At 49.1% G+C, this 71,436-nt stretch overlaps 1 protein-coding gene and 1 long non-coding RNA gene across 3 annotated transcripts; one reads left to right on the forward strand and one right to left on the reverse strand.

Annotated features, from left to right (window-relative positions):
* The first annotated feature begins 848 nt into the window (after window positions 1-848).
* HS3ST3A1 (heparan sulfate-glucosamine 3-sulfotransferase 3A1) lies at window positions 849-28,203 on the forward strand. The gene is made up of 2 exons (XM_048965169.1): window positions 849-1,695; window positions 23,944-28,203. The coding sequence occupies exons 1-2, from the start codon at window positions 1,118-1,120 to the stop codon at window positions 24,560-24,562; spliced, it is 1,197 nt and encodes a 398-aa protein (XP_048821126.1). The 5' UTR covers window positions 849-1,117; the 3' UTR covers window positions 24,563-28,203.
* Window positions 28,204-38,748: 10,545 nt separating this feature from the next.
* Window positions 38,749-47,793, reverse strand: LOC125702308 (uncharacterized). 2 transcript variants are annotated; one of them, XR_007380521.1, is made up of 4 exons: window positions 47,675-47,793; window positions 44,280-44,383; window positions 39,559-39,844; window positions 38,749-39,098 (listed from the first exon to the last, which is right to left on the reverse strand). It is a non-coding gene; the product is annotated as an uncharacterized LOC125702308 (long non-coding RNA). The 2 variants fall into 2 exon arrangements; XR_007380520.1 differs by having other exon boundaries at window positions 38,749-39,844.
* Between the last annotated feature and the right edge of the window lie 23,643 nt (window positions 47,794-71,436).

A 71,436-nucleotide genomic window follows, 5' to 3' on the forward strand; every position in this document is an offset into this window, starting at 1 on the left:
AGTACCAGGCAGCAAAGGTGAGGAGCTGAGGGCTGCTCCGGCATTTTGGGCTCTCTCGAAGGAGGAGAGCAAATTCAGAGGGCAGCATCGTGTTGTGTTTGTGGGAATGTCAGCATGTGCAGATTTCACAGGCAGCCTGCGGGTCATTTGCAGAAGAAAGTCTGATTTCAGATCTTCCAGCACTGATTTGAGATCTTTCAATGATGATTCCTGGGCTATCAGCACTGATTTCAGGTCTTACAATGCTGAATTCCCAGGTTTCCTAGCTGACTTTGTCTTTCAGCACTGATCTCAGGTTTCCCACACTGATTTCAGGTCTTTCCATGCTGACTTCAGACCTTTCAGAATTGAATTCGGGTCCTTCTGTTCTGCTTTCAGGTCTTTCAGCACCGATTTCAGGTCTTTCCATGCTGATTTCAGGTCCTCCAGCACCGATTTCGGATCTTTCAGTGCTGCATGAATTACAGCTCTCAGTGTAACAACGTCCCCGCAGCCGGACTGATGCTATAAGGAGGATGGTTCCGCGCGAAGAATCTCTCCCAGGTAAGGATACAGCCATAAGGCACACGAGGACTTCGTCCCGGACACCGGGCTGATGATGGACACCGCGGGGGGGAGCCGAGACCCCCCGACAGACGCCCGCCGAGCTCACCGCGAGGGCGCTGGGCCGACCACGGTGCCGGGAGCGACGCAGCTCTCCCGGGACCGCTCTCCACCGCCGCTCCCCGCGGACTCCCCGCAGCCCCCTCCCGCCGGGATGGGCGGTGCAGCCCCCGCCCCTCCATTGGCCGCCGTTCCTCCCCGCCCCGCCCCGCTCCCCGCCGGTGGTTCGGGCGAACTTTGCCGCGGCGGCCGCCGCACGTGGGAGCCCCGCGCCGAACCTCCCCCCAAAAGCGCCGGCGGCTCCCGGCAACGATTCTTCCCACCCGGCCCCGGAGGCGGCGGCTCCGCCGAGGCGATGCCCCCTTGAAGCTCCGCCGCGGCGAGGCCCGTGGGGCGGCGGGGATGCGGCGGAGCGCGGTCCCCTTCCTCCTCCTCTTCCTCCTCCGCCGCCGCTGAGCGCTGCGGGGCGGCGGCGGAGCATGGCCAGGGCGCCCGGCCGCCGCCTCGGGGTAGCATGGCCGTGAGCGCGGCGGCCGCCCCCGCCGCCGAGCCGCTGCCCCGCAGCATCTTCAAGAAGTTCCTGGTGATGCTCTGCTCCCTGCTCATGTCCCTCTACGTCTTCTACTGCCTGGCCGATCGCTGCCAGACCTTACCCGGACCCATCATCGCCGCCGGCGCCGCCTCGGAGGAGGAGGAGGGCGGCGGCGGGGGGTACCTGGGGGGCTCGGCCGAGCTGCCCCCCTGGCAGGCGGCGGCGGCGCGGAGGAAGCGGCTCCTGCAGCGGCTCAAGCAGCGGCGGCGGCGGCAGGAGGCGGCGCCGGGCCCGGAGGTGCCGGCCGGGGACGGAGGGAGCCGGGCCGGAGGTTCGGGAGGAGGCGGCGGCGGGGGCAGCGCGGCGGGCACGGCCGGCACCCTGACGCTGCTGCTGGGAGAGGGCAGCAAGCGGCTGCCGCAGGCCATCATCATCGGCGTGAAGAAGGGCGGCACGCGGGCGCTGCTGGAGTTCCTGCGGGTGCACCCCGACGTGCGCGCCGTCGGCGCCGAGCCCCATTTCTTCGACCGCAACTACGAGCGGGGCCTCGCCTGGTACAGGTACGGGGGGGGGGGGCGGGCGGCGGCACGGCGGGGCCGGGCAGCGCTGTACCCGAGCCGGCAGTGCCCCCCGCTGGCCGCCGAACCTCAGCCCGAGCGCTCCTCTCGCTCCTCTCGCTCCCCGCATCCCCCAGCCCACGGCTCTCCACCGCTTTCCCCGTCCCTGCCGCTCCCGAATCCTCTCCACCTGCCCCCTCCCTGACCCTCAGCTCTCCCCGCTCCCGGCGCATCTCCCGACTCTCGCGGGGCAGAGCTGCCGGACGCTCCGGGGGCTGCTAGCGCGGTGAGCTCCGCGTCCCGGGGCTGTGCGGGGATGCGAGGTGGGACCTTAGCCCCGAAGCCCGCTGCTCCTCTGACTCCCAGCCCTTGAAAGCGGCTTTCCTGCCTCCTGCGCGCAGAAGGCGCACATTTCCCATGCAAATGTTGCAGCAGCCCTGCGATGAGTAAACCCACACTGTCAGTTCCAGGGCAACCCACACGCTCACCTGCCTCAAAAACAAACAGTACGGTGGATGAGGTTCTTATTTCAATGCGTTAGTGTTTCATTCAACCAAAGGGAAGGAGTCCCCTTGAGAAGAAAGAGAACGTTACAGCCAAGGGGCATTGTTGCTGTTCAGATGATTTCCTCATGTGTTTCAAAGTTCGCAGAGGAGCATCTGCCGGAGGTTCCTCTGGAAAAGATTGGTTGGGGTGGGGGAGAAACAGCTCTTCTGCATCGCGTGTTTGTGGCTTTTGTGAATAAGTAAGCAAAAAGGAGAGGATTCGGGGCAGACCCGGAGCTTATTTTGCTTGCAAGTGAAGCACGGCTGTCGATAGAGAAAAAGGGTGATTTGGGCTCAGCTCGTGGTGACAGCCTTGAAATGCCGAGTAGGATAGTACCGGCAGTCCAGTGTTTATGTGAAGTCTTAACACGTGGAAGTGATGAGCTTCCCTGCGTGTCCGATGGTGTCGGGAGCGCGCCGGGCTGCTGCCGGCAGCAGGGTGTGGGTTCTCCAAGCAGAAAGATTTCCTTTCGTGTGGGCTGAAGCTGTCTACAGAATTATATTTTTAGTGCACGCTTATCCAATTTCCACATGCCGACCCCGTATCAGAAAGGAAGCATTAAAAAGGAATCTGCAAACCTCAAGGAGTTTAATCAAGGCTTGACTTTGAAAAATAAACACATGGCTTTGGGATGGCATCTACTGAAATTTATGGGGGATATGCAGGAAAGCTTATTTATCAAAGATGCTCTCGAAGCGCTGGGGAGCAGACAGCAGCGGGTTTGGCCCGCTGGCTTTGAAATGAAGCCTGGGCAAGGAGTGCAGACCCAGACAGAGGAGGAGCCACCGGCAGGGAATGCACAGCACAGCCCTCAGCGCAGGGGGTTTCATTTCCCAGAGGTTTGGTCCTGACCTGGCAGCTCCTGCTCGTTGGAGGTGCTGCCCTGCAGGCTGTTTGTGTAATGGTTGTGTGCGAGCACCGGGTATGCGAGCGCTCCCATTAATTGCTGCAGTTTGTTTGCTCTGGTATTTGATGTACTGAATTTCACCATTTTTTTTTTATTAGCCCTACGGAGGCTGAGGTACAGTGAGTGCTTTGTATGGGATTATTCCTCTGAGACCTAATCTTGCCCGCTTTGCTTGTGTGAGTAATCTCTCCGAACGCACACGGTCCCGCTGTGATGGCAGTGCGGTGTCAGCCCGCCAGTAACCCATTGTCCACCCGTTGTAAATGCTCACTTTACAATGACTCTCTCCGTGGGTTTGCTGTAATCTTTGATGAGGGTTCGGTGCTGGGGAAAAGGCCAGATGTTTGCCAGGGGTCCTCATTTCTTATCTTTGGCATCAGAGTCTTAGGTTTCACGTGCATTTCTGTTTCCCAGCCGTCAGACTAAACAGCATCATTACAAGGCATAAACAGTGGGGTTGGCTTTCAGCGCCCGCAGGAAGTCGGCCCGGCCAGCACCCTGTTGCAGGGAGCACCACGTTCATGGCTGTTTGCATGGACATAGGTTTGTACCAGGGGAGCTACTCCTGGGTCCAGGTGGCACCACAGAGGACACCCTGGGAAGCACAGAAGTGAGATGTCATAGAATCATAGAACGGCCTGGGTTGACCACAATGATCATCTGGTTTCAACCTCACTGCTGTGTGCAGGGTCGCCAACCACCAGACCACATCCAGCCTGGCCTTGAATGCCTCCAGGGATGGGGCATCCACAACGTCTTTGGGCAACCTGCTCCAGATGGGACCTCAGGTGTGAGAGGATTGTGGTTCCTCCTAGGAACAAAAGAGCACCTCCAGTGCCCGCCGCTTGCTGCACATGATGTGGGGTGCACGGATGGCAGTGGGTCAGGATGGCCCTGGGGTGCTGCACAGTGCACGCAAGCGATGGGAAGCGCTGCCTGTTAAATCGAGCAGAATAATGGCTCACCTCACAGCCAGCATTGTGTCTGGGCAGCAAGGCGGTTGTCTTAAAGAGAGGCTGATTTTTAAAAATCAATCTGACTGGTTTAATTTGGGAAGTGTGACACCTCCGATCTCGTGTGTGGGTTGAATATGGAGGGAAGATGTGTGCCAATGGAAGATCTCTCTGTTTTGGGTTTGCGAGTCCCCTGTTTGTATGGGGACAAAGGGAGGGGAGGGGGCAGCCCACAAAGCTCTCATTGACTTCCCAGCACAGAAATCGCTGCTTCAGCCCTGAACAAGGCTATTGAGCTCACAGAGTTCAATAGCAGGTGAGCATGTGTTTTAATAGCGTTCAACTGCAACCCCCACCCGGAGCAGGGCTGCACACAGCCCGGGGACAACTCAGGAACAGGGGCTAATCCAGTCAAGGGAAAAAAAAGAAAAAGAAAAAGAAAAAAGCCTGAATAAAAAAAATATCTGTGTTTGTGGGTGATATTGCAAGTCTGGCTGGTTCCCTCTGATCCTTTGTTAGCCTTGCGCTGATTGAGCTGCCTGTTGGAATGTCATTAGGCTGTCAGTCACCCAGGAACATTTATTTCATATGTTTTAATCTCCCTGCTCTGCAGCACCGATGCCAATTCCACTAGAGCGAAGCCAAGCTAATGTCATTAGATTACACCCGATCCAGGGGAAGATGAAAGATGCTTCAAAGTTACCCCGTCAGGTTGGGAGTGTAAGTATCACTCCTCCCCGCTGCTCCCAGATCTGGGGAGTTCTCTGTCTCATAATTAATGGCCTCTCGAGATTTCTCTACAAGGCTTTCTTTATTTTTCCTTTTTTTTTTTTTTTAAGTCCAGGCAACCAGTGATGTTTGTGAGTGGAAAGGAACAGAGGATGTCTTGGGATGGTTTGGTTTAGGGGGGGAACATGGTCAGAGCTGCTGCTCACAGCTGCATCCCACCTTCCTGTGCAATTTCCCAGCCTCAAATCACAGCAGAAGAGCCCTGGGGATGGAGGTGGTGGCCCTCTCCTGCAGTGGTGGCTGGCCCAGAGGTCTGGGCTTTGTGGTCCCTGTGATTCAGCAGCACCATCTCAGAGTGCTTTGTGACCCCAGCAGTGGGACAAGAGGGCATGGATGGTGGCAGGAGAGGTGTTGGGGAGTGAGTGCAATTAATGAACATTGCAGCAGGCAATCAGGAGGTGCAAACCTCTCTGTAGGAGGGAGATGCTGTAGCAATAGCTGCCTTGGAGCAGCATGATCTTATCACCTGTCCTCGCATCATCTGCAACAACACCAAGGCTGTGCATTCATAACATGCCCTGCCAGAACGTGGCTTGTGCTGTTGGACATCAAGTTCGTGCTAGTTTTGGTTTTCCACTCCCTGCTATGCGTGTGTGAGAAGTTCTGGTTTAGCAACGGCTGCTCCTTGTCCTGAGAACACCACGTCTCCCAAACACATCTGAATTGCAAATAGCATCAAGCGCAGCCCGCAGCATTTTTTTCTGGAGCGTGCAGCCTTGGACAAACCCATGCTGAAGAGGATCAAGGTCCTTGTTTATTTATTAGCTGTGTAATCAGATAACGTTTCATACTGAGTTCATTGTGCCAGGTGCTGTATAAAAAAGGAACAAAGGATGGTCTTGGCCCCAAAGCACAGATAATTCACTGTCAACAGCAGGTGGAGACTGGCTGGGATAGGCTCGAAGACAGTGCTTGTCTCCTGGGCAAGGAGTTGTCACAGGATGGTAACTGACTGGTTCTGGTGCTCAGCACTGCCTTTGCAGGGAATCCTGGCTTGGAAACTCTAGGGCATGTTGGTGAAGGCTTGAAGCAGTTGGAAGCTTGTGCCCTATGGCTTAGGAGGCACAAAAAGTATCTGTTTGCCCATCTGTAAAAGCAGGAGGGCTGTCACTGCTTTGAGTCTGAGACATCTGGATGTGGCACTAAGTTTTAGTGATGGGACTCAACAGGTCAGGTAATGGTTGCACTTTGTGGTCTCAAAAGTTTATTCCAGCAAAACCACTTCTGTGATTCCAAGGCACTGAGAACACCAGGAAGGCAGAACCAGATGGGCCTTTCCCTGTCGCAGATGCCTGGGACAGCCTCGGCTCGCTGTCACCTCGCAGCAAGGCAGAGTGCCATCTAGTGTGCACGCCGGATGGCACCGTCAGATGGTGGCACCGTCTGGGCACAGCACCCCAACGAATCCAAGTGCAAAGAGCTGGGGTTGGGGCCCTCATTCCTCAAATAAACCCCGCAGTGTTATTATTATTGGTGGTGCTTTTAAATGTTTTGCATCCATATGCATCACTTCTCGTTTTGGGCAGCGCAGAAGTACGTATCCAGTGCTGATGGTGGGGTGAGAGCTCCCCTGTTGGCACATAGGGAGAAGTCAACCCATTCTCATCAGAAAGCATCCAAACAAATCATCAGTGTTTTATTGGACTCATTTTCTCAGTTCTGCATGGGGACGTTCAGAGATTCAGAGGTCTGTGAGGCCCATCCTCCCCTTCAGCTCAGCTTCTCGCCCCGGTTGGTGCCTGGGTGCAGGAGCCTGCAGGAGCTCAGTGCCACCTGTGTGCCCCCCATCGCTCTGCCCACGCTCCAGGGGATTGCAGCAGGGTCGTTCCCTGCTGGTGCTGAGCAAGCTTGAAAGTATGGCCCCGGCCATCCAAGATTTTGTCAGTTAAATTCACAGAGCCGCATCTTGTGAAAAGCAGCGCGAGGCTCCAGCTGGCTGGGGCCAGAGCCCATTTATGGCAAAAATTGCGATGCTTCTTTAGGGAAGCAGCAAATTCACCCTGCTTATAAATCCCGAGTCTTCCTCTGGGGTCGGATCTTGCAGATCCCAGCGGCTTTCCCTCCTGCAATTTCTCCACTGCCTGCCGGGGCTCCTTCCAGTAATTCTGCCAGGTCTTTGGGGCTGCCCCATCCCTACCACTGTGCCTGCAGCTGAGCTTGGGTTTCACCCCGACCTTTTGAAGTCTCTAATAAGAGCAGTTGGGTCTGGGGTGGGGGAAGGGAGCTGGGTCCTTTCCAAGAGCTCAGAGCAACGAACAAGTAAGCAGCAAATCGGAGAGTCACCTCCCCCCTGTGTGCCCTCCCTGTCTGCATTAAAACTCCTGAGCCGCTAATTACGCTTTTCCCCTGGAGAGCATCGAGGTAACCCAAACTGCCTCCGCAGTGAAACAGAAGAGGTTGGCAACGGGGAGCAGGGGCTGCTGTTGTGGCCATAAATCTTTGCAAATTCATTACGTGCAGGTATTAGGGAAGGGAAGCGGATTAGGTTGCAGTTAAGGTCATGTTCCTGGGGTGGGATGCTATGGGTATTTCCCCCGGTGCAGAGCCCTTTTGGGGTAGTGGGGCAGTTCAGGCATGGTCTGGAGGGCTGGGGCCGCCCCACTGTCCTGGCTGCTGTCCCTGCACTGCCTGGAACGTGTGGGTTTTCATGGCTTGGGGTTAAACACATTCACCCCCATTAGCAGGACGTGAATCACAAATAATTTTACAGGAAGACATTTCTCAGAAATCCCTGATTCCCTCTGGGGACAGCCAGCCCATCCTCCTTGCTTCCTGCATATGCTGCATAACTTGCTTTTTCAGTTGCAACACCATCAGTTGTGGAGATAGAAAGATCCCCACTTCAAACTCCCACTGAGCCACAGGCTGGGTCTGGAGCAGCATCCCCTGCCCTGGGAGATGAGTGGGAGCTGGGAGCAGCCCATCAGACCTTCAGCTTCCATTGCTGCTGTGCCATCTGAAGCTGCTCAATTTACGTTATAATTTTTTTCCTCTAACAAGACGTTTTTTTCTGCTGAAAATGTTAGAAAGGGTGATTTGTTGTGACGTTTCCAGCTGGAAAAGGGCACCCTCCCAGAGCCCATGCTTGCTGGAGTTGCCTTTTAAGGGAAAATATCAAAACTGTTTCTGATTTCCGTATTTATCTGATGATCAATATGTATGCACTTTCACACGTGCATTTTTGGGCTCTAAAATGTTGCATTTTGTCAGTAACATTCAATTTCACTTTCACGTTCCTTATTGGAACACCGTATACCAGCACCTTTCACTGCTATTGGAACGTGTTTGTGCTGTCAGACCTGAGCAGTCCTGGAAGCCTTTCTGGGGGGAGAAATCGCACATCCCAGCTTCTGGGTTTGCCACCGTGAGGAAGCTGTGTCCTGAGCCCTGTGGTACAGGGTTAGTAAGAGAAGGACCCTGTGTTGTACCTTGACAATACCTTGTACCTGGGAAGCTCCCTCAGCCTGGCTGAGTGATGATGAGCCAAGGCCATGTCCAAGTTGTGCCTCAGTTTCCCCAGCTGTGAAATGGGGCTGCGCTGCTGCATTTAGCCACAAAGGACTTTGTTAGAGCTGCTCTGCCTCCTGTGCTTCCCAGAGCAGTGAATCCACAAGAAGGGGCTCAGAGAGGAAGGATTTAGTGGGATGTGCACACCTGGAAGCCTCCAGAGGGGGCCAGAAGTGGGGGAAGGGCTTCCTGGCCGGACCCAGATGCAGAACATGGCAATTAATTGAGTTTGTCTGCTTCCAGCATCATGGGGTCAGCATGGGGGTGGGACACAGGCAGGAGCCCTGCACAAGCCCCCTGTATACAAAGCATTTGGGTGCAGATATCACAGGATTCATCTGCTCATTGCTTCCTGATTACAAATGGGGTGTCTGGCCGGGTGACAGTGACCTGCCAGCTTGCAGCTGGTGCCTGGATTTGTCCCTGTTTCTGGCTCCCATCTGTGCACCCTGATGATCCCAGGGGCTCTGGCAGAGTCAGTGCCACTGAGCAGCCATCACCCTCCCCTCGGCTGTGCTGACCCTGGCCAGCAGCACTGCAAACTCACAACTGGCCAATACCTTACGATCCTGCAGGCTTTCCTGACCACCACGGGGATGCTCAGGGACAAATTGCACTGAGGAGTCCCATGCATGCCCTGAGGGGTCACAGGACTGTGGACTGCTTGCCTGCTTTGCCCTAAAGCTCACAGCAGTGTGCTTCGGGCCACCATTTCTTACACTACAGAGCAATGCTTTTCCTTCTAGCTTGAGGTGTAATCTAAATTCTGTTAATCCTCTTATAGGAATCTGGCTGGGAGTCTTCCCCATCTGATAGCTTGCTGTAAGGGGTGGAGGTGTGGAAGGGGTGAGGGCCACCCTGTCCTGAAGATCCTGAGCAGTGGGGTCTGCAGAGGGATACCCCATGGCATCACGTTGGAGTTGGGTTTCCTCTGCTTTGAGTATGCCTCCCCCATAGGGTGTTACTGTAAGACCGCAGGGAGAAGTGAGCGATGTCACCTGGTCACACCTCAGCTCAGGTGCCTTTCTCCTCTCCATCCAGATTCACCTTGGTACCCGTGCTTATGATCTGGCACTCCCCGAAGGCACCAATCATCCTGCTGCATGGAGCTGCTGGAGCTCACTGGGAGTTCTGCCATGCATGAAAGCTCTTCCCTCCATCCCTGGGAGTTCCTACTGAATTCCCATGGTCACACCTGCAGAGTGCCCTGGTGGGTCCTGCTCTGCTCCATGTCACCTTCATGGTCACCTTGCCTTGCTGGGAGCCAGCTCAGCCAGGAGCTTTACCTTACTACCCCAGGAATATATATATCTATCAGACCACTGAGTTTTGCAAACTCTCTGGAGTCTGTCTGTGTGTCTCTCTGCATCACACAGTGCAGCTGAACCCATCATCCTCTCGCTGCAGCAGCAGTTCTTCTCCACAAGTGAGTCCTCCCCAGGCAGCTCTGGCCTCCCAGGGCAGGTTTCCAGGAATGCTGTCCTGAGCATCTCCTGCTCAGCAAATCGTGGCCATCATATGTTTAGGGGAAAAATTGGATTTGCCTTGTAATCTAATCGATGTTAAATAACAGTCATTCTAACTCCGGCGGCTCTATGTTTAAAGTGCAGTTGGTCTCTGGGGATCATCGGAGTTATTTAATCTAATGAAATCACCATTACTGTCTAATGAGGGTGCACCACGGGGATGCCTTTCACTGTGCCTTTCTTTCCCTGGAAGAAAGCAATGGTTTAATAACTGGCAGCCAGAGCAGAGCATTCAGCAGGGATAAGCAGGTACGGTGCAGTGGGGTGAAGGTGGGGACCAGAGCTCTTTTGCTACCTCTGGTGTCTTCTTAATGTTAGGTGCTGTTTCTTGAGCCATGTCAGTGCTGAGCACATTTTCCGGCCCAAACAGGAGTCACGGTTTCCAACACTTCTCAGTACTTCGTCCCACCTCACATGCTGACTCCAGCAGGTTGCTCCCTGATTTTGCTTTCCCTGTCACAGTCCAGAGTGTTTTTGCCATTTTTTTTATTTTTAAATGTTGTCCCCTGAACTTGTTGTGCTTTTTTTTGTTCTCATTAAGCGATGTTTCCTTGTTTCCTTATATCCTTCTAGAGGGAGACAGGGCCTGTTCCCATGCAGCTTCTGAGCCTCCCAGTCAGCTCAATCACTGCAGCCCAAGCCAAGCACATGCTGCTCTCCTACGCACGGAGCTCATTGTGTGCAAATAAATGAGAGTTACGGTAGCAGCAGGCAGGGGCTGTGCTGCTGTCAGCTGTCAGCGTGGCTGCATCCTGCCTAGCCAGGGCATTGCTCCTTCCCCATAGCGTGTGCTCTAATTTCCCATTATGATTTCTTTAATAGAACTGATACTTACTGTACGTTGCTCATTTGCTGCTAAAATGGGAACCATTAGAGCAGTAAGCAGCAATTACCATCGGAGCAGCATCGCGGGTGAACTCAGCGCAGTGCTTCCCTGAAGGCTGAGCCCTGCCTCTGTGGATTGGACACCCACAGTCTGTAGTGCTGGGGCTCCAGGGCAGCTTGTTTGGGATGGGGTGGGATGCAATGGGATGGGATGGGATGAGGTGCAATGAGATGGCATGGGATGGGATGGGATGGGATGGGATGGGATGGGATGGGATGGGATGGGATGGGATGGAGTGGAGTGGAGTAGGATGGGATGGGATGGGATGGAGTGGAGTGGAGAGGGATGGGATGGGATGGAGTGGAGTGGGATGGGATGGGATGGGATGGGATGGGATGGGATGGGATGGGATGGGATGGGATGGGATGGGATGGAGTGGAGTGGGATGGGATGGGGTACCTGCTGTAAGGGTGCCCAGCAGCCTGCATGTGCAGAACCACACTTCATGTGTGCCGGGAATGGATGTATCTGGCTTGGCATTGGCAGCTGATGTGGATAAGGATGGGCTGTGGCTCTATGCGTGCTGCTGATCTACTTGGGGATATGTCCTCATCCTTTGAGCAGCCCGTCCTCAGGCTTTTCCCTGAGAAACAGTTTCCATGCTGGAAGAAAAAAAAAAAAAGAAAAAAAAAAAGAGGGACACTTCTACTAATTCAATCAACTCCTAAAAACCCATATCTGTGCTGCACAGTATCAGAGGTCTGTGAAAGATCTGACACCCCAGTGAGGTTGGGTGCAGGTTGGGTCCCCCTGCATGTCAATGAGCACCGGGACGGCTGCATTCAGTGCCTGCAGCCCTCTCACACCTCCTTCATTATTTGTGTGCTATCCGGCGTCATTAAGATATCAAGTTCATTTGGGTACATCCACATTGGCAGTTTAATTATGTCTGGGTACTACTCTGTATTTTATTCATGGACTATCTGGGGGCGGTTGTCAAACACAAGCCCTGGAGATAAAGGTTTGGTGGCTGCAGAATGCTAATGTCCCGCTGGCTCCCTTTTGACAAATACACATGCCAGTTATTACCAAACTGATTATTTCATTCATTAACACCACATACATCAGCTCCCTTCACCCAGTATTATTGTATACATTCATCTTTTCATAAACAATTACCTGACAAGGTTGGGAAAGGCAAGTACTGGGGAATTAATGCTCTGATGGGAATTTCCTGGCGTGGGCTCGTAACAAGGTGCTGGGTGTGTGTGGAATGCCCCGTTAGTGTGATCGCTTCATTAATCAAATTAGGGACAATAGCACGTCACATGAGCCCTTGGCCCTCAATGGGTTGGGAGCCGCTTGCCTTGTGCTGGGCGCAGCCGATGGGCCCCGTGTTGGTAACAGGGGACCTGCAGTGATGCTTACAGAGCATCCCCTGTGACCAGCCCACGGTGTGCAGCTTTTCTTTTTATTAGTGTTATTACTGTCACAAGGAATATTTGCATGAGAACGGGTTCTTTGTTCATTTTTTTGTGCCTATTTTCCGGCTCTCTTGTGCTGCTTTCCCTTCCTGCATTGGTGATGGGAAGGAGTAAGGCACCAGGGAACAAAACACCTGGGGAGCATCTGGGGAACAAAACCCCCGTGTCTTCTTGATACATTTTTTTTTATAGTAAAGGAGGAAAAAGAGAATATGGGGAGACATGAGCAGTGAAGAATAACCAAACCCATGTAGTAACCAGTTCTTGCAGCTTCCTTAGAGATAGTGGAGAACACATCCCACAGAGGCACAGTGTGCTGTTGGTCCCACATGTGTGTTTCCATATATTGGACCCTCTGTGTTTTCCACCCAAAGCTGCCACTCAAGATGAGCAGCTCTAACCCAGCCACAATCAGTTCTGCTTCTTTCTTGGAAAGTGCTTTGGGGTCACACTCCTGCTCTGCTCCAGCGTGGGATTTGCAGACTAAATAAGGGATCTGAGCGAGATTTAAGTGCCTATCTCCCTTAGTCCCCTTTGAAAAAAGCCCCACTGGGATCACTAAGAAGCTTTTGCAAAAGGCATTAATCCTCCTTGCTATCTCTGCCCATCTCTTTGATCACACTTAAGAATCTTCAGTTCCAGGGGTCCCAGCTTTTCAAGTGGCTTCAAAGAGCCAACATCTCACTGGTGGGAGCCCCTGGGTCCTGCTGGGAAGGTGCTCCCCTTCCCTTCCCTTCCCTTCCCTTCCCTTCCCTTCCCTTCCCTTCCCTTCCCTTCCCTTCCCTTCCCTTCCCTTCCCTTCCCTTCCCTTCCCTTCCCTTCCCTTCCCTTCCCTTCCCTTCCCTTCCCTTCCCTTCCCTTCCCTTCCCTTCCCTTCCCTTCCCTTCCCTTCCCTTCCCTTCCCTTCCCTTCCCTTCCCTTCCCTTCCCTTCCCTTCCCTTCCCTTCCCTTCCCTTCCCTTCCCTTCCCTTCCCTTCCCTTCCCTTCCCTTCCCTTCCCTTCCCTTCCCTTCCCTTCCCTTCCCTTCCCTTCCCTTCCCTTCCCTTCCCTTCCCTTCCCTTCCCTTCCCTTCCCTCTGCTGGATCACCTCATATCACACTGATGCCCAAGTGACTGCATCCCCACGCAGGATGTGGAGGGAAGCATGGGGTGAGCATCCAGCCCCACCTCTGCCTCCTCCCCTGCTTACTGCACAATGTACTCATGAAATTTAGATCTGCAATCAAGTGAGAATTCCTGAAATATGTAAGATCACTCTGTTTGATACCGGGTGAGACAGTGATGCATTCCCTGGGATGAGGTGGAATAGCTGAGCATATAAAAGAGCTCTTAATGCACGACCTTTTGAGCTGTGGCTAAAATGCCTCAGTAGCCAGCGGAGCTGGAGGAGGCCGGGTGAGATTGCTCCGCATCTTCAGCTCTGGCCCCCACCTCACCCAGAACTTGCAAATGAGGCTACGAGGAATCTTTTGAAGCTTTCTGTTTTCTGGAGACTTTTGCCCTCTTTGCACTTGACTGCTTTCCTCCAGGAATGAAAGTAGGCAGCCCTTTCCTCACCATTAAAGTTTCATTTAGCAAAAGGACAAAGAATTGGCACGGGAAGGATGAAGAATGACTGTGAGGGTAAACTTGTGTGACTCCATATATTTTAGATCATAGCCTGAGGTCAGTCCCTCTATTTTATAATACAGATAAAGGATTTTCTGGCCTTGCAGCAGGAGGAGATGTGTGGTGATATATAAAGAAGTCACTTCTCAGCGTAATTGAAGAAACAACCTGTTCTCAGGAGTGTGGGTTTGGCTCTCCTAAAACCCTCCACTGCTGTGCACACACACACAGGTGTACTTCTCCAACAGAACGCAGCACACTATGCTCCAAAAATTAAAAATCTCTATCAAATCTAAAGGACTCGAGCACAGCATCTCAGAGGATGTTTTTACCTCCAGGAGAGTGTGGCTCACCACAAGGTGCACTGCTCCTGTTGCCATGAATGCTGCCACTTGGTCCTACAAAGTCTGCAGCAAGGGAAAGCCCTTGTCCTGCTCCCAGGACAGCCAGTGTTCATGCTATGGCCATTTTTTTTTTTCACTTGAAGAATGCATTGCTGTGATCGTGCACGTCTAAAATGTGTTTGCACAGAAGAAGAACGAGCCAGACATGGAAAACAAGCAAATCACATTATGCATTGGAGGCAATAATGCTGCTCCCGAGGGACAGAGATAATAGAGCAAAAGACAAAAGAACAATAGACTTTGCCGGCCTGAGCGCTCGCCTGACTGTGGCTTTGCTGGAATTATCCCCAGTGTCCTCAGTGTCTCTGCTGGAACTGGACAGGGACTGGGCACAGTGTGGGGCTGTGCAGTGTGTGCTTCAGGTGCCAGCATCCCTACAGTGCTCTGAGCATGGCTCTGCACAGCACTCCCATGGCACGGCAGGTGTGGGTTCCTTCCAAGCTGGCTGTCATTTTGGTTTGGAAAAACTCTTTGTCCCCAGTTTTGGAGGTGATGGAATGGGATGCAGAGGACATGGCAGGGCCCATGGGTGGGTGTAATGGGGACGGCTCTCCTTGCCAGCTTGGTGAAGGAGCCTCCAAAGCCAAGGCACCAAGAGCTTTTGGAAGACCCGGGTTGAGCTATACCCCAAAGGGCCCTTTGAACAGACCACTGAAGTTCTGTCCTCTCTTGAAGAAACAACCTCTGTTCCTCTCTTCCCATTCCTTCTTTCTTCCTTCTTTCTCCCTTCCATCTTTCTCATTGTTCGCTTCTTCTGCCCTTCTTTTGTTTTTCATCTTCTTGCTTTTCTTCTCTTTTCCTTTCTCTTTCTCTCCTTTTTCTGTCTGTCTATCTATCCTTCCATCTTTTTTAGATCTCAGCAAATTCCAGGGAGGCATCAGTTGTCTTTAACACCCAAAGGAAAAATTGAAGGGAAGGGTTCAATTACTCGTGTGAAAAATGAGTCTCCTAACCGAGGTCTATCCATTTGCTAGTTGTGCTTGTTTTAAAACTGAATTATAGAGACTGCACATTTTTCTGGAGACAAATGCATTAATTTTTCTCAAAACAGACAAGAGGGAAGCAGAGGGAAAATAAGATAATAAGAGTTTCCACAGTGATTTATATGCCTTTGTGAAAAATAATGGGGGAGGCTGCAGCCGGCGGCCGGGGGGAAGGGGTGGCGATGGCAGGGATGGCTGGGGGAGAACTGCCAGAAGTCCGAGCAAGATGTTGGCTTTGGATGATATAAGATCGCTTTACATCTTCCTCCGGCTTGAAAAATCTCTCCTTCTCTCCCTCTGTATACACACACATGAAATATATGCCATACGATGCTCTTCAAATCAGCGCAGGCCATGCTGTTTATACAGGAAAGGATTGTGTTTCTCGCCAACCTCTCCCCAGCCCTCCCTCTTCTGCCAAAGAATAAACTGGGACCTTCCGAAAACAAAGTGGTGGCTGCAGTTTGTAACAGATTTGCTCTCGTGTGTGTTTACCCAGGGCAGGAGAGCCCTTCCCCGGGGCGGCTGCCTGTGCTCTCAGGCGCAGAGCAGCGGGGTTGAGTTTATTTTCTTGCTATCTGTTCCCTTTGGTTTGATTTACACGCGAAAAGAGATATTTTTATGATAGCAATAGCAAATTGGGTTTCTTTATGGCTCATGAGAGCTGTTTTACAAAATTGGACTATTTATGTAGTGTACTGATTGCGATGTAGTTCCGAATTTAATGTCTAACTGTAGGGGATAAAGAAAAAAAAAGAAAAACAGCACAGCAAATGGCGTTTTTTAAAAGCTACAAGCTGTTTGTGAAGCGAGATGCAATGGGTGACTTTTACTTGAAAAGACGCAGTGGACATCAGCAGCTCTTAATGTTTGGCCAAGTGAAAGTGAATGGAGAACCCCGAGGGCTGGGGGCAGTTTCAGCAGTGGGTGTAATTCATGGAAACCCCCCAGGAGGACAACAGCTGCCCCAGCGGCAGTGCCCGTGCTGGTGGCTCTCTCCAATTACTCACAGGAATGACTCGATGCCTTTATTCCCTGTTGGTTTCTGAGTAGAAAATCCCACGGTGTTCAGAGGGATCTGAGAACAGAGAGGCTGAAAGCGATGCTTGAAAGCAAAACCCGAACGTCTTCCAGGGCAGATGGTTAATGGCGTGGTTCGGTTTATTTGCCCAATGCAAATCACATCCCGTCTGCCCATGGCTGCAGGGAGGCCAGTTCCTGTTTGTTTGGCTAAAGCAAGGCTGAGATTTCTCTGCGGCTCACAGGTGAGGTCCCCAGGGACCATAGAATCATAGAATGGGTTGAAAAGGAGCACAGTGCTCATCCAGTTCCAACCCCCTGCTGTGTGCAGGTTGCCAGCCAGCAGACCAGGCTGCCCAGAGCCACATCCAGCCTGGCCTTGAATGCCTGCAGGGATGGGGCATCCACAGCCTCCTTGGGCAACCTGTGCCAGTGCTTCACCACCCCCTGTGTGGATGGGGATGAGACATGAGGCTGTGGGATCAAACCTCCACCTCCCTGCAGACACAGCTGTCCTCTGGGGGCTTCCATCAGCAGTTTGTCTCCTTCTCCCAGCCCAAAACCTGGCAGCGCTCTGTTGGTGGGTCTGTCCCCCCTCCCTGTGTTCAGATCAGGAGGGCTTTTCAGGGGGTCCTCATCTTCTCCATTGGCCCTAATTGAAGGCTGGAGAGATTCTTCACAGATTCCCAGGTTTTTTAAAAGGAGGCATTTGCATATTAATAAGAAGCTGTTCAGACTGATTGGCTTAATGTGTTTGGGGTAAGTATAATTAAACGTCAAGGGAAATATATCATGGAGTAATGAAGCTGAAGCTAATTTATCAAAAAATGAGGCCTAGAGAGGGAGACATTCCCAATAATAAACAGTTCTTCAACCTTCCTCTTTAGGTGCTGTGCTTGGAGCATATGCTCTTGGCAATCCATATGGGGAGAAGTGACCTGCATATTGCTTTGTCCTGGGGGGTCTTTCTCATTTGTGCCCCACTGCCAGCCCCCTGCCATGGCTGAGCCCATCCGTGAGATCTGTGGGGCAGAGACGGGGTGAGGTCCCTGTGGGACCAGCAGCAGCACTGGGGAGGGTACTGGGGTGGTTTTACATACAGAACACTTCAGGGAAGAAGAGCAGTCATGAGGTTTCGTTGTACCAGACTCAGTTTTGCTACTGGGTCACTTATGCCTTTTTTTTTTTTTTCCTTCTCATCTCTCTGTCTTTTTACTCCAGAAGCTTTTCAGAGCACATGCTGTCTCCTGCTCTGTTTATGTACTAGGCTCCTAAATATCAACTCCTGTAGGCACAGCTTTGCTATGAACAAAAAGTGCAACCCTCATTCAGGACTGCAAGGCTGGTCCAAAAACAGGGTTTGCTAACATCAGGGTGAGGCTCAGGCTGAGGTCCACACTCATCCTTACAGAGACTGTTACCCTTCTGCATCCCAAAGTGTGATGGGAGAAGGCGGTGAGCTCCCTTCCACAGCACACTTTGCAGCAAACATTCCATTCCATTCCATTCCATTCCATTCCATTCCATTCCATTCCATTCCATTCCATTCCATTCCATTCCATTCCATGCCATGGTTGGACTAGATGATCTTAGAGGTCTTTTCCAAAGTTAATGATCCTATGATTCTATGATTCTGTTCTATCCCATCCCATCCCATCCCATCCCATCCCATCCCATCCCATCCCATCCCATCCCATCCCATCCCATCCCATCCCATCCTATCCTATCCTATCCTATCCTATCCTATCCTATCCTATCCTATCCTATCCTATCCTATCCTATCCTATCCTATCCTATCCTATCCTAAATTCTATGAACTTGTGGCTTTAGGGAAGGACCGGATTCATGGAACTCCTTGTCAGCCAGCCATTGCCATTGCACCCTTGGCCTCAGTGGGAAAAATTCCCCTTTGGCAAAATCTGACAGAATCAGTAGGTTGTAGAGTAGTAGAGGCAGCTGTAGAAGGTCAGTGCCAGAGGTGATGGGATGGATCTGGGCATGATGAGGAATGGCAGGGTGTGTGCTGCCTGATGCAGAGCATTCCTCAAAAGTTTGCTCCCTGCCTTCCCTGTGCCCTGCAAAGAGCACTGAGGTTGAGGAGCAGCAGGCTTGTGGCCATGGCCAAGAGGAGACACTGCAGGGCTCCCCTGCTGCAGAGGGGGCTGGGGAAGCCAAGGGAAGATGCACTAAAGCCAAGGGAAGATGTGCTGAAGTCAGCCCCAGCAGATGAAGCTCCTGGTGGCACAGCTTTGATGGCTTTCCCAGCCTCTCAGAAGGGAAAAGGGCTTTTCCTGGGGCTGGGCTTGGAGCTGGGCCATCGTCCATGGAGGCTGTGCCCAGGTCCCTGCTTTGGAGCAGTGAGACACATCCTGGAGTGATTTTCTGAAGCACTGAAGTGGCTGAACCCTTGCAGAGATGCCTGTGGTGCTTGGCACGCAGCAAGGGAAAAGAAATTGCTTTTTATAAAATAAATGAAAATCATATAAATTATGTATACATATATAAATTACATATTTAATATATTAAAAACAAAAAACAAAAAACAAAAAAAAACCCACCACCCCACTGCAGTGCTCTGGGCACAGACAGCAGTGCTGCTATGGCAGTGCTTTTAGGTCAGAGCATCCCTACACATCTCTGGCTGTAAAGAGGCATTCCCCTTACCCAGCCCATCCCAAAGGAACAGGATGAGGGTTGGGACAAACACACAGGGCTCCCTGTATCCCTTCAGGCTGCATTTTAGGGATGCTGTGTCAGGCTGTTGTCGTTCCCCTTAACTTGTGTTTTGCTGCAGTTTCCTATGGCAGGAGCTACAGTTCTCTGTTGGGTAAAGTAAGAAAGCACCTTGCAGCCACTGCCATGTTGCTTCCTTCCTAATCTAGGCTGTTTTTGAGTATTTGGTCCTTCAGGAATTAACGATGAGCAGCACGAGAAGGACTTGGCTGGGTGCCTCTGTGTGCAGAGGTTCTGCTCCCATGCATTGGAGTGAGACATGAGTGAGCAACACTGATTTTAACCAAATTTAACCATCCCTTGGGGATGCTGTGCCCATCCCGCAGCCCAGAGGAGGTCAGATTCCTCCTCTGCAAGGGATGGCAGAGGAAGGAGAGAGGGGTCGGCAGCCACACTGATAAGATGCTGCCTGACAGATGCGGCGTGGAAACAGATGCTCCCAGCTGCAGCTGTAATGAGATCCATAAATACCGAGGGTTGCTCAAATAAACGCCGGCATCCGCCACACGATGAGCTCAGGAGCTGCTGTTGTCAGCAGGCACAGGGTGGGTAGATTTGGGGCAGGAGGAGCACCAGGCAGTGCTGCTGCAGCTCTGTGTGCAGGCTGTGGGGTGAAGGGGCCCATGCTGTGCCTAGCTCCAGATTTCAGGGTTGTTTCCCAAGAGCCTAAAAGGGCAGAGGTTGTGGGTATGTCAGCACGCTGAATGCTTCCTGCCCTTTCAGCTCAGCACAATTGGGCGCTGGTTTCAATATCCTCTCAGGAACACTGGGGAGAACAAAAATCTCTGTGCTCTGGGAGGTGTCATTTTGAGACTGATGTCAGCAGGAGCTGGGTTTTACCCAGCAGTTCTACACCCAGCGTCCTGTTTTCCCCATAGGTGCCTCCAAGCATTTTCCACTCATGAACCTTCCTCGCTCCCATGGGTTTCCCTGGGATTTTTTGGTAGTCCTACCAGATTCCTGAAAGGCATCTCACCATATATTGATCCCATGTGATGTCTGAAGGAATAGGAGGGTCAGGGAGCTCGGCTGTGTCTCTGCTGCTTTCACAGCCCTTTGAGCTGCCAGTCCCCAGCCCAATGTGAGGACACCTCCCTCTCGTTAGGCATTGGTTTTAATTTATTTATCTGTGCACACTCCAGGTTACATTAACACTCTTCCCAGAGCATCTTTCTTTTTAATCTCCTGTACGTGCTGTAATGGGCCTCCTGGGAGCAAGGGCCTAAGAGGAGGGAAAGGGAATTGCATGTGATCGCAGTGCTTGTTTTCTTTTAGCATTTTCTGGTGCAGAAATGCTTGAGATGCTTTGGAAGAGGAAGGGAAATAGGGTGGGAAAGAGGAGGAGCTCGCGTGGCTGGGGGCTGTGGAGGGCAGGGAGAGATGCACTGTGCTGTGGGGCATGAGGCTGCATTGCATGCACGGTGCCTCAGTTTCCCCACTCTCCTCAGCCAGTGCCCTCATGCCAAAGAAGGCTCTGTGCTTCTGTTAAGGCTGCTGCATTTGTGCCCTTCCATCAAGGCTGCTGCAGGCATGCCCATCACCGTGGCACTTGGCCTGATCCTGGTTCCCATTTCTGCTTCACTCCCATTACCTGCCCAGTGCAGCAATCATGTCCCCTTAGCTGCCAGGTGTCATGCTGCAACCAGCACCTCTGTCCCTGTGCTGCTGCAAAGGCTGGGGAAAGCCCCCAGGTTTCCCAGCTTCATGCTCCCAGCAGTGCCCCCACATTGCACCGCTGCAGGCTGCAAACCCTGCATGAACACACCCTCCTTGTAGGGATGGAGCCTGATACATTGCTGCAGTTTCTGGACATGAAGCACTGCTTTGTTTCCCAGAACCTTGCTCTCACAGGGACACACCACCAAGTCCTGTCTCTAAGGACTCTGATCCCATGGCCAGGCTCAGGCCAACGCCCTGCTCAGATTTGTAAAGGGATCATTGTGCAGTCAGTCAATAAAGAGACATAAAAGCCATAACAAACACGACATCAAACACGACATTCCCGCACCAGGAGTGCCTGAGGCTGGGGACCAGTTATAGGGACATCCCAGGGTGACCCCAGCATGAAGGTGCCCACAAAAACGACTCAGCCATTGGGGTGCATCAGCCACTAAACCCAGCACAGCACCCACTGCACGGCTGAGACCGTGGTGCAGCCCCACTAAGGGCCAACTGCGAGTCCGCACGCAAATCCCAAATGCACCCTTTGAGGAGAGTCCTCCTCTCCTGTTAAGTAATTAAATAAAGCCCCGAGCTCTACTAAAATTAAAATAACAGAATCCATTTATTCTGGCAGGGTCTGCTGGTGGCTGCTCTTGCCAAAAACATTTTTGTGGTTCTTGTCTTTTCAAGTGGCTCTTTCGCAATAAAACCCAGATGCCATTAGTCCAGGGAGGCCTCCAAGCAACTGTTTACGTCCATGAAAGATGCCCTTTGTAATTAATTAATCTCCTGGAAGCTGTGGCAGCACATTCCCGGTGGGTCCCAGCATGTCCCTGCCCGCCAGGCTGGCAGCCGAGGTGCAGGTTCATTCCTGAGCGCTGAAGAAAGCCTTTGTGCTGCAGCTCAGCCATTGAAGGGGTTAATCTGCTCCTCAGGAAGACGCAGCAGAGATTTCAACACTTAACCTACCAAAACCCAAACAGAGGTTGGCATGACATTGCATGGGCTGCTGCTCTTGCTCAATGGCCAAGCACAGTTGAAAGAAGGTGGCTCTTAAGCACAGAAGCGCAGAATGGGTGCAGCAGGCACAGCTGAACAGCGGTGGGCAGCGTTGGGGGCATGAGAACAGGCAATGTGCAGAGGTATTTTTGTCATCTACATCCAGTTGGGTGTGATTAGCATTGGGGACTCATCCCAGTGCCATCAATTGATTTAACCCACCAGAAATCTGGCCAGGCTGTTTCTGACCCATATATCCTTCTGGCTTTGCAGCATTAGGTGATAGCAAATCCCAACACAGAACTATGGCTCTGCTTGGCAGAGGTCTCCCTTGTTCTGGTTTTGAACCCACCTCCATCCTTAGTGTCGAAAACAATGTTTTATGTCATCATGGAATCATTAAGGTTGGAAAGACCACTAAGATTGTCTAGTCCAACCATCAGTTCATCACCACCGTACCACTAAACCACACCACTCAATGTGACCCTCTTCTTGAACACCTCCAGGGACAGCAGCTCCACCATCTCCTGTCAGGGTGTTGTAGAGAGCAGTAAGATCTCCCTTGAGCCTCCTCTTCTCCAGACTCAACCATCCCAGTTCCCTCAGCTGCTCCCCATAAGACTTGTGCTCCAGACCTCTGATAGCTCCGTTGCCCTTTGCCATCCTTTAGCAAGTGACAGCTCTCTCATACCACCCAGCTTGTTTCTGAACGTCTCTAATTCAGGGACTTTCCCCCCAATAGAAAACCTCAACAGACAATGACAAAGAGGTGGCTTCTGTAGGGACCGTGGCTCTGCTCAGCCTCTATGCAACTCGGTTTCAAACAGCAAGAGTTGCACTAGGAGTGGTCAATCCCCACTGCCTCGTTTGTAACGTAACGACTCAGCCTGGGATTTGGTTGTTATTGGTGTTGTTAGCTGCTGTTGGCTTTTCATTGTTGCTGTCTTGATAGATGGGTTTAATTTGGCCGGCGTATTGCCCAGCTTTGCACACCAGATGTTGCTGCGACAGGGAGCAGTCCATCACCATGCGGCATCACATGGGGTCATTGCCTGGGGTCAGGGCATGCAGGACGCGGGTCCCAGGGCTGCAGTTGCCATGAGAACTGTGGTGGCACGGTGGTGAAGCCCCATCCATCTCCTGTTGCCCTTGGGTTGCTGGTGTAGGAAAAATCTGCCACCTTGGCTGGGGTCATGCAACCAAATGGTGAACCTCTGGCATTCCGCAGCCCCCATTTGGGGGTAATAACTGGGTGGTGTGAGTCTGATGGATCTGATGTGCTGTCTATGTGCAAGGAGAGCTAATGGAGCTCCCGGGAGGAGCAGATGATCATTTGCTAAAATGTCCTGCACCCTTCTAGCCTGCCTTCTTTAACTCAGACGTCATCCACTGGCCAAATCCTGCATTCTTTTAGCATATCCCACCCAATGCCCAGCTCAGGAGAGCAGGAGTGACCCAAAACTGAGCCCTCATCTGGGCCAGGAGAGCTTCCCAGCAGCTTGCATGCAGAATTTCTTTGGGTGGAAGAAGGAAATTGCTGAGGTCAAGGGGCTGACATTGCACATTTTTATGTGACATCAGCTTGTTGCCACCTTGAAAATACCAAAAGATGGAGTCTTACATCCTGGCCCTTGCAAAATCCCTTGCACCCTGAAAAAAGAGAGTCTTGTTACTCAAGAAATTCACTGTTATTATGGGGAATTTAAGCCAATGTGCAGGAAACGCCAGTGTGGGCAGGATGGAATTTAAAAGGGGTAGGATGTCAGGATTGCAGAGGTTTGCTCTGTTCTTCCAGTGTCATGGCATAGAATCACAGAGCAACAGCATGGTGAGGTTGGAAGGGACCTTCAACGCCCACAGCCCTAACTCTGCCATGGGCTGGCTGCCCCTCACCAGCTCAGGCTGCCCGGGGCCCCATCCACAGCCTCAGGCACCTCCAGGAATGGGGCAACCACACTTCTCTGGACAACATCTCACCGCCTCTGGGTAAAGGATTTCCTCTTCATATCTGGCCTAAATTTCCCCTCCTCTTGTTTAGAACCGTTACCCCTTGTCTTGTCACTGTCTGCTCGTGGTAGGATGAGAGGGGGGATCCATCTCAAGAAGTCCTTTTGAGGGCAGAATAGGATTACACCAAGTTGCTGGTGTGTGCTAAGGTGCTTTTTGAGTCGGAGCACTATGGGTTGACTATCCATGCTAGAAGGAAAGCGAGCTGCGTTGGAGTCATGAGGTGTGAGGACATCATGGCTGTGGTACTTGGACACCTCTAAAATGTTTGGCACTAACGTGTTCCTCTCCCTTCAGGGACCTCATGCCCAGGACCCTGGAGGGGCAGATCACCATGGAGAAGACCCCCAGCTACTTCGTCACCAAGGAGGCCCCAGCGCGCATCTCCTCCATGGCCAAGGGCACGAAGCTGATCGTGGTGGTGCGGGACCCCGTGACCAGAGCCATCTCGGACTACACGCAGACGCTCTCCAAGAAGCCCGACATCCCCACCTTTGAGAGCCTGACCTTCAAAAACAGGACTACGGGCCTGATCGACACCTCGTGGAGCGCCATCCAGATCGGCATCTACGCCAAGCACCTGGAGAACTGGCTGCTCTACTTCCCCATCGGGCAGATCCTCTTCGTCAGCGGGGAGAGGCTCATCAGCGACCCCGCGGGGGAGCTGGGCAGGGTCCAGGACTTTCTGGGCCTCAAGAGGATCATCACCGACAAACACTTCTACTTCAACAAAACCAAGGGCTTCCCCTGCCTGAAGAAGGCGGAGGGCAGCAGCAAACCCCACTGCCTGGGGAAAACGAAAGGCAGGACCCACCCCGACATCGACCAGGAGGTGGTGCAGAGGCTGCGGGACTTCTACCGGCCCTTCAACATGAAGTTCTACCAGATGACGGGGCAGGACTTCGGCTGGGACTGAGGCTGACAAAAATAATTTAAGAAAAGGAAAATATAATATAATATATATTTTTTTTACGTATCAGTAGGGGGTGGGGGGAAATACAGAAAAAAAAATAATAGTTGTGCTGAAACACGATTCATTCTTAATTTTTTTTTATTTTTGACCCTACTTTGTTGTCTTTCTTCTCTCAGAGATGTGTCACCAAAAGAGGCTGTGAACTGCAGCCTGGTGCCATGGACATCCCCTACAGCTTGGGTGCTTCTTCCAGCAGGCCTCAGGTTTTGCATTGGGATCCATTAAAAAAAAACATTGGGGTGCAAAGCTGCAAGGTATCTTCAGGTCACCTCCAGAAGTGATAGGCGAAAGGAGGAGTCATGGCCTGGCAGATCAGCTAGACTGTGGCTTGGAAATACCATCTCAGACCTTTTTTGTCCCTTTTTGACAATGAAACAAAGGAGGTGCAACATCTAATTTGGTTTTCAAAACCTTACTCTAGGAGATATTTTTTACTGCATAAAATCTTTGAGAGTTTTTCATTTATCCGTTTTTGGTTTGACATTTGCCTCTTCACTAAACCAAGCTCTTTTCATTGACCAAATTTAATTTTCACCTTACAGAAGCCAAAACCAATGTTCCTTTGGTTTGCTTTTGACCCCAAAAAAATCACCAAAAAGAAAACAAATTATTCTTTTGGTTTTAGGATGGAAATGGTCAAGAAGTCACAAGTTCCCATTCAAGGGAACTCCCTGCTCCCAGTAGTGTGCACCCCTGTTGTGGGCACTTCTCCCACTGGGGCCCATCTGAAGGGATTTGGGTGATGGGCAGGGAAGGGTTCATGATGCATGTGGACCTGTTGGGGGATGCTCATTAAACATCTGGAAGGTGGTGGGACCCCGCCATCCCACTGCTCACACACAGGAACCAAGTTTACAGTGTCTGGCGGATGATCTTTAAGCCATAATGAAGAATGTTTTGGGTGGCTGAAGGGTGGAGAAAGGGGAAAAATGAAGAAAAAATGCATTCAGAATGAGGAGAAGTTGATGGAAGGTTTCTTATCCTTTCCTGAAGAAGAACCAAGGGGGAAGTAGGGATGAGAGCATTGGTTGTGCAGACCTTTGAAATCGTCAGGCAAAACCAATCTCCTATTTGCAATAACCTGAAGGTTTAAATTCTTTGCTTTGATCATTATCACCTTTTTTGGACAGTAGAAATGGCTCAGAGACAGAAATCTATTAGTGCAGCAGGATCCTGCATTACCGTGGGCTTCTTTATCTGCTGGTTCTTTATCTCCAGCATTTTCTAGGTGATAGGTGCACCTAATTATGGCATGGTGCTGTGTACCAACATGATGCTCCCTTTCTTAAGCCCAACTTTAAGGAAGATGTGATGGGGGCCAATAAACTTACCTGGGCGTTATGGGCATTACCTGGAAAACCTGGCTGGGAGGGAGCATGGAGCCTCTGCTCACTGCCTGTCTGCATGTCTTCATGCCCCATCCCAGGAGGCATTCAAGGTCAGGTTGGATGGGCTCTGGGCAGCCTGATCTAGTAGCTGGCAACCAGCCTGCTGCAGGGGGTTGGAACAAGATGATCCCCTCCAATCTAAGCCAGTCTATGATTCTATGTTGGCCATGATCCTAATGAAATCAGAGCAGAGTTGTCAGGGAGTCCAAAGAATTTCACAGGGAAAAGATGCAGGGCATGTACCAGAAACTGCCATTCAATAGCAGTCATTTCCAGCTTGACCGTCCTGCTTGCTGTGTCAGGAGAACAGCTCAGGACCTGGGCAACTTCATGGCAACGAGTCCCATTGCAGGTGCTCAGCCACATCCCCTCCTGGCTGCCTGTAGATCCCCGCATCCTTAAGAACACAAACCCACCTGGTTCTGCATGCAAGGCCAAGTTCCCCAGGCAATTAAGACCATTTCATTTGCACTGTGGGATCCCAGGACCTTCCCCCACCGCTGTACCCTCAAAGCTAATCTCAGGTCCCCGTGCCCTGGTGGCAGGGCTGTGACATGGGGCTGGTGGCAGCAGCTGTGTCCTGGCCTCATGGCTTTGGTGCAACCCCATCTGGCCCCACTGCTGATTTTCCCCTTCCCATATCCCTACCCCAGGCAAGAAGGAGGTTTTCCAAGCTGCAAAAAAGAGTTACGCAGGTAGCTCCTTTGAGACTTAAGGATGGGATAAGCTGCACATGCTTTTGACAAGTATAAATATCATTTGAGCATAATTTTTTAAAAAATCAATATCATTATATTGCTGCTGTCTCTCATATGGTCACATTTAGACTAGCATAAACTGCTTTATAGTGCTACAGATTGTTCTCCCCATACTGAACCAGCTCTAGCAGTATGAAGCACCTTCCTACAAACGAGTTTCTACAACTGCCAGCAAATCACTGCCGTTAAATCCATACAGCTCCAGTGCATCCCCAAGCCCAACTCTCATATGTGCCTTCAAAACACTCCCAGCATCCCAAATTCAATTCCCATCAGTGCTGGAATGCTCTGCTTCCATTAATTTCTGAGGGTCTGACTCCCTCGATGCACACCTAGTCAAACCATTTAGGGATCGGGGGCTGTAATTGATTTATTTTTTTTTATCTGGGCCATAAGTAGTTTTGAAAATCCCTCCACGTATGAACAATGGCTTTTAAAAAGAGGTCATGCAATCAGATCGCTTTGAACTCTAATGGCGTTTAAGCCTCTAAACTCTTTAGGCTTATTTTAAAATCCAGCCATGAAGTTTAGATTATTTTAACCTAAGAAGAATTGAAAGTCAAGCGTTGAAACCTGCAGCCCTCCTGGGCCCACGGCGCTGAGCATCTGTGTTAGGAGGACTAAGCAAAAGCAGCTATAAGTAAAAATCAAAGTGACCCTATAGAGTGTGATTTAAAAAAAAAAAAAAGCAGAGAAATCAATACATTAATGATGAGAAACTAATTCAGGTAATCAAGATCTTTCTGATCTCGATAATCCAATGTGCCCTTAGGCACTGTAAAGCTTGGGCTCCTACACCGCACAGTGTTTGGAGTCTCAGGACATCTGTTTGAAAAGTAAACTTTACAGAGCACCCTGAAAATTTCAGACCAGTTGGGATTTCCTTTGTGAGCCCAATTTGGCACCGTGAGACACGGCCTCTGCTGCTGGGACCGGGGGGAAGGCAAGGAGGGGCTGCGGCTGTGCTGCAGTGAGCAGCACTGATTGCATGCAGTGAATGTCCTCAGCTCCTACAAAGCACTGCCAGCCAAGAATGTACCCAGTTAGAAAGAACACAAAGGTCAACATGCCATGAAGAACAGTGGAAGTATGTGGAATTTGGCGTGGGCTTTGGGCTGCAGCACCACAGAGTCCAATTTCTGGAGCACTTGGTGATGCCCAGCCTGCACTGAGTCATTTTGAGTAATCCTGATGCACAGCCTCCTTGGTTCTCTGGCACACACTAGCATATGCAATGTTACATCTCCACATTTGGGGAAAAAAATGCTCGTTTTCTTAACCATTAAAAAAAATTCTTGTTCGTATATAATGGTTTCTGGATTTTCTCTCCTCCCTCTCCTCCGCTCTGTGATGCTGTCATCTCTTTCCCTTTGGTGCTATTCCAGTATAAAGCAGACTGATTTTAATTTAATTTAAGAATGAAAAAGCACACATTTAATAAAGTTTACGGGTACTGAGAGGCTGTGCTCTCTTTTTGCTGGCGGCAGCAGCCTGGAAGGAGCGGGGAGCTCTGAAAAAGGCAAAAGCAGAATTACCCACTCGTGTCAGTCAGTCTACAAAACCACTTGAGCTGGCACTGCTTGGTTGGAGATCCCCACTTTGGCTCTTGGTCTTCTTGGCACCACTTCCACAGCCTTCTATCTTCCACTTAGCAATGCTTGATGTCTTACTACAGTCTCTAGGCAGCAAAACACCTTGGAAAGCCAAGTCTTTGCATTTTGCCCCTCTGTTCCCCGTTCAGCAAACCCTGCCATGTCCCTTTGCCACCATTCACGGAATTCCTTCTTTCCCAAAACCCAGCACTGTGTGAAACCCGAGGTGGGAGCAATGCACCAAGAAACATAGACAGCCCCCATAGATCAGGTTCTCTGTGTGGTCAAGTAAAGCGATATTCTATTTACTTTTTCAGACGTATAAACAGAGAAAGTCCCAGGGAAAATATGCTCCCAAACTTCATAATATTTTATTAAACCACCGAAGTTTAATATAATCTTTTGGCTTCCATGGAAAAATGTTCCATTTCTTTGCTGAGCACCTTTGATTTTATTTTCTTTTAATTATTCCTATCCGGACTTAACAATGTGGGTTTTGCGCTCCACCCAGCGAGGAATATCCAGATTAGAAGTGAGGAATTTTGCTGAAATACAGAAATATCTGTGCATGGTGAGGAGTCAGCGACGCCTGGGTGGAAAACTCAGGGAAAGCCAACGTGTAGAATGAATTCCCCTCAGCCAGGCAATAACAAGACTGCATTCCTCAATCCACAGCATTTATTACCAGGACGTTGGCCAGCAATGTTCCTGGGGAAAAAAAAAGATCAGACCTCCTTCATCTTAATGCTTGTCCACAGCCTGCACAGGGGCGGCAGCTCTGCACTCCGTGGGGAAAGCTCTCAATAAATCAGAGCTGATGCAGTGTCAGTGCTCAGGGTCACACGGTGGGAATGCCTTGGGATGTGGCATCCATCCAGGTGCGATGCTACTGCGAAGCCAACATCGCACAGAGCCCCAAAATCTTCATCAGCACTGGTGAGCAGTGCCCCATGGGCACAGCAGAAGTGTGGAAGCCAAGCTGGGTTCTCAGAAAAGACTCAGCATTGTTCAATAGTAATTATGGTAATAATCATCTCACGGTCCCCAAGATAACTGCGTAGTTTCTGGAGGCCAAAGCTGTCGGTCTGAGCATTACCTGAAGCTGTTCATGCAGGAACCTTAGAAGCAGCTCTCAGCCACTTTGCCAAACTTCCTCACTGTTCAAAGCCTGCCACCAGGACAGCCCTGGCAATGGAGGGCTCTTTATCAATGACATCCCGTCACCTGCCTCCATGCTCTGCTCCATCAGTGCTGAGCAGCAGTGATGCCCTGAGCAGGATTAGACCCATTTGGCCACAGTTCCCCCAGCTCTGTTCTTTTGTTCTTTCATCAACAGCAGCGATTCAGGGCATGTGAGCAACATCTAAAGGAAACAACTGAAAGGTATTGGCTGGGGAGCACTTAACTCCCATGTACAGGGCTTATGGAACAGAATCAATACATTTTCTATATGGCTTGCTGCAGAAACCCCCTGCTGTTGGGCACAGAAGAGATGGCAGCAGAGCAAAGCAATTCTCCTGAGAAGGACAATTTGAACAGCACAAGTAGGGCTGAATGCATTGCATCGACCCAGTAGAACAGCCACTGAGCTAATGCCCAGCTCTCAGGAGTCCTGGGACCCTGGCACAGCCTTTGTGCTTTCACCACGCTGGATTTCACCTCCTTTTGTTAAGTGCACAGAGATCATGAAAGCAGCCACAGCCTTATGATGCTCTTGGAGCCTACAGTGAATGCTGCGGGGCACTGATGGCTGATGGCACCCAGGACTGGCAGTGTCTGCCTTTCAAGGCTGTCCCAGACCTGTGACCCCCTGTTTCAGATACACCAGCTGCCACACAATGGAGACTGGCTCCCTGCTATGGGGACAGGCTCCCCACCTTGGGAACTCAAAACCAGCACTGGCCTGAGGCCCAACTCCTCCACTGTACACACTGAGAAGATTCAAGGTTAAATAAAAACATTATCTTTAAGACCACACGTGCTCTGCTGGCAGGGCCGCTTGTCCACAGAAACACAGAATCCCAGAATCATTAAGATTGGAAAAGACCTTGCAGGTCCCCAAGTCCAACCCCAGCCCACCCCCACCATGCCCACTGACCACGTCCCCCCGTCCCACATCTCCATGGTTCCTGAATACCTTCAGGGACAGTGACTCCTCCACCTCCCTGGGCAGCTGTGCCAATCCATCACCACTCCTTCGCAGAATGAATGTTTCCTACCATCCAGCCTGAACCTCCCCTGGCACAGCTTAAGGCCATTGGAAAAGGTTCCTAGAGAGTTCATCCTGCCCCATTCTGGGCTGCACAACTAAAGGGAAATCAGCCACACGCTCCTGCTTTCAGAGGAGCTGAGCTGTCCTTTAGATACCAGCTGCCAGCACAAACATACATGGGAAACAGGTTTTGAGTTCCTGAAAAAATGCCTAAAGTATTTCAAACAATTCTTAAGGCATGTGGGGATAAATAGCGAGAATCTCAATGTTGTTTATAGTTTAAAAAAACACAACAGCCGTTGGAGTTCAGTCAAGCCAGGCATTTTGGATAGATAACTTTTAAACATTTGGTTTCAATTCTCTCAAACCTTCAGCAAAGAAGCCCCATTCATGCGATACTCAGCTCGCAATTCCAAACGAGGAGTATTACGGGCTGGAAAGCGGGATGCTTCTATTTCCAAACAAAATCTTGGCCAATCTTGGAACATCCTTTCAGAAAATAAAACAAAACCAAAACACTCAGTTGAGCAATTTGTCCAGGCTGCTCTCCTCCTGCTTCAAGTTTCATTACGTTGAATTAGCCGTTTGTTTTTCTTAACAACAACAACAACAAAGGAATACTCTGTCGAAAACATCCTGAGCAGTAACGCCTGCAGGCTGAGTGCCTCCTCTGTAGAGTGGGAAAGTCATCACTTTCCCCTTTGCAGTGGAGTTCATTGGGAAAAGTCCAGAGCATCTCTCACAGAGATGTCAGTATTTGCATTTCTTCTATCGGCGTTCAAATAATGTTTTCCTGAAGGCTTTTCTTGTCCCTTGTTTGTCTTTTTCCTAGGGGACGGAGACCCTGCCTGCACCATTGGCACTGGCCTCCTCTGCTTATGATTAATTCCTGAAATAAATTCTTTTTACTTCAGACATTCTCTCATCTGGACAGCTCTCTGGACCACAGATTGCTGGGGTCAACAGGGAATTCTCTGTATGTGCTGCTCTGCGTTGGTGGGTATTGGTGGGGTCCCAAGGCAGCACGCCATTCCCAGGGCGGACAACAAACGTCTCAGGAAATGAAAAAGGAACAAACTGGTCACCAGCATCCCTCATGGAGTGCACTTGGGATGATTGGTGGCCCCTCCTAAACCCATCGGATCTGGAGCAGACTGCAACCAGAGCTGAAGCCAACGCTTGTGTGAGCCCATAGCATCAAATCCACAGCATCAAACCCGCACCCTCTGATCGTGAAAAGAAGGGATTCTGCTCTTTTCTTCCTGAATACCCCAAAAGACAACAAAATTGGGCACTCTGTGCCACAATCCCCCCAGCAAACATGTTGCTCCAGAACAGAGCTCTGCTCCAGGTTTCCTAGATAGATTTGGGCAGCGTTTTTGCAGATGGAGGGGTGTTCGTGTGGGCGAGGAGCACTTTGGCAAGCCCTGCATGTACCTCTGAGAGCTGCTGCTCCAAAATAAAAGGGAAAAACACAGGGAGAAAAGACTCCCAGATGTTGCACTTGACTTCACATCAGGCTTGCTGCTACCTGTGTGGCCCTGGCAGAGCAATGGGGCTCTTGGATGCGAGCTCCCGCACTGCTTCTGGATCCATCCTGAGATAGGAGCTGGCTGGTGGTCAGGGAGCAAAAGCCAAGCTGCAGCCTTCCCCTCCCAGCCCATGGGCTGCACTCCAGTATCTGCTGAGAGAAGGAAGGAAGGGTTTTTATTAGTGAAATGGAATAAAGGGATGAAAGGGGAGGTTTGAGGAGCTGCAGGTGGGAGCCACCGAGTGACTGCGCTGCAGCAGCTGCTCCTGTTGGGTTGGCTGCTGGAGATGGGCCACCAGCCCTCTGCACCCTTCTTTCTGCTCCATCTCCTTTCTCTCCAGCACCACCACATCCATCCCCAGCCAGAAGCACAACCCAGCCACCCATATGCAGAAGATGTAGCTCCATCTTCAGGCTTAGATTTAGGCATTTTTCACCATGGGCAATTGGAAACAGAGACATTCAATCATTCTCCTCTTCTTTTTATACTGCTTCCCACAAGCACTGAAATGCAGCCAAGTTTGGGAGGTATTGGTAGTTTGGTGGACAGCTGATCTTTGTAAAGTGATACGCAAGCAAGCTCAGGAGGATATAATGTTCCAAGGCAACCAAAGCATATTTCTGTTTTTACATGAAATTTTCTGCTACCTTTTGGCAGAAGGTCTACACATAAGGTCTTGTTGAAGATTCGTGCACTTGGCATCTCTGTGCTTAGGTTAGGTGCAGAATTCTTAGTCCACATTATCTGTACCAACTCAATTCGAAACAACCAAGTGCAGGTAACTTCTGAAGCCCTGCTGTGCCATCAGCAGCCTTATGGGAGGTTCAGGCTGGAAGGTTCAGCCTCCAAGGAGCCAGAGGAGACTGCTCATGCATCTCCATAGGTGTCTTCAGTATTTGAAGTACCCCACAACGTCACTCCAGATGTGCATTCATCTGGTGACACACACAGAGCCCCTTTTGTCCTTCCAAACACACCACTGAATTTTTTTTGCAAGCACTCAAAGGCATGATCCCTCTTCCATTGGCTTTGCATGGAAGACCCCAGCTGGGATGGCTGGCTGCACGAACACCCAAAAATGTCAGTTGGATCCCATCTGCAATGACCTTGGCAGCTCCACACCTTGATATGTAGGCCGAAACACTGGACGGACATTCAGTGAAGACCCATGAGAATGGCTGAAAGCCCTGGAAATGCTCCTATAGGTGCAGGAGCCAAGCAAAATTACTGGATTAACAGCAATCTTTCCTTGGTCTGTAAGAGAAGACATACAGGACCTGAGCGTGGGGCACAGCGTTTAGTCACTCAATGAGCTGCTTAACTTTGAGCATCCGGGTCTGGGTTTCACTGTCCTCTGATGCACACTGGCCAGTTGTATTACAGAGTATGAAGAAATCCTTAATTTTCCACCTTGCAGCTGAGACATAATGGACCTAAATAAATCTACTTTACAAAAAGCGCCATGGGCGTAGTGAGAAAATAATTCCTACACGTGTTCACCCAGACAGCAAGGCAGGCAACCAAATAAAAAGGTACACAGAGCTTTTCAAAAGAGCAATCTCAGAAAAAAATCAACTCTTGCCTCTAAAACTCTGACCGTGGCATCATTTTACAAAGAAAGGATTCCTGCATGCGATAATTAAAGACAGGCATTTCAGTAAGGCACAGCTTGGTGGATAATCAGATAATGGGGAAAGCAAGGAGCTCCCCAGGCAGCCAACCCTGGACTATAGGGCCAAATACTGCCTACCAGCCAGCATCCATCTCCTCCCCATCTTCCCTTCAGCTTTTTGAGGCCGAGGGCCTTCAGCAGCCAGATTTCAGCCACTTCACCACCAACACGGTGGAATCCTACGTGTGCTGGAGCTTGGTGCTCCAATGTGGGATGTGGCACAAACACAACGTTCATGGGTCTGATGGAGCAGCATCGCGAGCGGCAAGCGGCTCTGAAACAGGAGCTCCATGTCCCCTCAGAAAGAGAGGAATGTCAATATTTCTGATATTTCAAAAATATCAACAGCCATTATAACCCAAGAAGCAAAATGTCTGTTTGTGGGTAATAATCCCAGACAGATGCCTCCCGCACGCAAACAACCAGTGCCTCCGAGACAGGAGGCTCTAAATAAATAATCAACAAGTCCTAGAGCTGAATGCACAGTTGCTGTTTGCATCATAAATAAATGAGGAGTCTTTTATTTACTCATTCTGGTGGCAGAGCACACAGCACAAGCTCCTCAGAGCTCTATTGGTGCTGCTCCGGCACAGCTGCTCGGCTGGGAATGTGGTGGACACAGCACAGCTCTGTTTGCTGGGGAGGCTGGATGAGCACAGTGGGAAGGTCTCTTCATCCACACAGATGGGAGCAAGTGTACAGGGAACCCAGTTCCTTTTTGTTGCTGATGCTGTACGACATTACGACTGTATGACTTATAAGTGTTGACCCTCATTGGGTGCCTTCCAACTTGGGATATTCTATGACTCGGTGACATTGTTTTCCACCAGTGTGAGGAGGAATTAAAGCTCTGGGAAGTACTTTCAGGAAGAGCAACCCAAAGGAAAATCAGATTTTTTTTTTATCAAGAGAAGTAGTCTTACAGTGGTAGAGAAGGGTTGGAAAGTGGCCCAAAACTCCATGAAATGCTTCAAGAAATAGCAATGTTCTACAAAAATTCTGGGAAAACTTAGTTTTTCTCAGTTTTTCAAGACGTTGCACTGCAGAAGACACCTCAGTACCTCCTTTCTGCCATAGATTCCAGCTGGGAATGCAGTGAAGCAGCAGCTGTTCTTTCTGCTAGGCACATGGTAAATCCTCCACGCACCATCACCTCTGGGATCAAATCTGCTCTTGGAACAGCAGCTACAGTGCAACTGCACAAACCTTGCAAAGGGGCCAGAGCTTGGGTGCTGAGAACCATTTGGGGTGTCCTCAACAAAAATGAGATTGAGCCAAAAAGAAGGGAAAAGTCCCCATCTATTTCCCTTACTGTCCACAAGACACGGTGAACAGCCATGTGCCATTTCCAAGGAGAAAAGACACAAAATCTATCCCTGGAGATCCTGCAAGCCATCTGGCTTGGTTTTATGTAGGTATGTATCAAGTGTTACTGATGCAGTTGCTTCAAGCAAACTAACCAGTGGTGAATTAGTATTTTTTTCTGCTCTTGGTGGCCTGAAAATCATGTTTTCCTTTTTGGGTTTGGGGATGACAGATAGCAGCACTCACAGAGTGCACGTGGAGCCCAACCCCATCTGTGCACTGCGGTGGCATCTACAGCCTTACATCCTCTTTTGGCTCATTGATAAAACACAACCTGGGCTCAGAGAGGCAAACGTGGGCAAGAGAAGCAGTGGTGCTGAGCTTGGAACTGAATTCAAGTCTTGGAAGTATCCCAAACGCAAAGTCATCCCTCCCCAAAAGCCACTGTCCCACAACCCTTTGATGACAGAAGGGCACAGACAATGCCACATCAGCAGTGGGACTTTGCAACACAATATGGAGGAAGCTCAAACAAGACCTTTCAGGAAAGTTTCTTTCCAAATGAGGTTGTTCTGTAACCTCATCAGGACCCCAGCTGTCTATTCACACAACTGTTTTACCATCCATCCAATGCTCCAAACACGTTTCTATGCCTGAACAGTTCATGCCAGGATTTGTAATTCTCATCTACCTGTGACCATAGCACTGAGCATCGACCCCACTGCCATGGCCCCTACATTGGGGTGCTCCTATCCACAGGTCCCACTGAGAAAGCCACAGATTGGGAAATTTGGTGCCAGGAATTTGAGCTGCTCCAGCACTCAACAGGCTGGCACCAAGCTACTAATACTGTTCAAAATTAGAGCTGGTAGAAAAAATGTGTCATAGCATTTATTTTGCAAAGGAAAAGTCGTTTTTAGCATTTCTTCTTTTTTTTCTAAGAGAAAGTATTTCCTCTCCCTGCACTACCAGCGCTCCATCCTCCCCCACCCCACTGGAATCACGTCTCATCTTGCAGAGGAAATTTTAATTTTTCATCAGGGGAAAAAAAAAAAAAAAGTTAAGCAACCCAAAGTGAATGATTTTGGCACGAGTCTCATCCATTGCAGTTCCAACATCTGCCACAACACCTCCAGCACAGAGCACCCAACCTGGGAACAGCTGCCCTGAGGATGTGTGGCAACACAGCCAAAGCAAACTGGTTGGGTTTTCCAGTAAAACACACCACTTCCCAGCTCAGAGAAAGGCTGGTTTACCTCCTGGGACACGCACATTGGTGTACAGCCTCTTGCTGCAGCAGAAGGGGAGTTCTTCTATAGGACCTGGTGGGTTCTTTATCACGAGGTTTGAGTGGATGGAGAAACCCACTCAAACTTTAGATTGTAGAGTGGTCAGGCACTGGCACAGAACATGGCACAAGCAAAGGCTGCAAAGGCAGAGGAATGCTGGCTTGATATCCTCCAGGGTGCGGGAGTTGGCAGCTTTATCCATCACTATTTTTAGCCCCTCTGGGATTTTTGCAATGTCCCAGCTTTATAACAAACCCAAGAAGAGGCAAAGCTTCACCCAACGGCATCCCATCACAGATGGCACACAGGTGACACGCTCTAACCTGAATGATTTGCAGTCCTAAAACACCTGTAACGAAGCTGTGAGAATGGGAAACTTAACAACAGCAGGGATGAGCACCCTGCCTACACCACACTGCTGCTGCGTTCAGCGAGCTTGTTATAAGTGATGTCAACAGCTACACACAAGCTGTGAATAGTTTCCTATCTCCTCCAGCCTATTTAAGTCTAGAGCAATTCGACTGACTTCTTCAGAGCTGTTTTGGATTTACACTGGCTTTGCTGAAACCAGGATGCACCACAGGGGTCTAGGAAGAGCACTGGGTCCCCATCTCTCTTTGGCACACAGCAGCACTGGAGCTTGAGCAGAACTGCACTGATTTCCTGCCATTGGGCACCAGGACTTCTGCTCACAGTGTGTGGGTCTGAGAAGGGAGAGCCCTGATATGGGACATCTCCATCACCCCTGAGCCCTCACCAACCCATCACATCACTCTGTGTAAGAGAGGTGGCTCCTCTATGCAGGGCAGCCCTAAAAATAAACAAAGAAACGAAAGAGATCCTCCCTCCAAAAAATAAACTGTGATTAATTATTCTGAAAAAGGCTGTTTATAGCCTGGACTTCATGAAACGGAATGCATGATTGAATGCACAATCTGACAATGTGCTGTTTTTCATTTCAGCACAATCAGGGCCTAAATCTGCGTCTCTGTCCCTCATCTGAGCTGGAAATGGTTTTATATTCCATCTCGCTTTAAATTATACACATCAAGTTTATAATGGGACACGGACTATTTTGTTGCCAAAACCTGCTCTGTAAGATCATCTATTAAACCGTATTTATTTTTTATGACAAACAAGAAAAATGACAAAACAGCTACCGAGCTTCTGCTAATGAGGACCAAATGCCCCCTCAGGCACCCTTCCCATCATGCTGAGCTGAGCTGAGATCCTCTCATCCAGGGACACGTGGGGCTGTGTTATCACTGTTGGCCTGCACTTGAGATCTGGGGTGCGGAGTTTTATCCTACTGGGATGCAAGCAAGAAAACACAGCCCTGGCACAGGAGGGGAAACGCTCTTGGGAATAGCAAGATTGGCCAAAAAGCTGACCTTGGGGAGGGTTCCATCTCAGCAAGGCTCTGGATTGGATTCCTCCCACCCATGCTCCTCTGCAGGGCTCTCATCCACAAGACTGTGACCTAAGTGGGGCAGTGCCAGGTGCAGCCATTCCCAATGATTTCTTCTTGGAGATGACAGCAACAAAAAGCCCTTCTGATCGGTACAAACAGGCCCTCATCAGCGTGGGGTACATCTTATACACCTCAAGCTTTTCAGTGTTGAAGGAAAAAAATCACCAAGATGTTAACGCTATTTCAGCTTTAAATACTGCTCCATTTATATTACAGTATTAATGCAGAAAATCCCTCTCCTGCCATCTTTGTTTATTTTTGCCACGCTAGTTACTAGTGAGCACAGCAGCAAGTTTTTATACCGAGCACAGCAACCCATCTCAGCCCAATAAATTCCTTATGTAGCCTATGAATAGCCAGACACATGAATAATTGAACCATGGTTTAATCAACGTTAAACGAATGCTTTAATCAAGACCAAATACGTCATTTCTCCTTAAAAGAATTACAGACCAGGGCTCTGGCTCTGGTTTCACAGCATAGGAAGAGCACACATCTCCTTGGTGAAGCTTTAAACAAATTAATCATGCCTTTCTCCATGGCACCAGACAGGCGAGGACTGGGGCGGGTTAGCCAACCCTTCTGCTTCACCTTTGGGTTTGGAATCATAGAATCATAGAATTGTTGGAGTTGGAAGGGACCTGAAAGGTCATCCGGTCCCACTGCTCTGCACTGAGCAGGGACACCCACAGCTCCATCAGTGCTCACAGCCCATCCCCTGACTTTGGCTGTCTGCAGGGGTAGGGCACTGACATCTCTTTGGGCAACTCAAAATGTACCACGTGCTTCCTGCTGTAGCCACACAGTGAATAGCATGCAATGGAAAGGAGATTGTGGAAGCAAAGGCCCTGCCAGCTCAGCTGTGTGTCTATGTGTCCCGTACCACCTCTGTGGCTTGTACTTGGGGGGCTGCTCAGCACCATACAGCAGTTTGCTCATTCCTACAGGGATGGGAGAGAACTGGGAAATGGGTAAAACTCATAGGTTGAGACAAAGATAGTTTAATAGAACAGAAAAGGAAGGGAAGATTATAATGCTAAAATAGAATAAATAAAGTATACTGAACAAGTGATAATGATAAAAGAATATACTGAACAAGTGACGCACAATGCAATGCTCACCAGGCTCAGCATGATGCCATAAGGTATGGGATGTCCTTTTGGTCTGCCATCCCGGTGCTGTCCCCTCTCAGCTCTTTATCCCCTCACTGGCAGAGCAACAGGAGAAGCTCAGATGTCCTTGGCTCCATGCAGCACTGCTCTGCACCAACAAAACCACTGGTGTGCTACCCACATTCTGAATCACAGAATATCTCAAGTTGGACCAGGAGGATCATCCTAAATCCAAAACTGAGCACCATCCCAGCTATTAGGTGACAATCCACTCTATTCCAACTGAAACAAGGACAGCTTTCACTAATAAGGGACAGCCATGCTCCAATGGGACATCTGTGACCTAAGACACCTGCAACAGCACCAGCTAAGCTGCAGGTTTTAGGTTTCCATTCTCAAACTTGCCACAGAAAACACTGATGGAAGCAATGCCTTCTGCCATCACACCTCCAACATCCTTCGTGCAAAACATGGGGTACACACTGCTCATATCCAACACTATCAGAGAAAGCAGCCCTGGACATCCAGCCCACCCCTGCAAGCATCAGCTTCTTCGGGATTTGCCTTTATCAGCTGATGAGATTTTGAAAGAGAAAATCATCACTTACACGCTCAAATACAATAGCAGCCAGTGCAATCTTCCCTCTCTGGGGGAAGGGGAGGTCACGCAAGCTCTCAGCCCGCACTGCTGGCTCCGAGCTGCAAGTTTCCTCCCCTCCAGGACTCTCAGCGACGCTGTTTTGGTTCCAGGCAGATGGGGCACCCTCCAGTCCGGCTGCTTCGCTGTCTCCAGCTTTCTTAAAAAGGTCAGGAAACGCTTTGCCTGGCAGACAGATGAGTCGTGAAGCCTCAGGATTTGCAGCAGAATGAGGTTATTACATTGCAAACTCCATCCTGGGGAGCAGCAACACAAAAAACTTGTCAGGAGTTTTTCAGTGAAAAGGATTTTTCTCTTTTCCATTTTCTTAAAAAGATCAAAGAAATAAAAGAAGTTGGATCTTAAAGCAAATAATTCTCTTCTTCTGATAACTATTTCACATTCTTCTGGTGTTTGTTTTCCAACCTGTTGCCCCCAAGGCCCTTCCACACTTCACTTTTTTTTTTCCCCATTGCCACTATTAGAAGAAGGAAAGAGTATAAAAAAAGCGTAGAGGAGAGGAAATCCTTCCCTCCCTTAAACACTCATTTAGCAGCTCTTCAGTTCCAACTGCCCTTGTGCTGCACCACAAAACCCAGAGCATCAGATAACCACAGTGTGTGCAGGCAGCGGCTCTGAGAGCAACACGTGAGCAGTGATGGGGCAGCTCTGGGCTGGGAAGGGGCAGGTCAGCACCCACACCCCATAGCCACGTCACACCTGGGTGCCACAGGATGCCACAGAACGGCACAGGCAGGAGTGAAAGCACAGCACTGTAATTGCAGGTACCTCTCCATTCTCGGAGCGCTGCGTATTGAGTCTCTGACGTCCACAGAAACTTAAATGCTCAGGAGCTGCTCCTGCTCAGCCACACATCCCCTAATGCTATCCTTAACCCTCTGCCTTCCCCCAGCCCATTAGCATAGATACCACAAATGCCAGCCCCAAGTTGCCAGCCAGGCAGTGCCCAGCAAAACGCAGACTTTGGGTATCACAGAGCCCGGGCTGAGCTCCCACATAAGCACAGCCTTTATCAGCTTCAACATCTGCTGTTCCAAACACCCTTCACCTTTGTTGGCCATGAGCCAGCAGTGTGCCCTTGTGGCCAAAAAGGCCAATGGCTTACTGGGGTGCATTAAAAAGAGCGTGGCCAGCAGGTCAAAGGAGGTGATCCTCCCCCTCTACTCTGCCCTGGTAAGGCCTCATCTGGAGCACTGCGTCCAGTTCTGGGCTCCCCAGTACAAAACAGACAGGGATCTCTTGGAAAGAGTCCAGCGGAGGGCCACGAAGATGGTGAAGGGCCTGGAGCATCTCCCCTATGAAGAAAGGCTGAGTGAACTGGGTCTGTTCAGCCTTGAGAAAAGGAGACTGAGAGGGGACCTGATCCAGGTCTACAAATATCTAAGGTGTGGGGGGCAGAATGGCGAGGCCGGGCTCTTTTCAGTGGTGAGTGGAGACAGGACAAGGGGAAACGGCCAGAAACTGGAGCATAGGAAGTTCTGCACAAACATGCGCAAGAACTTCTTTACAGTGAGGTGACGGAGCACTGGAACAGGCTGCCCAGGGAGGTGGTGGAGTCTCCTTCTCTGGAGATGTTCCAGACCTGCCTGGATGCCTACCTGTGCTACCTGCTGTAGGGAACCTGCTTTGGCAGGGGGTTGGACTCGATGATCTCTGAAGGTCCCTTCCAACCCCTACAATTCTGTGATTCTGTGATTCTGTGATTCTATGATTCACAAAACCCATTCTGTACCAGATCTGCAAAAGTTGCAGGTAACAAGGTAACAGGCTGCAGCAGCATCAGGTGTAGGTGGCAGATCCACAACTGCTGCCACCAGGCAAAGCTCAACAGATGGGTAAGGAATGGGTGGCTTTGCCCATGTAGCTGCTCACCATGAGCTCTGCGTCTCACCGAGCATGTGGGGCTGTGAAAGGTTGAAGGGCCCAAGAAATGGTCCTGGTTCAAGAAATGCTGTTTGCACCTTAGCATGCCTCAGAGCCGAGCTGCCTGCAGCCAGGCCAATTTGCACCAACAGAGGACGGGGGCCTTCCATCCCCTTTGGGAACATCACCCCAGGCTGCTGCTGCTCTGTGACCCCTGCTCTGTGATCCTTGCTCGTGTTGCTCCCTGAAAGGCAACCCAACGCCCAGCACCACAAAACAAACCATTGTACCTTTAAGGCGCTGCTCCAGAAAGAAAAGGCCTTTCATAGCAGCGAACAGCATCTCTTTTACTCCACGCACCATCTGTTTGCCAAGATGAAGAGCTCTGGGCTGGCAGAGGCTTAGTCATTCGGACAAGAATAGGTCCCACTGTACTTACACTTCCCAGCTCCCAAAATAAAACCACGGCGAGTCATTGGCTTTGCTTAGCCCATGGAGAACACAGAGCTGCTCTCAGGAGCATCTCAGCTGTTGCCTTCCCTTAAGGCAGAATCAAAAGAGGAACCCCCATCCCTGAGGGTGCTCAAGGTCAGGCTGGATAGGCCCTAATGTAGAGCCTAATGTAGTGGTTGGCAATCCTACCCACAGCAGGGGTCGGAACTGGATGGTCTTTGAGGTCCCTTCCAACCCAAGCCATTCTGTGATTCTAACACAGCACTGGGAACCCTGTGGTCAGCGGTCCCTACAAAGGCAGCCTTATCGAGTCAGGGTATTCTAGGGATGGGAGACTGCTCTATTAGAGCATCCTTACAACCATGGCTGACAACTGAGCCACATGAAGCCCCACCTCAGGTCATCCTGCTGGGAGGATCCCAATGGCCCCATTGCTCCAACACGGGCATGGGCTGGGATGGGTGCAGGGGAGCTCTGATCTTCTGATCTTGCTGGGGATTTCCCAGCTCCTTGTGGCCAAACCTAACCAGTATTTAAATATCATCACCTTGCTCCCCCTCCCTTTCTTACTGTCATCTGCAAATTTAGATTAACAAGAAGGTATGACAAAGTGCTACTGCATATGTTAATAAAGCCATTAGTGTCGGCCCGCCTGACATATAACCTGCAGAGCCTCCAATGTTTACTAATATGATTGTCAAAGCAGAGGAACATTACATTTTAATGACATTTCATATCACTTCAGTTGAAGTAATATCCTGGGACATGATAATCAGAAAGCCATTTAGCCACAGAACTATGTGCCGAATAGAGGCTGGTGCATGAAAAATGCTCATTTTGTCAGAATTAAAACATTTGTGTTTTTGCTTCATAAGTTGCAAGTGCACTTGTGGTGAAACACATTGTGAAATATTCATTGGAAGCAGCTCGGTTCAGGTAAATGGGGCTTCCAGATGAAATGCAGGAAGAGGTTATTATTGCATTTGCTGCGTTTTTAGCGAGCCGTACAGCGATGGGCAATTGATACCTATGATATGCTTAACAAACCAATGAGGTTTTGGAACTTCTCCTTAAATAAAACTTCTGAAGAGGTACGAGTGGTCATGATGGCCCCAGCTGAATCTGCTGCTGTGTGCTGAGAGCAGGCGAATGGCTGCAAGACAGAATTTGTCCTGGGTCCCTTAAGCAGATTACGATACAGAAATAAATAACTGAATAAGAATTTCTCCTCTTCTGAAATGAAGTATCAAGGAGCCATCAATCTGAACAGAACAGCTTTCTGATAGAAACTAGCAATTGATTCAGTTGAAATCTCCCATTGCATGGGGGACAGAGCTGATTAAAGCTGTGCATGCACTATTAATAGGAGCAGGATGCCCTTCTGTCATTATTATTAATTATGCTTTCATTATTATTAATTATGCTTCTGTGATTACTATCTGTTTATCCATCCACTCACCCTCCTTCTTTAATCCCATCACTGGCCAGGTCCGGATGACACAAATTCTTACTCTCTTTTCACTGCCAGTTTGCCAGGGTGAGGTGGAAAGACAAAGTCTTTTCCAGCCTTAATGATGCCCTGTGTGGTCATGGTGGGGATGGATAGATCACAGAACCATAGAATCACAGAATGGCTTGGGTTGGAAGGGATCCTCAAACTCCAACCCCCCTGCCACATGCATGGGCCACCAACCTCCACATTTAATACTGGACCAGGCTGCCAAGGGCCCCATCCAACCTGCCAGTGAACACCTCCAGGGATGGGGCATCTGTCCATAGATGGTTGGGCTTTAATATCTTAGAGGTCTTTTCCAACTTTAACTGATTCTATGACAATTATGAGAGAGTGGGGGGTTGGAGATGTGTGGGTGTGAGCATTCGTTTGAGAAAAAAGCACAAAGAGAGAGTTGCCAAAGCAGGAGGCCTGACCCCAGGGTCTCTTCCCACACCCACCAGCTCGTCCCTACCTGGAGGCCAGGTTCTCCCAATCTCTCAGCCGCTGTTCCCAAGATAGGCAGAAATTTTCCTTGGCCAAATAATTAGGCTGTGATAAGAGGAAACAAATGGGCCCTCAGAGCAGTGAGGGCTGCAATAAGAGATGAATTATTAGTCCAAGATGGAAATCTCTTTTGATAAATGACTGGCCTCAAGCAAGGAAGGATTCAACAAAACACAACAACGTCCTTGTTGTGACACGAGGAAAGGAAGGAACAAACCGCGCGCAGTGCAACAAAGCCTCCGCGCTACTGCCTTGACCAATGGATTAATCAAGTGTGTCCCACAGTGTTGCCACGCTCCACTCTTTGCATTACTTACAGCCTCCCTACACGGAGCACAGCGATGGAAGGTGCTCACCCTGACAGACGTCACCGTGGAGGGCGTCAGGAAGAAGTGAGGAGCAGAGACTGCAGATGCATGGGGCACTTCAAAACAAACACAGAGCACTCAGCCACGGCGGTCTGGGAACAGAATAAGGAGAGAGAACTGTGTTTTTGCTGTTTTCCTGCAAGCAGTTGGCTTAGTAGGGTGGGGCAATGCCTTGTACTCCAAGTGGAAGAACTGCCATTTATTAACGCTGGCCCAGTTCCTGATATTTTTTTTCTAAGTACAGAGCTGGGGAAGAAAATCCATTGGTTGCTGAAAATAAACCTGACAATGAGGCACTGGGCATGCCATTGAAATCAGCAGGTTTTAACATCACAGCTTCTCCTGGACTTTGATGTTTGGGGGAATGCTGCCTGCATGCTGCATGCACAGCAGAGTTCAGCATGTCTAACAGCAGGAAGGTACAAGAAAACCTTCCCAAGACCCCTGCTGATCAGTATTCAGCCCCATGCAATAAGACTGGTGGAGTTTCCAAGCCCCCATAGCCTTGAATGCATTTATCCCAGGGGATAGGGCCTTTGGTACCACTACATTCAGTGGGATATTTAAGTAGAAGTGGTTGGTAGGAACATGCACTCAAGAGCATGCATACTGTGTATACACACACCCATACATCCATGCTTTTAAAAAATCTGGCAGAAGGAGCTCGAGCATGAATTGCTAAATGTATTTCTTTCTCTGTCCTTCCCCAGAAACCGCTACCAAAACATACTATCATCTCCATCTAATGAGATTAGCAAGGTACCATGCTAGATCTTTATTAGTTAAAGCTGACCAGAGTGCAAAACTTGGCCTGAATTGTAAATGAGCTGATTGCCAGATTGAGGAGTGCAGCCAACAAGTAGATTTATTCCAAATGGGTCTCTGCTGTTTGCCTTGGGGAATATGCTTCCTTCTCTTTAACTCCCTGAAAAATGGTAGCCAAATTTCTGCTCTCCTTACATTCCCCAAAGCCAGCAGTACTGCTGCTTCCCACTCACACTGACCTATGCAAACTTAATCACCCTGACCTTGGTGATTTATTTGAGTGCAAGGTAAGAGGGAATCAAACTTATTGGCTCTGGTGGCTCACGGGAGGATTTTGCACCAAGGATGTTTATATATGGCAGTTCCTGCCTCCTCCACTTTGTCTGACTGGCAGCTTGAAGAGGCCAACACTCTAAATACTACAAGGGGAGCTCTGCATGCTGATATCAGAAGTGCTTGTTTACAGCATCTTCTGCACTCAGACCAGTTACTTTGGCTCCCAGTATTTCTCTTTTGTAAAAACAACGTAGGGAGAAACAAGTGAGAAAGACAATTTACATTATGCAACGAATGATGCTAGCCTACCCTCACATGTAGTGATCAGTAGGAAATCTTTCATGAGATCTGCACATTCCTTTCCTCAGTCACGCCCAGAACTTCCCATTAAAGGTCTCAGAAGGACCAGCACATGCCCTGGGGGAAGGAACAGAGGCCAAAGCATGGCCACGTATGAGTGTTTCACCGCAAACAACTTTCTTGCTTTGGAGTAGAAATGGGAAGCATACGCAGAGCAGATCTGGTTTCCATCAGTCTGTTATTTATAGTGCTGGTTTCACACCGTGGCTTACACACACTCATGCTTGTTCCTTCAGACTGCCGTGCTTCCCTCTTACCTGAGCAATGAATCTCTGAGTTCTGCCCTGCTGCAATAAGCCTGCCAGCACCTCAGCTGAACATCCACTAAATAGCTCCACAGAGCTCGGCTGCTCATGAAATGAGAGTTAGTAAGCTGAGTATCTCCAAAGCATCCTTCTGATCCTCGGGCGATGGTAGAGAAGACAGACTAGTTTATCAAGAGTGCACAAGAGAGAGATCTTCTGGAGCCTCTGACTCACAGGCCCCAAAGAACTAACTGCATGTTTATGGCTGGATCAATCGAAAACACCTTTGGCACAGCAAAAAATACTGTCTGATGAAACAGCAAGTTGCTCTGCTCAGCTACTGCACTCTATTGGCTGCATGGTGGCAAAGACTTGACAGAAAGTCCCACTTTGACCAACTCATCGGAAGCAGCAATGAGACCTCCCATACAAGCATCCCATGTCTGGGCTGTGATCCTCCCCAGCACAGCTCCCTGGGAAGCCTGCAGCCCATCCACTTGTTGATTGCTCATGGAGAGCAAAATGAGGGCGGTAGGGCCCATCTGGTGTGCCTGGAGTCATCCAGTGCTGTCCTAAGCTCTGAGTTCAAACAATGGCTGTTTGGTCTCTGCTGTTGATTGAATGAGATTCGTTGTCTGTAATAAAACTCCTGGCACATGATCAGTCGCTGCATATAAACCTAAATTACTCCAGGAAAAGCCAGGATACTGTCAAACAGCTCTAAAACATCAGTAAAACAGAGGCCAACCCCAGGCATGGCTCTGAAGAGCTATGAGTACGCCGGCGATGTTCTCCAGCTTCCCCTCCAGCAGACGTGTGGGCAAAGGGACTGAGGACAATGGCTATTCTTGAGAATTCCCTGCCAGCAACCGCATCAACACAAAGGCCAGGGCAATTTCCAAGATGGCCAGGACCAAAGAGCAGAAGATGACAGGACACTCTGTCCGTGAGCCTATAATCAACAAGCTATCCCCACTGGACAAACAGCACATGACTTATGAAGCATGGCACCTTCTCCCAAACTTGCAGAAGATAAATTGATAGCAGACTGGATGGGAAACCAAAAGATGTGAGTTTGCCAGTTGCCCTCCAGCAGCAGCTCACCATGCCAGGGGCTGCACAGCTGTGGTAGGCTGCAGAACAGGAGTACTCCCTCCAGCAGCAATCTCTGGGCTACTAAAGCCCAGTAAACATTTACCAGGAAACCACATAAGCATTTAGCCTAAGCAAGATGCGCCCAGGAGACCAGGTGATAATGTCTGACCTACTGCTAAATCTATAGGTGGTTCAGGTTAGGGGAGATGGATGTTGCACCCTACTTCTGGAGTCCTAGGGCCAGAGCCAGGGGCCTACATATAGGTACCTGCACCTAGTGCCACTGCAGACATAGCAGCAGATCTGCACAGATGTCTCAAACTGCACAGTGTGCTTATTGGGGACTAGGAATGAAAAAGGGAACTGTAATTACAGTTTTGAGGGCTGTGGGGTAGAAGGGAACCACTTGCATCAAGATACTTATGGTGCTTTATAGTTTAGCTTACCGAAAAGAAGAAGTAACTTATTAATGGTAAAGAGCACCTACTAAAGAGGAGATCTCTAACTGCAGAACTCTCTTTTATCTAACAGACAAAAGCCTATCAAGATCAAACTGCTGGAAGCCAAAATTAGACAAATTCAAACTGCAAGGAAGGTGCCAGTTTGTAATCAAAAGAGTAATGAGCCATTGGAATTACTCACTGCAGACTGTGATGGATTGTCCACCATCTGAAACCCTTAAATCCAGAGTGGATGCTGTTCTAAAATATGCCACACTGCAGGCACATCTTTCCGTATTTGGAAACTATTGGTAAAAGCTTTCCAGCTTGCATGAATCATCTGGGCTCTAAAAAACAAACAAAAGAAATACCATGCTGCCTGGTTAGAAAGGAAGAAAGGGTGTAAAGTGAGAATCTCTCTTTCCCTCTCTTTCCAAGGAGCATTCCCAAATCTTGCATACTACGTAAGACAAAGTACATGTGAGATCTGTATTTTTATCACCTTCCCAGCAGGCAGGAAAGAAAAAAACACAGGGGAAATGGTCATCTGCCAAGACACCTCTGTGCTGGACCCACTGTGGGGGAACGCCTGCTGCCAGCCATCGTGCGAGAGCAATAAACACCCAAGGCTCAGATACTCTCTCATTGAGAAAGTCTATTTTTGCTGACTTTAAGAGCACGTAATAAAAATTAGCAGGAAGGGCAAAGGGAGGTAAAAGAGCTGAAGGCTCTGAGCTGACTCTCTGTTGGGCTCTGAGAAAGAGTTAAGCCCCAGAACTGGGTGAATAAATGATTCCTTTGCTTCTCTGGTGAGTAATTTCAGGTTGCCCTCACAAAAAGCCATAGAGATCAATTCAGCCCACTTGAAGTAAAAACAAGATTTAAAGCTGCTGAGATATCAAGTGAAGTATTTCACCAAGTTCATCTAGTTTCATTCTGAGGCCGTGAAAAAGGGGTTTGAGAAATTAAATGTAGGTACATTTCTAAGACACCTGTTTTGAAATAACCAAGAGAAGTATGCCAGCTTGGAAACAGCAAAATGAAACCTTTTGACTTAAAGCTGTTAGAGATAGTCTTTCTTGGCTGAAAAGATGTAATAAATTTGCAGATAGTTTTTATAAAACCCCTGCAACTGCATCGGTAGGATTGCACGTAGACCATAACCAGGAAGGCCTTTGCATCACACCAGCCTGGAACAGCCCACACAGTGAAACTCTGTTCCTCCTCCTTTCCCCAGTCCTTGCCTGCAAACACATCACTACAGTTAACACACAAAACACCATTCACTACAGTCAGAACATGGGAGCACACAGTTAGCTCTTACACCCAGGTTGGGATTGAAATGTAACAAAACTCTTAAAAAGCAAGGATGAAATACTGAGCCTTCTGAAAGCTCCAACAGAAAGAAACGTTACTTTTCCTCAGGCAAATGTGAAAAGCGAATAAAAGTACTTTTTTCTTTATTCATTTGAGTTTATTCAGCCACATCCAGAAAAGGTGCTCCAGATTTATTCACGGCAGAGTGGCTCAGAGCAAAATTCAGCCCATACTGGCAATACTTTGGGTTCACACCAACACCGTGTGGCCAGCTGCAGGCCCTCAAAGTAGCCAGTGCTGCTTGACGTTCAGTCTTATTCTGCCTTCTATTACAGTGAGCATGTCTCCAGATCAAGAGCTGCTTTACCTGAGGTTTGTTTGGGGCTCCTCAACTTCTACAGAGCACCTACAATTATCTCAGCACAAGTCATCTGAAAGTTATGGCTGCAAGTAGACTTTATGATTCAGAAGCCACCAGAAATGTGCGGACTTTTGCTAAGAAATTACACAGCTAAAGCATAAGTGTTTCCCCTGCTAGAGTTATCCAGGCAGTTCTGGATATAAATCATGTATGAGGGATTGTTCTTACATTAATATATTTTTTCAGGTCAGGACCTAACCACAGAGAGACTGAAACAACCCATGTGAAGGCAAAGAGGAGGTCAATATGTGAGAGGAAAATCAAACCAGGATCTGGCCATACCCAACCCAGCAGCTTGCCCTTCCTTGTTAAGGTCACTGGAAAATGAGAATAATCAGAGCCTGAGAAGTAGAACATAAAGGCTGAGCTTAAGGGAGAATCTCCTGCCTGCATTCCCGGTTGAACAGATGCCTGAAACCATCTCAGGGCATTTGTCTTGGACTCAGTGAACCCTACAAATAGAGTAAGCAAAACTCTACAAAATGCACTTTGCATGGGTGGCAGATGGGCCCCATGGGCTGAGCAGGTATTGCCCACATCTCACTCTGGTGTTCTGGCGTTCCTGCAGTGTAACTCTTAACACCCACAACCAGATCAGCTACAAGTCTACTCTGTACTGTGGTCTGGTCCAGCAGGAGTAGCTGTGGTCATCACTAGTAAAAATATTTTCCAATTACCTCAGGTTGGATATTAAGGAAAACTTCCAGAAAAGAGTGGTCAGACACTGCCCAGGGAAGTAGTGGAGTCACCGTCCCTGGAGGTGTTCAAGAACAGTGGGGATGTGGTACTTGGACATGGGTTAGTGGGCACTATTGGTGGCAGGGGGACACCTGGACTAGATGACCTTAGAGATCTTTTCCAACCTCAATAATTCTATGAGTCTATGACCTGCACTTTTTTTTTTTATTCTGCTTCACCAGAACAGTTGATTTCAACGCTACTTGCAAGAAACCTGAGACCCTAGATCTCATTGGCCTTGTTGCTTGGAACAGCAACAAGACTCCTTAGAAATGCCTCCTAAACAGAAACAATCTGTCATTCAGACAAGCATAAAAACAATCGGGAGGCAATAATCATTGACGTGTTCATCCTTCCTTCTCCCAAACTTCCAGGCTCACCAGGTTTTCCAGGTGAGGATCAGCTTGTGGCCCCAAGCGGCTGCATGCACACAGCCACAGATGCCCATTCCCATCGAGCAGTGGGTACGCACCAACTGAACCACAGGAACAGCAGGACAGATGAGAAGTCCTCCCCTGACAACGGGAAATACAGCAGGCAGGATACCGAGAGGGTGGTCTGCCTGTTAATTCAGGAGACAGAATTCAAACTGAAAGCTCCATGTGGTGCAAATTAGCAGAAACTAATTCTAATCCATCCCACACTGGCACAGAGGCACGTCAGCCCCGCTTAAAAATTGCACCTCCCTTCAGATCCGGGCTGCCCCTGTTTTGTGCAGAGAGAAAAAAGGATGGGAAGAGGCGTGCAGATGGTCCGGATTATCGAATCGCTGTGGAGTATCAGCCACTTGCCCTGTGCCCCGTGATAAATCCCAGTCCCCTTCCATGTTTGTGGGGAAGAGCAACGCGCTCCCGGGGCTATGATTGGGTTGAAAGCCTGCCTAGTTAAGGAGATGTAAATGCCGAGCCCCTCTCAGCCTGTAATTGTCATCATCATCCTGTTTAGGAAACGAGCCACATCTTTGAGCAGTTACCCCATGTCTCCTCCACCTCGGGAGAGGGGCTGGGGCCCATTTCCGGCAGCCGGCAGCGAGCCGCTTTCCTCGCCGTGACGCAAACCGACTTTGTCAGCTTGTGCATCCTCGGGTTCTGCTCGGTTCGAAGGCCCTCAGGAGCAGCTGGAAGCTGTGAGCGCGCAGCCTTCACCACAAAGCTGCCATTGAGCAGCACCAGGCCCAGCGCGGTGCCTTCAGGGCAGAGCCTGCATCCCCACCTGAGGGGAAGTGACACTTCCATGGCTCTCGCAGAAAGCAGAGCCAAAACGCGCGCGTTCACTCCCTTCTGCAGGCAAAAAAACTGAAGAAACACCCAACCGGGCCAAAATAAATACATTTGGCATCTTTCCTGCGTCCGCACCGGCACGTTTGTGGTGCTGGGACTGAAAACAGGCCCAAACTTTATTTACACTACGGCCTCTTTCCATCACTTTGGCAGTAGGAAGTCTTGGTACATATTATATTTTCTTTTCAGCATGTGTAAATGAGGATCGAGCTTTCACGTTGCTTAAAATAGATGTAAATGACCCTTTATGCCATCAGAATGGTGCTTTCCTGCAATAAAAAAATCGGCCCCATTATGCTTTCATATCGTGCTCCACTCATTTAGCTTTGGTTTCCCAAACTCAGGCAATTCCCCTTGACCTTGGCAATCTGTGCTGAGATTTTACACAGCTGGGACTAAATCCAGGGGCAGGAGAAGGCACGTGAGCTCAGACAGAAACCTTCAAACTAACCTGGATTTGAAGGCCAGCGTATTCCCAATGGCCTCTCATTTATCTGTGACAATTTGTTTTCTTTCTATCAGTTGTTTTGAACACGGCTTTAAAAAACTTTGTATATTCCAGCCTTCTTTTGAAACTATGAAAAGGAGAAAGAGGGAATAAGGAGACATTCTGGGCTTCCAGAGGGTTCTCCTGCCTCACAGATGGACTTGCCATCCTCCTGCTCTGCCAGGAGAAGCCACCACCATGTATTCCTGCCCACAACACTTGCTTTGCTCCTTCACCAGCTCGCTCTACTCACTTCAAAGGAGGCCCTGATGAGAAAAGAACTGGCCTTCCTCAAATCTCTACTGTCACATGTTTTAGCCTTTCTTGAAGTGATGGTGTCTGAGCACTGACCACACAGGCAGCCAAGCACGTGGCTGTGAGCTACTCGAGTGTTTGCTGGCTCAGGTAAGTGATGGGACACCAATCCCTTCATGCAGAGGAGACCCATGTGCCAGCAAGAGCTATCCAAGGAGCAGACTTGGTCCCGACACCTAGAAGTCTGGGGGCAGCCCATGGTCTTAGGCTCAGTCCTGAACTAAGTGTCCTCGCGGAGCTTTAGTGATGCACAGAGCCCTGCTTTTCCACCTTCCCCTTGCTCTGTAGGGCAAGCAGAGCCCTGTTAGGGTCTCTAAAATAAAGCAATATATTTTCAGAGTGGTGTTTCTGCCAGTGAGAGCCAGGAAAGGGCTGGCTGTTAGCTTGATTAACTACTGCTGGTGCTCCTCACTGCCCACTGCCTCTCCCCTCTCAGCTCCTACTTGTTGTCTGGACTGCTGAAAAAGAAGGGCTTTCATTCCACCTTCTGGACTATTAAACCCAGATACCAGCCACACAACTGCAGCTCAAACTTTTCTCATTCCAACAAATACGGTCTGCTTCTAAACTGCCAACCAGCACACACAGAGACATCCTGACAAGTCATCAATACCATCCATCCGCCTGTAAGAGCAGGAGAGAGCGACGCTGAACCCAACTGCAGAATAACTTAATGGAATATGCTGAAGCTGTGTCAGCCCATCCATTCCCACAGCACTCTGTGCGCACTGCCTGGCCCAGCACAGCAGTGAGGCCACAGGATAACCCAGCCAAAGGGCAGAACATTTACAGTAAATGTCATTTTCTCTTCCTTGCAAAAGAATGCACAAGGGATCATCGACACTTTCTTGCCCCCTCCTCTTCTCCTCTGCAAAACAACATTCTCTCCATGCTACTCCATAGCTTTTCTCCAGAAGCAACTGTAACTGCAAACACCCAGACAGATCTTACCCAAAAGTTTATGAGGAACAGCTCACAGACACCCTGAAAACTTCAGCATACTACCTAAAGTGCTGCAGATTATTATTACTTTTTAAATCTTGGTATAGTTCTGGGTAAGGATTTAATTGGGCATTATATTTCAAAGCCAGGGAGTAGGATCTATGCAAAGCACTGGCTAGTTTTTGCATTAATTGACCATCAAATCCTTCCCCTTTGCATCTGCATTCTATTATTAGAGAATGTAAAGCAGTTTACAGGGCTTTTAACCTCTTCAAGCAAACACTCTGTGCAAGTTATGCTGCTGCAGGGACCATACTAGCTTTATAGACTTCGTTTCTAATCCAAGGAGGGGGAAAAAACGGAGAAGAGACAGAGCAAAGGAATGATTTTTGATAGTAAATTCAGCTGGTGTAAATCAGCACAGCTCCATTACAGTAAGCCAGCAAAACATCAGCCATTTGATCTGCAATGAGGTCCTCATTCCCATAAGACCAAAGTGGAACCAGACAAATCTCCATAGGCCATGTACCAGACTTCTCCACTAAACTCCCTTCCGTTGAGTGGAAAAGCCCTGATCAGATGCCAGGGAACTATCTGGTAAAGTAGGCACCATGGCACACATTGTGTGAGCTCACAGTCACTGGGAGGAAAATCCGCTTTATCGAGGGACTCTGATGACTTCTGCAGCCACAAGCCTGCCCCAGAGCTCTCACTGTGATGGCTGCCAGAGGCAGAGCCACACTGCAGGATGGAAGCCTACAGGTTTCTAGTGCGCAAGGGAGATGCACAAAGAACAGATCAGTGCAGCACATATGGTGTGCACACACACTACCTTCCCTCCTGAAACTTGCAATCCACTAACAGAGGGGCTTGACAGCTGCACACCTGATCAACTGCTGCCCTGGTTCCACCTTAAGCACAGCAGAAGAGAAAACAGGTAGCTGTGTAGTCTCCTTAAGAAAAGTCATATGAAGGGAGAAGATGAAACCTATCCTCACCAGGCAGGACAACCACTGTTTGATCTCCTATCTCTGTGCAGCAGGATCAGAAGGAAAACTCCTCTCTCTGTTTGCTGCCTTTGTTCTCTTTGCACAGCAGTTCCAGCACCCCACAGCAGGCAGGATTCCCATTTTGCAAATCCCCACCTTATTTCTTCCTTTCACAGTAACCCAAAATGTCACTAAACTGAGACCAGGACAGAGATTATGAGCTTGCAAACAATGGTGTAAGAGCCAGCATAATTATCTTGTTCCTAAGCATTTGATAATGCTTCCAAGTATCTTGTACTTAGTTACTTTCTAAGGTCCTGAACGTCTGGCTCTCAGGCACTACGGTTTTATTGCTACAGAATGAGCCAGGAACCATTCAAAAGCTTTAAGAGGTCTTTTTAAATACTCAGAATGAATTTACACTGTTGGCTGCCTGGCAAACGCAACAGGCATTTCAAGTGGAAAGGAACAACCCTTTATTGCATCTGCTGTTGGCATGTAGGGCACTGTGATCGCTAGCAATTCCTCAGCTCTATTGCACGGCATCCTGCAGGCTGCTGGCTGGGCAAAGCCAAGGGCAGCCACAGGCTGGGAAGAAAAGGTCCAGGTGAAAGTAAAGCCTGGGTTTAAAACTGACTGGGAGATTTCATTGGAAGAATTCTGTAGAAGACGATCAAAAGCTCCAAGTGTCACAGAAATGCCTTGGTTCCAATTACCATAAGCTGTGAACCATAAGCTGGGCTCCACCAGCAGCACTTTCCCAGCTCTGTCAGCCCAGGACATGTCCCACCTGCCTTGCTGTGCCACCTCCCTGTAGGCTCATGGGGATTCAAGCAGCCAAGCCTGTTCCCCTGGGCATTCCAGAAATCAGGGCTTTTTTTGCCAGACAGTGGAGTGGACTTCTGAATAGTGCTGAGGTCCCTGAGCATCGCTGCTGAGGACACAGAATCACAAAGGTTGTAGAAGGCCTCTGAGACCACCTAGTCCAACCACCCACCTACCACCAGTACTGCCCTCTAACCACGTCCCTAACAGAACACTGACCCTTTCCTTAAATACCTCCAGGGACGGTGACTCCACCACCATGGATCTGCAGATGTGGATGCTACAGGGAAGACTTTCTCCGAACTCTCCTGCTCCATCTTTGCCAAGACAAAGCCTGTAGAGCCTTCGCTGTTCCCATGGTCCCACTGCTCTGCTCTGCAGCTGCCAGCATTTCTCCCCCCAAAACCTGCAGGCTCACCCTGTCCCACTCCACAACAGGTCTCTTGCCTGCACAACATCTTGACCTTGTCATTTCAAATGCAGAGCGTAGTGCAATTATATGAGGGTTCCTCCATTATCTTCTACCCTCCCCATAGGGACTCTTTTCCCTATGAGGAGATGTGGGGCAGGGTCTCAGTTGCAGCCCCCTTTTCAAGATCCAGCTCCCATCTCCCATTCTAGGAGGGGTATTTCCTACCTTGGTAGGATACTGTTGCTTTGGGGCCTTTCTCTGCCCATTCTGGGCTCAAGAAGGTCCATGAAAATAGTATCTCACCTCCACTGGCTGGTAAAGGCTGCTTAGGAAAATACCAAGATATATGTAAGAGCCAACTGCTCTGTCCTTCCCTGGCACAGCTTCCAGAAAACACAAGTTTCCTCGGGACACTAAAGGAAAGCAATTGGCAAAGAAAACGACAGCCAGGAAAACGTTTTCCAAAGACTGAACAGGATAATTTAAAGATGTTATTATTAATGATGGCCATCACAGTGCTAGGAAGCTCAGTGCTTTTTCATACAAGGCTGAGAAAGGAAAAGGAACAAAACTAAGCATCATCTATAAGCAGCATGGAGCTGTGGAAACCAAACAAGATGAACAACCAAGCCAAACCCTCCACCTGAGTGAGCTAGTGTGGGTCCTACAGAGTTCAGGCTGGAGAGAACCAATGCTACATCCCACCGACCAGGGCAGAGGATATTAAAGCAGAGCTTTCCAAAGACCTTTTGGGAAGTAAGCTCAAACTTGCTGCAATTAAATGAGCCAAGGAATTGCCCGGAGGCTGCAAGGATCCTTGTCTGCTCTCCGAGCCTCCTGAGAGCCACCAGAACTGCTGTCACCCACATCACAGCCCTACGTGCGCCTGTGCTTCTGCACACACTGCTGGACTTTTGCCTGGGATGTTTCCTGAGGATCACGCCAAAGGCCAGCAAGCCAACCGGTCATTAATTCTCAGGAAGCACCCACCGCCTCATTGGTAATTACTTAAATAAACTTCCCTTTCATGGTACCTGAGCCAAGGCCTTTCTTTCCGACACGTCCCAGTAAAGCTTTATTTAAGGTAAGATAAGACGAGGGCTACGCACGAGGGCTGCACCTGACTAAACACTCAGCCACGGGCGATGGCCGGATGGCTCCGGCAGGATTTCACTGCCTCGTGCTCCTCTCCCCACAGCCAGCTCAGCCCCATCGAGCTCACAGCGAGCAGGGAAACGGCCCGTGTATGATTTCCCCTTCTATATGCAGCATATATCCTTCATGCAAATCTGTCTCATAAATCATTGCATCCCAGGTGCACTGTGGAGTCATTTGCTAGGAAAATACTGTTCCAACCGAAGGACCCAACATACCGCAGTGCTCTTTATGAAGGGTAATATCCAGGATGGGGGTGACTTGGAGGCCTGCCAGGCTCCGAAAATGATTCATCCTGCCTGACCTTAAATCTTGGGTTCTGACTATTGCAGCCATGTTTGCAGGCAGGAAGCGTCAATCACTGCGCGCTCATTTCCCAGCCGTGGTGACAGAGCCCTGGGGCCACACGAGAACCTCCACCTGAGAACCTGTGGGTTACAAATAACTCCATATTAACCAAAACAAGGTCTCCACAAACACCAACCCAACACATCTTGTAGAGCCTCCTTTACACCTTTTGTTTTCTGTGACTTCACTATAAGCTGCAGCCCACGCTTTTCTCACTTGCATGGCTTTGAGAAGATTGTGTTGGTCTCAGAGATTCAGACTTCAGATCCCAGCCCCAATGCTCCAAGAACGTCTCAGATTTTAAGTCCACAGCTCTGTCCACTGATAGAGAATTCTACCCAGACAACTGCTTGCTACAGTTCCGAAAAGAACCCGCGCATCTCCCATTCTCAAACTTTCCCAGAGCGTTCAGTATGTGCCCAAATAACTTCTTTTTTATGTCAGCAATAAGATTTGCTAATCAGACCTTTGACCCTCTTCCATGCAGACCACTGAGATATTTCAAAGTAGCTTGTGAGTGCAGGACTCATTTTTCAGAGGGCAGCTTTAAGTTACCAAACGAAAGATCCATTTAAATGCAACGTTTAATAGCTTTGTTGTGGCAATAGGGGATATCAAAGAGTCAAGGGAGGAATATTGTACTCAGCTGAGAATATGGACGAGCAGCCAGACACAAAAGCCTTTCTACGGCTCTGACAAAGAAACAATAAACTTAAGCTCTTGTAGAGCTTAGCTTAAGCCAAAGGGATAGAAAAAGAAAAAAATGAAATGCAGAATTAAGATGCCCAGTCTATTGATATTAAGTACAGTAATGAGGTGACATGCAATACCATAAAAATTATTAAAGCTCATAAGAAAAAATAAAATAGAAAGACACGCGGGTCAGGGATTTTCAGTAATATCCTACAAATGGACATTTTAGACCACTTAGCACCACAAGTCCCCGAGGCTTTATGCATATTCAGCACTGCCAGTACCGTCGGGCACCAGCAGCAGACAGCAGGAGCTCAGCTCTCACTGTGCCTTGCCCCCAGAGCTGCCCTTGGGTGTTTTAACCCTGAGGACAGAGAGATGGTTGATCAGGATCGATCAGGAGCAGGGACAAATGGCAACACAGGGGTGCTCAACTGCAAGCACCTACAACTCGATGTGCTAGCAAGCAGCTCTCCTGCATACCACGAAAGGGATGGGGATGCCTCCTTCTCCCATGTAGCTCGTGGTTGGCATGTGGCACCAGACAGGATTTCCATTCTCCAGTGTTTTCACTACTCTCAAATCCATGAACCAGCTGATGTCCACCTTATATTCACAGCCAGTGTAAGCAAGCCCTGCTGCTCTGACAGCCCTTCTGTTGGGTGCAGGCAGACACACGAACGTCTGGCCCAGATATCATGCAGGAGGGAGCAGATTTGCCCAAACACACACCAGGGACATTCAGCAAAATGCTTTGACCTCTGCCCTCCTGGAATGAAAACAGCCCCTCCAAACTACCAGAAAGGGGAAGAGAAAATTGTAAATGACTTAAAGTGGGATGGAAACCTCCGAGGTTGACGATCACAAGCTAATCTTCTTGTCACGGGAGCAGACTCACCAGGCAGAAGGGAATTCCTGCCTTTGACTGGCCTAATTAAAGGCATCGAACTCTGCACCCGCTATGGCTTGATGTGCCTTAATGCGATCTGACATTCGGCATACGCGAGGAACGCTGACACACACATACGGTTCTCATTGCTTGAAGGAGTTGGCATCCACAGTGTCCCAGCTGCAGCACGCTTCCCTGCCTCGTCCTGCTGTGGGGTGGCAAAGGGGGGATATCTGTGCATCCAGCCCCATCCAGCTCTCTCAATTCTGGGGGGCTAGACTTGATGCACGAGGTCCCACACAGAGAGAGGACTCTGGTCCGACCCAGCAATGAAAGGTCATTCAGGGCTGGGATTCAGAGATTTTCTCATGTGAATTGCAAGTGGGAGGCTCTGACTGCCTCTCTCCTGTGTAGGGACAGGAATAACGTGTTGCTGTGCCTTTAGAGTGCAGGATAGTTCCAAGCATGAAAGTACAGAAGACTGCAAAGATCTCATATCAGGATCTGTTGGAGCACATTCAGAGGAGAACCACAAAAATGCTCCCAGGGATGGAACACCTTTCCTACAAGGACAGGCTGAGAGCTGGGACTGTGCAGCCTGGAGAAGGGAAGGCTCCAGGGGGACCTGTGAATGGCCTTTCCACATCTACATTTAGAGAGAAGGGGACAGACTCTTGGGCAGGGTCTGTCATGACAGGATAAGGGGAAATGGTTTCAGACTAAAAGAGGGGAGATTTAGACTGGACATAAGGAAAAAGTTGCCCACAGAGGTGGTGGAAACCCTGTCCCTGGAGACATTCAAGGTGAGGCTGGACAGGGTTCTGAGCACCTGATCAAGCTGTAGGTGTCCCTGTTCAGTGCAGAGGAGTTGGACCACATGGCTTTAAGGGTCCGTTCCAAATCAAACAATTCTATGATTCCAAAGTTCAGGATACAAGATGAACCTACTGGGTATCTGCACGCAGTGATGTGCATCACAGGCACTGTGTCCCTCACCTCCTGTTCCAGGTCTGGCCTCTGCATCAGGGGATACATCGCAATGCTTGACATGCTCCAGAACAGCTGGACCAACCCTGAGAAGAAACCTCGCCTTAGGAATGGATGGGAAGGAGGCACAGGAGGGCAGCTGGCAGCAGGTGGTTCTGTGCTACAGGAGCACCTGGCACTGAAGACCCATGTTGAGACTCAGACCCTGAAAAACAATAAAGCTTCTCAACGGCACTGTAAGAAACTAACTTTCCTCTTCAGTTACTGTGTAAAAGATTAGAGTCCCGCAGTACTATTACTTGTGCTGCAAGAACAAACGTTGGTCTGCTAGGTCACACGGCAGCAGGCTGTGTGTTTACATCTGAAGGTCCCAAGTTCATTTCCAGTTAATGATCCATAAGAGAGACTGCAACATTTCTCACAGGAAGACTGCTTGGAAGCTACAGATAGGCTGCTTGGGCTGGAGTAGAAACAAAGCAGTGAAATACTTGTCATGAGCTATAAATCAGAAATCAGCGATGCTCTACAGGAGCAGTAACGTTTGATGCATGCTTGTACCAAGAGCCAGTCAGTAAAAGCTCCTTCAGAGTGAAAAGAAATATAGAGATGGTGAATTCAGTGCGACTGAAATGCAGAACATGTTCAAATTCATATTTAATAAAGCAATTATTGTTTATTATTGAAGTACCAATTGATTATTAAAAACACATTTATTGAGGCTGGACCACAAGGTAACAGATACGTACCTCTGGCATAGTTGCGAAACCTCAGTAAATAGTGATTATTAGAAACACATTTATTGAGGCCTAACGATACCATAAGATGTGTATCAGTTACAGAGCTCTTAAAACCTGATCAGTGCGTTCTTAAGCCGTATTTACTGAGGGTTTATAGCAGCAGCAGAGCTACATGTCTTCATTTAGGGTTGCTAAGCCACACGGAATATCATCTTAATGCTCATTTGATACTTGATTAGGTCACATTTACAAGGAAAAGGCTACATCAACCAATGGGAATGAGGAAAAAAAGCAATCGCTTTCCTGCTGCCAAAAACACAGATCTGAGTGACTATTTGACCTGTTGTCAAATCTTTTGCTAATCGCTGAGCTCCAGATTGGCTGCAGCAAATGGACCATGGGTGAGCTGAGGATACGGCTGTGCAACGCTTCCACCCCAGTGCCTGGTGCTGAGCAGAGCAGGAGCCTTATCACCAGCCCTGAGCTCAACCCCCAATCAGGTACTGATCAACCTGCACTCAATAAACCTCTGTTCTCCCCAAGGAACTTCACTGGGTCCCTCTATTTTGGCACCTCAGTGGCACTGAAAACGGACTGCACTGCTGCTTATGTGCTTAAACTGCACTGATGTTGAAATAAGTTGAGTTTGAATGCTGCCCAGAAGGAGGGAGCTAAGCAGCAGAGGGGACTGAAACTGGAGTGACCTGAGAAGGAAAATATCCACCAGTGACATGATCTGAAAGCACGCAGACAGCAAAGCCTTCCACCATCAGTGAGCATCGTGCCCAACCAGCACAGTTCCTAAAGACCTTGGGATACATCATCTGGGGCACTGGGAGGAAGGGCCACTTGATCAGTGACACTGCACTGATCTACAACAGCTGGAGTGTGGCTCTGCCATTGCCAGGGTGAGGGAAGACACATGTCAGCCGGTGCTGCAGAACATTCAGCTTTGGAGCTACTTGCCCAGAAAGGTGGTGGAGCCCCTTCCTTGGAGATACTCAAGGTCAGGCTGGACGGGGCTCTGAGCACCTGATGGAGCTGTAGCTGCCCCCTGTTCGTCGCAGGGGAGTTGGACTAGATGATTTTTAAGGGTCCCTTCAACTCAAACCATTCTGTGATTCTACTTTCTGCTTCCTGAGTATTTCCCAGAACAGGCGGATCCCCTCCTGCCATCCTTCACCTCCAGCCCCACAGCACCTGCAACCCACTCTGCCATCTCCATCCCATGCACAAAGGGCATCCCTACAGCACAGCTACTAGGGACATCCCTGCACCAGCTGAGCCTTCCCCATGCCTTGGGATGAATACATGAGATCAGCTCCAAAGGACACAGTGAGCCAAACAAAGAGGCAGGATAGAAACCACAGCGAAAGCAAGGATTTTGCCCAGATCATGCAGAACGGTTGAGGAAAAGCCCAGGGGAGAAGGGAAGTCTGCTCCTTTTCTTTCGCCATGCCTCAGACCTCCCTGCCTCCCCTGCAGAGGAGGAGGGGAGAACAGAGCAGAGATTACCAAAGAACTCCCCTAGCTCCAGTCTACACTGTTCAAATTTATATATTCCACTACAGGTGACATCATGATTGCTGGAGTCTGACAGGTGATGCTGTAAAATGCATGAAACCATAAAAATTTCAACAGCAGCAAGCTCCATTGCTGCTACATCTGACAGCACTTAGCTGCCCAGCTAACACAAATATTATAAAAGCACTCGGGAAAGAAATCCAACCTGCCTGACCTCAGTTTTGGACTAATAAACAGTACAGCATGACCAGATTTCACCCACATATAATAAACAGAGGGCTTTCAAAGAAACCAAAGCAGGGTGTTGGTAGGTGTAAAGAACTAAGGAAAGGGATGAGTTAAAAGCGGGTGAAGTTATTGCTGAATGCAGAGGGCTCAGTTCCCAGCCTGGGCTGCCCCTCTGTCTCTGCTAAGAGGACATGTCCTAGATCTGCTCGACCACAGCTGCAAAGAGATGTTCACTGCTGTTACACAGCCACACCAAGATGGGTAACTCCCTAAAGTAATGCTCATCTCTGCTCTCTACGGTGAAATAATGTGTAGCCTTGTATCAGAAAGTCGGACAGTAGATGAAATCCAAAGAAATTACTGCCCTTTATTACACACAGTGCTAAACCATACAAGTGCAAAGACCTGTTTCTATTTCTTTCTGTCATGAAGTCCCTTTGGTCTCCCTGGGGCAGGAGAGCACCTTGCCTGATGGAGGGAAGGAGGATGCCCTGCAGGCAGCAGCCTCCCGAAAACCACTGAGATGAGACAGGCAGCCACAGGCTCGAAATGGTGCTCACTTTCTCCAAGGGAACTGGTTTCCATGGGTCTCCTTGGGGTTCATCACACAGACAGGCAGAAGGAGCCTGTCACCTTCTGCACGCTGTTCTGAGACAGGCAAACCCAAAGGTCCATGTACACAGAATATGGGAAAGGGATGTTTTCTTGAGAGGTGTTAAGGCCAACCAAACAACATACAACTTTGGAAGTATTTCCAACTGGCCACCCCAAAGGCTTTATGACTGGAGGTGGGATCCCTGGAAACCATTGCTGGGATGTTCCAGCTGTCCTCAGCCTCCTCTCGGGTCCCATTTCCAACCCACCCCACAGCCAGGCACCAGCTGCTGCTACCCACGCACAGCACACCCTGAGCACGGTCCCAGCATCCAAAGCCACCAGCGGCAGAAAACAAGTGGGCAACCCAACCCAGCAGATCCATCAGTGCCAAAGCGCACCTGCAGGCTGATTCACGGTTAGATCACGGTGACAGGCAAGCTGCAGAAGTTGCTATAAATACCAACGCAGCTCTATTAAGTCCCCCTTCATTCACACGACTGGAGAGCTCTCATTGAGCTGCTTGCTTTCAGGATGCACACAGGAGAGGCATGAGCCGAGCAGCAGGCATCCTCCCCTGGGGCTGGGGCTGCTCCCAAACAGCGTCACAATCCCTTTGTTGCCCATACAGCTATTGCAACTGGCAACCTCGGTCAAACTCCTAAAAATGGTTTTAATTATTAAAGCTAGGCGTATTTAAATGCCAATTTTCAACCAAGGATGGCACTGCAAAATTGAATGCAGTACTTTTAATCACAGGTTTCAAGAAGCACTTCAGCGGAAAGTGTATGATTATTTGTTCACAAAATCATTGCTGCTTTTCCACCACTACAGATTTCCTCTTTCTATTGAAGTTACTGTTAATAGATACGGCTGATTTTTGAAACAACTTTTACAGTTCCTGGAAAAATACACATATTGAAAAAACGAAAAGCATGTCCACCGGACCGAGTTTAAATCTTTTTCACATAAATGGTTCCTTATTTTGCAGTCAGATTTATCCGAATTAAGCTCAAACGATGGAAAGGTGATGGACACAAGCAGTGATTAGAAGCACCCAACAAAGACCCACATTTGAGAGGACCTCCTCAGCAAGGAACATCACTGTAACAAGGGACAGCACAAACTGCAACCACGTGGGACTTCACTTCTCCTGCTCCTCTAAATCTCCAGCTACAAAAGCCCCCAGCCACACATTTGAGCCCCCCATCGAGCTGTAGGTGACCCCATCCATCACAGGGCAGTTGGACTAGAAGGCCTTAAGGAGTCCCTTCCAACTCAATTGATTCTATGATTCTATTTTTACCAATAGAAGCAGACATTACAATAATTCCAGTGTGGTCTTTGCAGTCATCTTTATGCAGAGCAGAACGATACTCAGACACCTCATTTCAGCTAAAATAAAAGTGATGCCCATGGGAAGTTTCTATCTAATCACACCTTGGATCTCATCCCACATCTCCCTGCAAAACACAGCAGAAAACGCCAACGGGACTTCCAGAGTGGCGTCAACTTCAATTCCTACTTGGGCAGCATGATGGCTCAGCTCCTCTAATTAACATGAGGCCGTTATCAGGAAATGAGCTCTCCCTGCCTCACTCAGGAGAGCAGCTCTGCATCGAGCACTCCCACCTCCCGCAGCTGTTCTTTTTCTGGATAATTTCCCCACCAAGACTCCAGACCAAAGGGAGCAGAAGCAGCTGCCCCAGCGGATGGAGCAGCACTAACAGAGCCCCAGTTAATTCCTATCGAGCCAGGAGATGGCACTCCACATCGTGCAGAGCAGCGCTGGGCTCTGCAGCCCCCAGCACCTCCCTTCTGTGCCTGGCGAAGTTTCCTGCACCATCAGCACCTACACGAGCTGCAGGGCTGTACAGGACGCCCAGAGCCACCCACCCATTTGTCACCACTGCAGCACCTGCAGCACTCCTTGGGCACCAGCTGGCTGCCAGCGGCTCTGCTTTGCAACCCAAGAGTCTCTTTACTGCAATTCCCCGCTTTTTATGGAATAGGCAAAAAAACGTAATAATAACCGATCATAAAAAATCAAACTCGTTTACCTTTCAGGAGGCAGCTCAGCACAGACTATTACAGGGTAATTTGGTACATCATAAAGTTTCCTATTAGAAAAGAAAATAGGGCTGCTTGCATGGGCTGCCAATTGGAAATAAAATAGTAGTGGGGTCGTGATCATTAGCACTGCTTTTTCTGTTAGGCTTGCTTTCCATCAGGGTGGGAAGAGAAGGGAGATGGAGACTAGCTACAAGCAGATGAGAGAGGTCTGGCAGACTGGAGAGGTGAACAGGAGGCTCTGAATTTAGAAGGGATCTCTTCCTGCACCCATTGCATCTACAGCAGTAGCACCACTGCTATGAGTGAGGCAGGATGAGTTCCTGGGAGCACCGCTGTGCTATTCAGCATCAGCACTTTTTTCTTCCCTTCCCCTGCCCCTTCCCCTTTCCCTTTCCTTTCCCCTTCCTCTTTCCCATTTCCTTTCATTTTTTTGCAAAAAAATAAAGTGAAATTGAGATTAAAAAAACAGGCCTGCTAAGACCAAGCTGGCCTCTCACTGTGACTGCTCACTGCCATGGACAAAGGCCCAAAGTGCTGCATTTGTGTGCACTTCCCAGCACATTCCCCTTTGCTGCAGGCAAACTCTGGCACTGATTCTGTGCCTCCTATGCTCAACTATTCCCCCAGTTCCTAGTTGCACTCAGGCAATGCAAAGCACCCAGCAAAATCCAGCCTCCTGCCAGCTGCATTACAAAGCAGAAAGAAGTACCCTGGGTCTGTGGGGCAAAGCATGAAGTGATGTGACCAAGGCCCCACAGGGAAGCAGAGGCAGAGGCAGGGAGAGTGTGTGGGCTCGGGATTGCACTCCAGGATCCATGACATCCACCCACTGACATCAAGAAGAAACCATTGCATGAAGATCCAGGGATGTCAGATTAGAGTTTGGAGCACAGAGATCACAAAGGGCTTCACCACAACTACACTGCTCACACTGGGACACAGAAAAATGCCCCTCGTGCCAACAATACCTATGGTCCAAAGCCCCAGCTTCCCACCACACTTGCTCCCCACTGCCTTTGCAAACCTCATGAGATGACCACAGGAGCGAGGTGCCAGGAGGAGAGCCATGCAAAACCATTCATCTCACAGCCACCCTGGTCCCAAAGCAGGCTCTGACAGATCCGCTCCCAGATACCAGCTGGGTGCGAGGCTCACATGGGCTGATCTGTTGATGCTAAAGCCACGAAGGTCAGCAGAGATGCTGAGCGCTGAGGTGAGTGTTTGATTAAATGAGGTTGGTGAGGGGTTTGGAGGGATCTGTTGGAGATGGAAGCGAAAGCTTTATGGAGTGCTGGTGGGTGCTCCTGACAGCGCTGGAAACGACAAGGATTTGGCATGGTTCTTCCCCTGCCATCTGACTTCCAGGCTCCAAAGGCACTGGGTGACTGATGAAACTCTGCTATGCAACGTTCTTGGCTTTAGACTCCACTTTATCACAATGAGCCATGAGCCTCGTTCCGTGCAAAGGGCTGCTCACATTTACTCTAACATCCTCCTAAAAGACTTTGCTGTCACCCCCACCCACTCAACCCCCGCAGATCTGATAGCCCCTAACTGAGTTATTAGCCAACAGGTACAACGTGATGCAACATTCAGTCATGGTCATTTTTTATTACTAGGACTCATTCCTTCAACATTTTCTTTGCCTTCTGTCCTTCTTCAATTTTGGCTTTTCCTATTAATTAAAAAGGCAAGTTTCAATAGCTCGAGATTGAATTATAGGGCTTGTTTAGAGCAGGAGGAATGATCAGAGCAAAGGGTAGAAGCTATATATGTAATATATACATATACTTACGATACAGAATTTTGCTTCCAGACGTTTGGAACAAATTAAATAGAGGATCAAATTAACTAGTGATTGAATTAAGTGGAAAGCATCTCATTACCTAAAAGACGGAAACATGTGTCACTTTAAAACAGCTAAAAATAAAGCAAGAATGGGTCGAAATGAAAAGCAGGAACCTTGCAAATGTCAGCCAAATCTGGGCTCTGTTGAGCCCTCCAAATGTGAAGGCTGTAAATAAGGTGGGTTTTGCTGCATAGTGGGAACTGCTGGGAAATGATGAGCTTGGGAAACAGATGTTGCAAAAATGAACTGCTGCACATCGCATTTCATATGCTGGCAATCAAAGGAACATGTGCAGGGTGGAAAGGGTCTCATCTGCAGATCACAGCTTAGCAGGAAGGGTTTGGAATGCCCAGGACATCACCTTCACCCACAGGGAGATACCCTGGGCTTCAGATCTGTTACACGGCTGAAAACAGAGTAACTCTGCTTGTTCTGTCAAGTGGATTAACAGTTCACTGTCAGTCAATGTCTGCAATTTGCTCTTGCAACTCACCGCCCAGAGAGTTATTCAATCCGACTGAATTCCAAGTATTTTGCAGAGAGGACCAAGCCTGGTGATACGTTTGCATCACTTTAACCCAAAATGAAGACATTCTGTGGCTGTCCTAATTCAGCACCTCTGTTCAAGGGCTCTCTCCTCTGGTTTCCTGACACTCAATTTCCCCTGAAACCAGAGAAAGACTCAGAGCCTTTTGTTTCATCGCGAGAGAAGTGAGATCGCTTCACGTGTTTCTCCCCTCCTGTGACACTGATGCTCATCTTCCTTCCTGCTCATCTGGACTTTGCCAATTCCAGCTACTTGCCTTCTCCTCCCAACACAACATTTCACTTAGCACTGCACCAGATGGAAACCGTACTGACCTGTCCCTGTGAGCAGGAAATCAGGCTTTCACTCCACCTAACTCCAGTCCCGGACCCAGTATGACGAACCAGGCTTCAGCCCTCTGCCATCTAACGCCGTATTTCTTCCTTTTGTTCCTCTTACACATCACATTGTGACAAATGCGAGTGGAAGTTTTCCAAGACAAATAACCTTATCTTTGCAGAACCCTACGGCACCCCATGGCAACTCATTATTTTTCAATTAAATTTACTGTTCATTGGCAGTTGCTCTGCTTTAATTTTCTGCCATTTGTTTACTGAAGAACGAAACGCATAACACAAAGCCCTATAAAAGTCAGACTAAGTTAATTAAATGTGAAACTGGGAAAGCCTAACTTTGCCTCCAGAGCAGTTTTATCATAAGATCTCCTTAAAAATGTCGCTTTTTGCAGGGATTTATTTAGACATATGCAACCACTATTAATTAAACGTGCGGTCCCTCCGCAACTCTCTCCAAAAGACACTTAGCAGTATTTTGTAACCACTGACTGCAGAAATAAGAGTTTGCACGACTCACAAAGCCAGATCAGGAACATATTTCTCAGTCAGTCCCATATCTTCAGCCCCCTTCCTTACATGATTCTGAAGGAGCCTATAAACAGGAGGAGGAACGGCTGTTTACGAGGGTGGATGGTGATAGGACAAGGGGAATGGTTTTAAACTGAGACAGGGGAGGTTTAGGTTGGATATTAGGAGGAAGTTTTTCTCCCAGAGGGTGGTGAGGCACTGGAACAGGTTGCTCAAGGAGGCTGTGGATGCCCCATCCCTGCAGGCATTCAGGGCCAGGCTGCATGTGGCTCTGGGCAGCCTGGGCTGCTGGTTGGTGACTTGCACACAGCAGGGGGTTGGATTCAGATAAGCATTGTGCTCCTTTTCAACCCAGGCCATTCTATGGTTCAGCCATGGTAAGTACCACCTCTGTTTGTAGCTGCAGCCTCTGCAATTTCCTCAGGTAAGTCACCACACTTTAGATTGAAAGCTGGGTGCAGTGTATTCATAAAATCATAGAATGGCTTGGGTTGGAAGGCACCTCAAATCACCTATTTCCTACCTCCCTGTGTCAGGGTTGCTGACTGCTAGATTTCCAAGCTATTAGTTCAATCTGACAGGTCACAAATAGATTTTCAGTGCTAAAAGATTCCAAAGTTGGAACTTGAAGCTGTCTTCCTGAGGAGGAAAGGAAGAGCACACTCTTGTCAAACACACAAATTGGAAACAACATGAATAATTAACAGATGATTACGGCGTTGAAAGAAGTTGTCATCTAGGCACCCAAAAGCTAGTCTGAACAACACTGAAGTCAAGGCTTCAGTATTTTGTTGAGACATACTGCTTCAAAAGGGAGATGTTCTGATCACCCCTCTGAAGTGCCCGTATTTGGTCCATACTCTTATTGAAGGAGTTAGCAACCCTGACTGCATGGAAGGAAGGTTTCTCACAGTACCAAGAACCTGAAGACCTCCTGGGCAGCCCAGGGGACGCCAGGTGCTGTCTGCTCTCATTTTGAGTGGGTAAAGGCAGGTGAAGGCCTGCAGGGCAGCTAGACAGAAAACACCAAATGCATCAGTGTGTGCTTGATCTCCCTGCTACTGATCTCCTGGGAAGCAAAAAGCGGTGCTGAGATGGCAGCACCTTGAGGCAGGTGCAAGTGAAAGGCAGTGCGACGGCGTTGAGGTGAGCTTTACATCTTGGGCAAGGTGAGAGAAGCACAGTGTCAGCAGCTAATAAGTTTATAAAGGGGTTTCTTCCTCAAGCCAAATGCAGCCCAGATTTATAACTCCCCCATACCACTCTGAACTTTCCGACACTCCTCTTGAAACATTTCATTATTGCTCCATTACTGTCATGTTCTCTTAAGGACCTGGAGGGGGGAGAAGGTCTCCATTTGGAGACCAGATGCCATTTCTATAGATATTCACAAAACTGCCCAGTGCAATAAATCATCCATTCACCCATTGGAAACAGGCTTGGAGGATATCATAAGGCTTTTTTTTTTAAAAAAAAAGAAAAAAGTGAAAACTGTGACATGCCCTATGTGTAACAGAAACTATCCAGAAACAAAGATGTTGAATTGGTAGCAGGGCACCTTCTGCTGTTTGCAGCCAGACTGCCTATCTGACATGGAGAAAGCACAGCAGAAATCCTCAATAGCCTCCACACTATCTGCAGACACACACCAAGACTCACGGCTATCTGCACAGCATCACAAATCCTGACCAAAACAGGTCTGTAGCAACAGTTTGTAGCAGCTTCTCCCAGATACCCCTGGTTGGACTAACCCCAGAATGAGACTGGCACATCGGGGAGGACCAGTATGGAAGCACGATGCTCAGCCCACCCTCCAGGACACACCACCCAAGCTGAGCTCTGGAAAGCGAGTAACCAAGTATTTTCCAGACTTCAAAGCTGATTTGACCTCTTCTTCATATGGCCAGAGCAGACCAGACTTCAGGCAGAATCACAAGCACTACAGCCCCCTCCAGTACTGATGTCCTGCACTCAGTATCCTTAACCAGAAGACCAGGTTCGAGGATCCCACTGAGCTTAAAACCCACTCTCAAGTTACGTCTTAGAATGCATATATCAACTGACAGCTCTCCTCCATTCTCTGGACAGACACTTCTACAGCATATTACCATCCAAAATGTTCATACCGCTTTGATACTTGTAACATGTCTCCGTTTCTACATATGGAAACCACATTATATATTCCAGATGGAAATTCATACTTTATTCCAGAGAAGGAAACGAGAGCTATTTCATAGTAGATGCATAATTTGTTGTGTGAATATGAAATACGTGACTGCCTCACATGTTATGTTGCGAGCTAATCATAAAAAAACATAATGAAAAAGGTCCCATCTGTCTCTAAATCCTATAATCCAACTGTTCTCAGCTAACTCCAGCTCTGGCAGTACCTGGTATACATACAGCAAGGAGAGTTTTCTGTGCCAGAGAAATACTGGAAACCAGAGGAGCATGTAAAAAGCTGCAAGTGAAGTTTCATCTGAGGCAGCCTTAGAGAGAGGGGACACCTTATGACACCTCTTCAGCTGGCTGAACTCATTCCCCAACTCTTCAAATCGTTCTTGACCTGCCTTTTTATCCAGGCTACCCTGTAATTATCTTCTTAACATAATTTCCTTGCATTTCCCCTAAGAGTCTTAATGGGATCACTGGGAAAGATCCAGCTACACATTTGAAAGCGTGAGGGCAGAGTGCTGTCCCCAGAAGACCATGGGAATACTGCTGCTCATGTCGTCAGGCTTGTGATTGCTAACTGGAGTTTGCTGGCAGCTGAAGCAGATCTGCAGTGCTGAGTGCTAAGCAGGTGGGTCTGCCCTGCTCTGCTTCTAACGCTGCAGTTTCATTTATCCACAGCCAAATTCCTGAGCTTGATCTTACAGTTTTACTGCAGTATCACCCAAGAAGCTGCTCCCCTGGCACCTCATGGACCACTCTGAGGTTTGGCTTGGACCTAACATTGGGCAAGGGGCATAAATGGGATGGCTACAGGCTCTCTGTGTCCTGGAATCAGGGGGTGCCAAATCTTTTGACACGCAGCAGCTTTCACTCCTCTCCATTAACTTCAGGGACTCCCTCCCCTTTGCTCACCCTCTGAACCACTCAGGATCCTGCCCTACAGCCACAGCAGCGTGGCTACACTCATCCATCCATGGAGAAGATGCATCCCTCTTAGAGCTGAGCTGTGGCAGCAAATCCATCCAATGATGGTGGAACTCCACCATTACATCACTGCTTCTCCATGCCCAGGACACAAGGATTTCAATGCCAGATGGAACAGCTCACTATAAAAGAGCCTTTTTTTTTCTTTTCCTAATCTCTAACAAAGTATTTCCAAACAAGAGCCCTTTTATTGTTATGCCACTTTCAAGTCATGATGAAGTTCTTAAACATCTGGGCCCGGGCCATTGCCTTTTGAATGTAACCAGTCCATCAGCAATTGCATTTCATCAGTATGAGTTCTGTCTGTCTATCCCCAGGCCTGCACTCCATTCCCCACTCAAAATAGGCCTGATTTATCATCACTCCTCCCCTTCCCCCCGGTCTCTTTTCCTATCTTTCACAAGTCTGGCAGAAATGGCATGGCAGAGCCCTCTCCCCTGTGGGCTCCTCATCCTGAGGAAACACAAGGAGGACATTAGCAGGGAATCTGTTAAATGCATCTCCTAGGAGAACATGGGAAGCAGACCCTGTTATGCAGAAGGGCAAAAGAAACACAACCAAAAAAAAAGAAAAAAAAAGCTCTGCCTACCAC

This window comes from Lagopus muta, chromosome 18 (assembly GCF_023343835.1).
Source record: "Lagopus muta isolate bLagMut1 chromosome 18, bLagMut1 primary, whole genome shotgun sequence".
NCBI classification, from domain to species: domain Eukaryota; kingdom Metazoa; phylum Chordata; class Aves; order Galliformes; family Phasianidae; genus Lagopus; species Lagopus muta.

Bases quoted from the DNA above. Each gene is read 5' to 3' on its own strand.
- HS3ST3A1 (XM_048965169.1), top strand. From the start codon at position 1,118: ATGGCCGTGAGCGCGGCGGCCGCCCCCGCCGCCGAGCCGCTGCCCCGC. The intron at 1,696-23,943 runs GTACGGGGGGGG...CTCTCCCTTCAG, and splicing joins CGGGGCCTCGCCTGGTACAG to GGACCTCATGCCCAGGACCC.